General features: G+C 39.6%; 1 protein-coding gene and 1 long non-coding RNA gene across 6 annotated transcripts; one reads left to right on the forward strand and one right to left on the reverse strand.

Annotated features, from left to right (window-relative positions):
* Positions 1–2,717: 2,717 nt before the first annotated feature.
* CLXN (calaxin) lies at positions 2,718–12,952 on the reverse strand. Of its 5 annotated transcripts, none has more exons than XM_087447729.1 (7): positions 12,772–12,952; positions 8,989–9,147; positions 8,250–8,354; positions 7,432–7,583; positions 7,047–7,151; positions 4,213–4,297; positions 2,720–3,505 (listed from the first exon to the last, which is right to left on the reverse strand). In XM_087447729.1, the coding sequence occupies exons 1-6, from the start codon at positions 12,827–12,829 to the stop codon at positions 4,238–4,240; spliced, it is 639 nt and encodes a 212-aa protein (XP_087303855.1). In that variant the 5' UTR covers positions 12,830–12,952; the 3' UTR covers positions 2,720–3,505; positions 4,213–4,237. The 5 variants fall into 5 exon arrangements, with proteins under 5 accessions (XP_004431202.1, XP_087303857.1, XP_087303858.1 ...); XM_087447730.1 differs by having other exon boundaries at positions 2,721–3,453; positions 12,772–12,951; XM_004431145.3 differs by having other exon boundaries at positions 2,718–4,297; positions 12,772–12,951.
* Positions 12,953–13,152: 200 nt separating this feature from the next.
* On the forward strand, positions 13,153–39,912 carry LOC147914035 (uncharacterized). Its single transcript, XR_015555936.1, has 3 exons — positions 13,153–13,328; positions 14,058–14,142; positions 39,672–39,912. It is a non-coding gene; the product is annotated as an uncharacterized LOC147914035 (long non-coding RNA).
* The last annotated feature ends 32,177 nt before the right edge of the window (positions 39,913–72,089 follow it).

The following is a 72,089-nucleotide window of genomic DNA, read 5'->3' on the forward strand; positions in this document are numbered from 1 at the left end:
CCCTGCTTCCTTGCATGCCATTTTCCATCTTCAGGCTCACTGTTGCCTGACTGAGCTGCAGTGTCCCTTGGTCCACATGAAGACTTTGGAGATGGGGACAGGAGATGGGAAGGGGCACGTCAGGTTAAGGGGAGGACGGCCTGCATTTTACCCAGTTTATGCAAATGCCCTTTAAGCTGATGAGCCTCTCACCCAGGGAACTCTCTGTGAGTCCGGCTAGGACCACATAATGGGGGCAGTGTGGAGCTGAACAGGCAGGAGGGAGGTAAAAATAAACAAGAGGATGTGCGTCTTAGGGGGAGGAATATTTTCTTGACGGATTAGGTAGGAGGCATGAGGTACACATAAAGCTACAAATTACCAGTGACGGAGCTGTGAGCGGTTACCTGCTGTGCAAAGTAATGGCACTCTAAGACATTTCCAGTGGAGAAGGATGCTTTGTTTCACTCAGGATATTTCACTGTTAGACTTCCTTCCTTTTCTGCTCTCCCTGTGAAACAAGCAAGTTTCCTTGAGATACATACATCTCATGAGAAGGGGGCTTTGATTTACTTGCTATGTATTTGGGTTGGCTCATCCTTCAATGGTAACTGAGACTAGAAAACACTTCAAGAGATCATCTGCTTCACTCTAACAGAGAGGGTAGTCACTAAACCAGAAAAGACAAATATATTACTTCTCACTCTTTTGAAATATTACCAACCAATCCTCACAATTTGCTAAATTGTGATTAACGTATGTATGGACTAAATTTCTATTTTATTTTTTATAGTCTCTCCATGTTAAATGCAATTCCTACTCTTTCTTGGCCACATTTGGTGAGAATTAACCAAACCACAGTTAGAGAAAATGCTGTCAGGAAAAATGGACAACCTAAGGAGCAGCTCAGAGGAAACTTTTCCAGACATAGCTGTCTTTATAGTTTCAAAGTGTATTTGACTTTAATTCCCTTCAAGAATCTCCATTAATTAAAAATGATATAAGGTTTTTTGTAGGGGGAGGAGAAGGGCAGGAGAGGGACTGTCATAGTAAGTTCAAGCAGTGACCCGTGGTTAAAGAGTGGTCGCAGGGCAGAGTCCTCATTCTACATTACAAACGAGGTGAGGGCAGGGCAACTGACTTAGAATATATTAACCCCCATGGCTTAGCACAAAGTGGGAACTTAGTGAATGTTTTGGATGATTTTATGATGCAAGCAATTTCAGGCTTGGCTTCTTACAAGTGCAATCTTGTACCCAAAGATATTTGCAGGTTAAGAATGCAGGACTACCAGTTTTCAGTGGTAGTTTTTAAATCCTGTAGTTAAAAAAAGGGCTTGATTGTTTCCCACACAGAATCTCTCCGTGCTGCTTGAAGGGCGATGCTCACTTCTGCCAGAGGGGCCTGGCAGCTTTCTGCTGGTCCTAGTAGAGTGTGGGGAGAAGGGGAAGCCAATCCTTTGAGGAGCCAGTGAGAGGGAGGCTGTACTCAATCTTCCAAATTATAACTGCTCATCCGGGGTCCTAACCCAGCTGCCCCAAAGGTAGGCAAAGACAGGGCTGAGCACAGTTGGCTGTACTTGGAGCAAGAGTCAGGGCAAACCTGGCAATGGGAAGGTGAGGCCCAGAGCGGCTGCTGAGCTCAGAGTAAGAGGGAAGAAAGCTCTTCCTCAAAGGTACTTGGATGACCCTGCTATGAAGTTGAGTGAATTTTTAGCGTTAAAATCATGTATGAGTTGATACAGTAGTGAAATTAAGAGAATCCGGAATCCTAGATATAGTAGCAGAAGGAAACGAGTTGGGCAGATTATGAGGAGTAAAGCATAGGGGGTGTGTTCTATAATATAGGAGAAGCTCTTGAACAGAGCTCATGAGTCCTTATAGTCAAGTACGGACATCATCTTTAAGTTTCACTAAAATTATTTAGAATTTTTTTTAAAAAGATCTTTTAGTTTTAAATAACATCAAGTAATAAACAGTTATTCACATGGAAGTCAATTTTTACTCAACCTACAATAAAATGTTTAGATACAACTGTATAAGATTAGTTCTTTAAATGAAAAATTAAAACCATGGTCAATTATGGTCCATGACATTGGCAAAGAAGTCAAAGGAATGGGCACCACAGGGAAGCAGGTCAGCGTTCACATGCCTCAGGCATAGCAGGCCTTCCCGGAGGGGAACCTGGCCACATATGCTGGAAATCTCACAATTACGCAGGCCTCTAACCCAACATTCCTACTTTTACAAACTCACCCAAAGTAAGCAAGCAATGATGCATGTGAAAAGATTTATCTACAAGGAGGGTTCATTTTGGGAATCACGTATAATAGCAAAAATGTGGGAACAACAAAAATATCAATGGTGGGAAGTGGTTTAATGAAGTCTGTCAAGACTGGACACCAGGCAGAAAGTACAAGTCAAGCTGATATTCAATGACCTGAGAAAATGTTCGTGAGATAGTGGTACATAAAAAAGCAGCTTACAATGGAGCATTTTCAATGTAATCAACTAAAAACTATAGGTATACTCTGTGCCTAAATATAGGTATATTTACAAATGCCTGAAGAAAGTCTGAGAGAATCTATATCAGAAAATTAATTTTATTTTTTAATTTCCTAAACTTCTGAAATATTCTTCAGTGAACCTCTATTACTTTGTTATATGAAAAATACAATTTAAAAAATTAAAAGCATTGTGTGTTGCATTATTTATACTTACTCAAGATAGAAAAATTGTGTCCAAGTCCATCTATATAAGAATCTAAAACTTTAAGAAAATACTTGGATGTAAAATATCCTTTATTTCATGGAATTGCTTATTCCATTTATTTGTAACAGTCCATTTTTTTACATAATTTTTCTTGAATTTACTAATGCATATGTAGTAACAAAAGGGATCCCAAGTAGCTTCTCAACGTTTCTGTATGGACAGAAGAGATGTCTGCATACAGCCTGTCAGCTGCTTGCACGCGGTCACTAATGAGGTCGATGGGAGCTCACAGGAACGTAACTAGGCCCTGTCTTTCTCACACTTCCATCCAATGACCAGAGGCACCTGCTGGGCAGCCAGAAGCACAGGGGAAGACAGGTCTATCTTCATGAGTTAATGGTCGGTGGGGCATAGTGTGAGAGATTCCTGAAAGAGGGGCACAAGGGCAATCCCAGGTCGGGGGGAGGGTGCCACTGAGGTGCACCCAGGTGGGGGCATGGGGAGAGAGAGTGGGGTTGAGGTGGAGAGAGAGAAGGAGCCAGAACACAGAGGGGGTTCCCCAACTGACTGCAACAGATGAAGGCATCCGAGATGACTCCAGAGATCAACGGAAAGCTGTGCCCATGCATCACCCACTAAAACCCATAAAGAGCACTCTCCTCTTCCTCTGCTCGCTGAGAGTTCAGACTGTTCTTGTGGTACTTGGTGCTTTTTAATCCACAGTATTTACTGAGGGTCCACTCTGTGCAGAGGACTGTACTAACTGCCACGACAGATAGAAAGAGGGGCGCGTCGGGTGGTGAACATGATGTAATCTATGCAGAAATAGACGTATAATGATATACACCTGAAATTTATACAATGCTATAAACCAATGTTACCGCAATAAAAAATAAATAAATAAAATTAAAAAAAAAAAGAGAAAGATGGGTACGATGAGACCCTTGCCCTAGACTGTAACTGTCTAGTTACATGGTGATGGCAAAGCCTCAAACAATAATATAGATCATATTACAATAGGGTCCATGTTTCTTTCATCTCTCTGAATCCCCCTCAATGCCTAGCAGAAAGGTGTTTAAATGCCAAATGCCCGCATCACTATTCTTTGGAGGCCATCTTAATTATTTACTGCTCCAAAGGAAATTCAGTAGTTTCAATGATTTTTAAATGTAGTACCCAAGATCTTTCTGACATGAAGAATATTTGCCCTAATAACCCATGATTATATAATCTCTCTATTCATTTCATTAATACAAACGTTTTTATGACAGTTATGCACTTCAACAGATAGTCTATATAATAAAATATCCCTAGCAATGCTAACTTGTCTTGCCAAACCTAACAACATCTAATAAGGAACTTCTTGTCTTCCGTCTATTTTACTTGTATCTTACACTAAAGCTGAATGATACATATAAGTGAACCCCATCCCCCACCCCTAAACATACTCGAACATTCAACTTCATCTTTCTGAGCTGAGTAGACAAATACACCATCTGTATATGCCTCCCTGTTTACTCACTGAGACAACATAGACATTTAGGCATTCACATATCATTGAATTCATTTGGATCTTTGAATACTTGGGCTTCAAATTCCATCTGGCTCTGTAAAATAAAAGTGTTCAAATTAGCACACACTTTCAAAAAAGGCACAACATGTTCTGTATGTCCCCTTAATATTTGAAGAGACACAAGATAATGGAAGAAGGGTAGGAATCAAGAACTTGTGATGCTTAAGCATTTTTCACTCACAGATGGTGACAGTGCTGACTATATTCCAAACATTGTGTTGGTCTGGGGCGACAGAGACAAGCAAGACCATATGACCCAACTCTTCAGGAGCCTCCAGCCTAGTGGTGGACACCAGCCAGAAACTGGTGAGCTTAATGCACTACAATGAGGGCTGCAATGGGGTCAACACACAGTGGACCTGAAGAGTCCAGGAGGACTAATTATGTCACAGCCAGGCTGTGGCAGGCAGCAGAGATGCTTCTTGGAGCAGGAGAAGCTAGACTGAGAGCTGGAGGTGGGGAAGAGAAGTGGTCCAGTAAGACAAGAACCCAAGAGCCGAACACTTGGGTTTATTAACAAGGATTTGGGGGGGGGGTGACCTTCATAAAAGCAGTTTCTGGAAGGACTGGAAGAAGTAATGGTAGTGTAGGTCATAAATATGAACAATTCTTTCAAGACACTTGGCTGTCTTGAAAAAGAAAGCCATTAGACAAGGAATAGAAGTAGGTGTGGAATTAAGGTAAGTTCTCTCCTTTTTGTTCTTTCCTTCCTTCCTTCCTTTTTCTTTCCTTTCTTTCTCTCTTCCATCCCTCTCTCCCTCCCTTATCTCTCTCTCTCTCCCTTTTTCTCTCTTTCTTCTGTTCTGTTTTTCAGATGAACAGGTTTATATCTATTTAAATTCTGATAGAAAAGTTTTAGTAGTGAGAGAAGAGGTTGAAGATGTAGGGTAAAGATAAAGGTAAATGATGAAGTAGTTCCTAGGAGATGGAAGGAGATGGATGCAGAACTCTCCATGAGGCACTTCTGAGATCTATCCACCTGTCTATCCATCCACCCACCCATCCATCCATCCACTCAACATTTACTAGGCACCTACAATGTGCTATGTACGGTATATAAGGAAATATGGTGGAAAAAAAGACCAACTTCCTGCCTTCAGGGAGTTTACATCTATGTGTTGAGACAGACAATAAGTACATGAGTAAATATATTCTATGTAATGATAAGAACAATGAAGAAAAAAGAAGCAGGGTTAGGGGGTTGAGGGGGAGGTGTAATTAATATGGTCAATGGCATTTGAGCAGAGACTGAATGAAGTGAGCAGCTGAGCCATGTGAAGGTCTGGGGAAAGGACGTTCCAGACAGAAGCTACAGTAAGTGCAAAGGTATCTAGGGAGGAACAGCTGAGGTAGCTCCAGGGGGAAGAGAATGGGAGATGGTAGGAGATATGGTTGAAGAGAGACAAAGGGGCCACTGTCCAGACTTCAGAACCCACTGGAGGGTTTAGAGCCAGGGAGGGGCATGATATGTTTTCAAATATACTAGATATTGTGGAGAAATAGGCAGTAGGGCAACAAGAGTGGAAGCAAGAAAGCTAATTATCTAGGCTAGGTGACAGATGATGATGGCTTGATTTAGGTTGGTGGCCAGTGGACATGTGGAGAATAGGCTATATTCAAGGATATATTCTGAAGGAGTAGCTAATAGTGCTATAAGAGAGAAACCAGGAATGACTCCTAGGTTTTTGACTGAACAACTGAGTGTACAGGGGTGTCATCTATTGAGACAGGAAAGACTTGGGGAGGGGCAAGTTTGGGAGGAAAACTAAGAGTTTATTATCTATTGGACATGCTGAATAGGCAGCTGGAGATACATACTGGAGATTGGGGTTGGGGTATATGGTAATATTTATATATCACATCACTACACCTGCTTAAAATCTTCCAATGAATCCTCACGACCTTCAAAATCCAAGCTCCAAGCTCCATAGGACTTGGCCCTTCTGTGCATCTCCAGCCTCATCATCAGTCTCATACACACCAAACGCTCTTCCAATACAAATTCATTTTTATCTCTTGCTCTCTCTCTCTCTTTCTATCACGCATATGTCATTCTCTTTGCTTAAAACTGTTCTTCTCCATTTTGACCTGGCTGACTATCGTATCCTTAAAAATCCAGGTAAGCCTTCCTTGTCCTACCAGGCATTCCATACAGCTGGTTTAGATGCCCTCTTCTTGACTACGACAGCACTATACATATCTCTATGGAACTAGCACCAGGGTACCCAGAGTACTCCTTAATTTGTGAGTGACTTGGACAAGTTGCCTAAACTCTCTGAGTTTCAGTTTCCTCATCTGTAAAATGAGGATAATAACACTACCTACTTCATAGGGTTGTTAAGGGGATTAAATAGGCAATATGGGCATAGTGCTTATGACAATGCCTGGCATAGATGAAGCACTGCACAAGGCATTAACTATTATTATAATAATATTTATCACTCTGTTGTATAATTATTTTCATGTTGGCTTTTCCCAGGAAAATATTAGCCCTTGAGTGCAGCCATTGAGCCTTTCATCTGTGTTTCTGGCACACATTAAGCTTCAATAATTGTTTCTTACATGAATTAATAAGTTAATGAATGAAAAGAAATAGCATTGGGCTACAATAGTACTATGAAATGAACCAGCAGGTTCTTCTTCAGTGGGGTTTCTCTATTTAGAAGCTATTCTCTGTGGGTGAACATGATTCATCTGATCCATCACTCACCAAACCAAGAAGTCCTGGGTTGTTGACTCCACATTATATTTTGGTTACTGTTCAGTGAAAGTAATATCATTACCTTTGGATCAGGTAGACATGGTCCAAAAGCTTCCAGTAGAAGAGTCTCCTCTCTCACAGCTTGTTCATAGTCTGCAAAAGACAGCTTCCCATCATGGTCATGGTCCTAAGAGGTGACCAGCCATATGTTAGTCAACATGGCAAATACTTATCACAAATACGTACTGTCTTTTTCATGGTCAAGTGTTAATAGAAGAAAAGTACTAGCAAATAAGAGACTAAATAGTGAAATTGAAAAGAACTTTTAATATTGTAATAAAAGAGCACAATCTAAGTGTTTTACTTCACCAAGCAGGAAACTGATAGTTACAATAATTTGAATCTTATTTCTATCCCATATCTGGCCTGTAAATTTCAATATAAAACTCTAAAGTACCCATATTTACCATCTTCTTAAGTGTTATTTCAACCAAATCTTTAATTCCTTCATCAGGGTCTTCTTCAGATGGCTGTTTGAGAAGGCTGTTCTTTAACATGTGGAACATTTCCTCCTTTGAAATGAATCCATCACCATTCAAATCAAACACTTCAAAGCAATCTTTTAAAAAAATAACCAATTATGAATTTGATACTATCACTAAGGTAACATTCGCTCTGATAAAGTTTTCAAGGCCAAGGTCTATATTATTGATGCTCTTAACCCCGCAGGCCTTAGTGCAATCTAAATTCCATAGTAAATACTTAATGTACACCTGTTGAATATATTCACCAATCTTTAGAAAAAGTTTTCTTATGCTCAGCTATGAAAAAGCATACCAAGGAACAATACTTGAACATTTTCATCTTGAAACTCTTGGAAAACTGATTGAAATATGATTCTTAAACACAATTCATCAGAATTAATTAAAAATCAGAACATTTGAATCAATGTTCTCTACTTTTATGGTTATGACGCAAGTAATGAAATATGTAAAATACTTAATACCTGTAAATGCATATGTGTATAATTAGCATTTGTAGTGTATGCCTATGCAGTCTTGCTTGGCATGAACTACTCCTCAGAATCTCTTAATTTTCCTTTTTATTAATTTTTTTCAACCCTTATCATTGACTTGAATTCACTCTATAAAAAGGCTAATGGGGATTCAAACCGACCAACCAACAGACAAACCTACTTCACTGGCTGCATTAGAGGACACTAATTTAAATTCTTTAGATATGTTAATCATAATATACAAACCAATAGGATAACTTGAAATCTTACATTTCATTTTTTCTTCCAAAGTTCCTCGAAGAAACAGTGATAATCCATAAATCCACTCAGATACATTTACACAACCGTCGTTGTCTTTATCAAAACCTCGGAATACTAAAAAGAGAAAAGTAAAATATAACACTTGTGCTGCATTTTTATTCTCAGTAATGTATCCACATTGGTACTACTCACTTTTAAAATTTAGACAAAACTTCAGGATCACATAGTCCAACATTCTCATTTGACAAAGGAGGAAACTAAGACATTGTAACAGTGAAAAACTTTTATTTAAACTTACACATTTTCCCTTCATATTTTGTGGGAACAAAGTAAATTCTGAATATCTAAATATATTAATCAATAATTATTAACAAATATATTGGTATATTAAATATGTTGATATTAATATAAAATTTTACATTTTTGTTATTCAAGAAAAGAAATGCTATTACATGATAGATGGGATTATATCTAAATTTTTACTGAAATAAATAAAAATATTTTGGGTTTTCTGATATAAAGTAAAGGAGACCTAGTTATTCAAGCTGACTTTGTCCTCTTCTTAAATACAAAATATAAATATATATTTATATAAAGTATAAGTTTATATAAATATAAAAATTAAATTTTTATATTCAAGTCAAACTGGAAATTCAGAACATTAAGCTTCCTACCAAGATTATGCCCAAACTTTTTTTTTTCAGTTATGGCTGGATTTGGCCCATTTGAATATTGTATGTCTTCCTACCTCTGTCCATAATCATGTCATCTGTCATTCCAAATGTCACGTGCAGGATGTTTCGAAATGCGTTACGATCTAGTCCAAGGACCACACCTTGCCGCTCTGTTCCCTCTCCCACCAAGTTATAAAAAAGGTTTATAAGACATTTCACTTCAAATTTATTAACTGGGAAAGAATAAAATTAAGATATAACAAAAATGCATTTTAATCTTTAATTTCTAACTTAAATTTTGCAGTAATGAATTTATAGACAAACAGCAAAGCCATCAAATATGTAGTTTTCAACAGAAGACTACCCTGTTTTGAGATACATGATCCTTAAGTTAATAGCGGGTGGTCACTACAGAGGATTCTCCACTTAAATGAGAGAAACAGCCTTCTCCCTAAACAGGAGTTGAATATTAAACACACGTAAGTTCAGTCACATTTAAGAAAAAAAAAAAGATAATATTAGCTAAGTTACCTGAATAATGATTGTGAGGTCAGGTCTTAAACTTTACCAGGTAGTAGAGGTATGATTCAAAGTAAGCATGGTAATGGTTAAGAATGGTAACTTTTTTCCCAGCATTTTGATTATAGGCATTCATGAGATTTACAACTTAACTTTTCCCTAGAAATAGATACAGGCTTCTGAAAACCAGGCAACAATTTTCATTTCACATTAGCCTTAGTTAATTCATAACCCAGATTATGGAAACCAGAATCACCTACTTTCCAATAAAGTAGCATTTAAGCATATTCCAGCACCCATTATGGTTCTTAACTATTCAGTAGTACTTTGGAGGAAGGAAATTTTTACTTATAGGATATACGCACACATACATACTTGCCCATACACAAAATTGCATAAAGGGTGGTGTTGATAAATACTGATCTAATTATTTGTGTTCCAATCCCCATCCAAGGTTTGTGGGTGGAAGAATTATTGCCTACCATTAAGAACATAAAAGTGAGTTTAAATGTGAAGTATAAGTGGAAGATTGGGAAGATATGATTTCAAAACAAGACAAAATTACAGCTGTGTATTTTTAAAAACAAGGACAAAACCTGTGTGCATATAAAAGAAGACAGCATACGAACAGAGAACTCATACTTCATCCTACAGATCAGGATGGACTGGAGTGTGATTTCTGGTTTTGGGTACCACAATTTAAGAGGAACGTTGAAAACTCCAGAAAATAAATGATTTACTAAATAAACTGATTAAACAGTAGAAAAGGATATAATGGTTATAATTTTAAAAAGAGCTGTTAGTTGTTATAGAAAATGGTATGTCAGTTCCTCAAAAAAATTAAACACAGAAACAATATGTGATCCAGTGATTCCACTTCCGGGTATATACCCAAAGAATTGAAGCAGGGACTTACATACTTGTACACCACTGTTCATAGTAGTATTATTCACAGTAGCCAAAAGGTTAAAGCAACCCCAGTGTCCATCAATGGATGAATGGATAAACAAAATGTGGTATATACATACAGTGGAATTAAATTAAATTAAATTAAATTAAATTAAATTAAAAAGGAAGAAAGTTCTGATACATGCTACAACATGGATGAACCTTGAAGACACTATGCTGAGTGAAATAAGCAAGACAAAAAAGGCCAAATATTGTATGATTTCACTTATATGACGTACCTATAGTGGTGAAATTCATAGAGACAGAAAGTAGAATGGTGGTTGCCAGGGGCTGGGGGAAGAGGGAAAAGGGGAGTTATAGTTTACTGGCTACAGAGTTTCAGTTGAGAAAGATGAAAAAGTTCTAGAGATGGAGGGTGGTAACAGTTGCACAACAAAGTGTTTTACTTAATGCCACAGAGCTGTACACTTAAAACGGTTGAAATAGTAAATTTTATGTTATGTATATTTAAACACACACACAAAAAAAACTAAAAATAAAAAGAGCTGTTAGTAATTGGGGAAAAAAGTCTGCATGAAGAATGGTACACTCCATTCATGTATATGAAATGCTAGCAGGGAAGGTGTTGATGAGCCATTTTTCCATCTCAGCTGAAATAAAAATTAAAGAATATTAGATTAATTTATCACCTGAAAGATCAAAGATTAGCCATAAAAAAACATTTCCTGCTGAAATGTTTCCTAAATTCTAGAATACAATACTAAATGAAATTAAGGGAACTTCAAGAATGGATTTTCATCTCCTTGGATTGTGTATGTGTTCCGTGGACCATATCTGTAGAACGGTGGGTTAACTAGACAATTATTTAAGATATTTTCTTCTTCTCCGATTCTACAAAATTTATCCATTTCATCCTGGTGGGATTATCATCTGAGAGCTAAAAGGAAATCTGACATTAGGGGAAAGGTCCTCTGTTTCAAGAAATTTAAATTTATTATAATGTCCATGACTTGTAACTATTTCTATAGAATTCAACTTGTAATCATCAAGGTTTTTAAGGCTCACTTTAAAAATTTTATGTAAGGACAAAAATCAAAAGAGTTGACTGTTTTTCCTGCCATGTTTTCACTTATCTTTTAATGCACTCACCTTTTGACTGTTCACAGAATGTCTGTTTGCAATACATTGCAAACTTACTGAACAGGGACTAAATCAAATTCAGCATTGTATATAGCAGTTATTGTATTGTTTATTCAAAACGTTAACTAGATGTTTTAAGAAGATTTAGTCTTTTCCCAGAAGTGGAAGTATTTTAAGAAAAATAACAAAACAAAACCCTCATCAGATTATAATAACCATAATAATACCTTAAATTATAGGATGCCTTTTTTCTAAGAAGTTTAAGATGCTTATACACATCATAACTTTTATTTACAGCATTTCACTACATTACATACTAAAGATGATTAGAAGGCACCAGATCCTATAATCTCTACAACTACCTTAAAACATGTTTGTTCCTCCTTCTTTGCACAATGGGGGTATTCTTTAAATTATGGCTTCTCCTATTTCCTCAAGTGGCTAGTGGTTTTGCAATCAGCACACAACTTAAAAGCTTGCTCATCAGACAATATGTTCGTCATCTAAACTATACCTTCCTTGCCCAAGTACAATTCTAAAGTTAACTATGAAATTCTAGGACCACCTTTTAGGATGTGTGATCAGAGCAGATACCTTTAATAAGTGCTGATCTTGTCACCTGCAGTGTCCTTTACCTTGCAACCCTACCAGCAACTAGAAAGTGGGAGACTAGAGTTGGGAAGATTCTTTACCATGTGTTTAGCTTTGCTGAGCTCTTTGGTTTCCAAACAAATTTCCTTGCTCTGAGATACAGGTTCCTGTGTCATTTCAACTCATCTTTCCTAAGGGTATTCAGCCATTGATAACCATTTTCCCTTATGGATCTCTTGCTAAGTTTCCAGAACTTGGATTCCGCCAGTTTACTTGCTCTAAAAAGAGCTAGAAAGCAGGCGTATTTGGTTGTGAATCTTTTCTTGAGTCTGGTGGGTTTTAGTCCTTATTTTACACTTGTGTCTGAAGCTAAAACTACTTGTGTCTCGTGAGTGTATAAATCACTTTTCTCTAAGGTAAAAGTAAGTTACAAGAGGGTTTGAGAAGCAAGCGCCTGTGTGGCAGTGCAGTACCTGGATCCTGGTCCTTAGGATCATGGGCAGGCATGGTGTCCGCCCCAAGGCGCTAACCCCCGGGAATTCCTTCCAGATTTCTCTTGTGGCATGGGTGTGGAGGGGGCTCCAGCAGCACTCAGGCTCTGGAGGCGGGAAGCAGGCTGAGAGCGGACATTAGCACCCAGCAGGACAGGAGACCTGGCCCAGGAGTCTCCGCTCGTCCAGCACTTCATTCTTACTTACAATGCTTGCAATTTTTAGTTAAGGTGTCCGTCAACTTCTGCAGCTTTTTGCGATTCATGCCGGGCGCTCAGGGAATCAGGCAGCGGCCGGTAACTAGCGTCGCACGGCGCCCCGGACCCTCGCGAGCCTGGGGCTGGGGCAGCCGGGCCGGGTCTCGGGCGCCGGCGCGCGGCCAGAACACAGAGGGGCCATGGCAACGCCTCGGCCGGCCGCCGATTGGCTCCCGGGCGCGCGCGGGGTGCGTACGCGGCCCTAACACTCGGCGTGGCCATGGCAACGGCTGGACTGGCCGCCTATTGGTTCCTGGGCTGGGGTGCGCGGTCCCACTTGGAGGTCGAGGCCAGGCTCCTTGCAGACTGTGTTCTGATGGCTGACGTCGGAGTTTTGATTTTCAGTGGTTTCTGTCTTTTGGGTTCACGGCACCTTGGATGGACTGCACTGTGAATCATCAAGGTCTAAAAGTATGTTGTGCACGCTGTGTGAGAGATGTTACACGAGGGGCGGCTTAAGCTTCAGTGAGATCTGGGGGAACTTGGAAGAGCTTCAAGAATTAGCAGGTGTGTTATCCAAACGATTGTCTTACGGGTGCATGAAGGTGAAGAGCTTGCTCTTAGGGCTGAGCCACTCTTGGTTATCAGTACTTTTGCTGTGATGCCAGGAGGGAGTCTGGAACAAGATATCTTCAAGTTTTGGGTGATGTTAGTGAGAGGAAGAGGAACTTGGATTAGTTATTTTCTTCCTCCCCCCGCATACATTCTTGGGGGTGAGGGTGGAGGCTGTCAGTGGAATCTTGGAAAAGCCACTGGCAATTTCTAAGTTAGTTAAAGAGGCAGCCTTCCAAATAGAGACAGGCTGACAACTACCACTTGGCTATGTGGTACAGCCCAATCTTGCTTTTTTGGAAAATAATCCAGTAAAATTGATTTTTTACTTATTTGAAAGATGAGTTCTGTGACTGCAAAGGGTAGTCCTTACATCTTTAATGTGAGAGGACTTTCTGCTCTTTTTAACCACAGATGGGGTACTGTATTTGAATTAAGACAGCAATAAAATAGGTTAACTCAGCCAGGAGCACAAAACCTAGAGTATTCTCCAACGTGTCTACGTGTTTAACTTCAGAGGGGGAAATACCTTTGAATACAGATTACTTTACAGTATACATGGTGCCATCGTTAGACTGAAAACAGGAAAATTCTGCCAACCATGAGTAACAATCCAAAATGAAATAGTTCCAGTGTTGAGGTCTCTGATTTTCTTTCCTTGTTTCATTTGTTTGTCGAGTGCAGGATTGGACGCTGTTTGAAACCAGAGTCAAGGGTGGTTGGTGAAGGCAGGGACTGTATCATCTTAAAGCAAATTCTCTGAGAACAGGTAACCAATATGAAATGATGGTGATTATGAGTTTGCAACAGTTCTCTGGTTAAATAGTATTCCTATATGCCCTCTTGACTAGCAGCTGTGACATTTCTCATGAGATTATGGAGAACAAATGGGAAAGATTGGATCTATTCTAATTACACTCACCTGTGAATTACACTCACTAGTGGCTTTTGTTATATTCCAGGGTTGTAGCAAATATTTAATTCATAGAGATTGTTGCAGTGCTCATTCCAGAAGACAAGAAGCTGAAAGAGTGGTCGTCAGTAGTTAATAAGAGAGGCCGTGGGCCGCAGGTGTCTCACATGGGTAGGTCTGTCGAGAACCACCTCCTCTGTGTTCTGAACAGACGCCCTGCTGGCATGCCTTGGGGAACGGCGTCCACGGTGGGAAGCACGCTAATGGGCGTGTCCAGGCGTCTGCGCAGACGTCATACAGAGGAGCTTGTTGCCGGCACCTATAGGTGAGCTAATCCGTTCTTACCTCACAAGCTTCAGGCCTGGGATCCATCAGCTATGTTCCCTTAAAGTGGAAAAAGTGATGTAAGGACAATACCACAGAAGGCTGATGTTAAAAGATCAAATCTGTTCTACCAGGCAAAAATTCCTTAACCTGGTTAGAAAACTTTGTGAGGTACCCTCCTCCCGATCTGTCTCCTCCCTAAGTTCTTTTTTCCGTGTAATCTTTTAGCAAAACATTTCCAAATGCATTGTTCTGTGAAATGCACTTCTCTAAGACAGTGGGCTGCTGAGTTGACGTTACAAAAGTTTTTGCAAGGATTTCTCAGGGAAAGCAAGGTATTTATTAGGGACATGTTTTGTCAACATACTGCTAAACTTTAAGGCGTTCATTACATTATTGTGAGTTTTTTAACGTACTATTTTTAGACTTTAGAAACAAACTGCAGGCCTGATAGAATCAGCCAATCACATTTCAAGGCAAATTGAGATTTCTATTTGTAGTTTCTAGTTGCTTGTGTGGAGCAGACACAGGATTACTTTCCCTGGAGCTCTTTCAGAGTAAGGCAATTAAGCCTGAACAGTTACCTCATATCAAATCAATCAATAATAGAATAATAAACTGCATTTAATTTGTACTATATACAATTTTTACTATGCATGAAATGATTATAGGACTTTCCAAAATTCAAGCAATTTTGTGATGGATACTTTTGTAAATACAAAAGTACATTAAAGGGACTGTTAATGCTATAAATGCTTCCTTTAACTTTGTGTGCAAAACAACCTTTCCTTTGAATCACAATTAATTGGAATTTTGCCATGATAAATAGTTTGGACCTTGAGTTGATGAAAATGTTTTACTTAATGTGGACCTTTTATGATGCAGGCATTTGGAAGCTGTTTAAGAAATGACATCATATAATTGATTTCCAAGTATATTATAAATCTATTATGAAATTATTTTAATAAAAGGCAAATATAAAGGTTAGTTATTTACATAATTTAAATTCATTTTTACCAATTTTGTTTTGTAGAGATAGAGATGAGAAATGCAGAGGTGATTTTAGCCAACCATGTGGGTGGTTGAATCTCCATGGCTTTCTCTTGCCACTTCCCCTGTGCTGCTACACGGTGGTGACAAGCTGCTTTCAGTACCTCCAGCCACCCAGTTGTCTGCCCCAGGACTTCTGCATATTCTTCACCCCACCCCAAAGGCAGCTCTTCCGAGAGTTTTTGACTTCCCCATATAGAGTAAATCCCTCCCTGTGCATCCTCATTCTCTGTCCCAGGACCATTGCCTTTATAGCACTTGTCACAATGAGTGATTACTTTCTTTCTGTAATTTTTCCTCCCTACTAGACTGTCAATTATGTGATGTCTCTCTCTTTCTTCCTATATATATGTCTATTTTTTTGTGTGTGTGAGGAAGATCGGCCCTGAGCTAACATCTGCCAATCCTCCTCTTTTTGCTGAGGAAGACTTGTCGTGGGCTGACATCCATGCCCATCTTCCTCTGCTTTATATGGGATACCGCCACAGCATGGCTTGCCAAGCGGTGCGTCGGTGTGCGCCCGGGATCTGAACTGGCGAACCCCGGGTTGCCGCAGTGGTGCGCGCGTCGTACTTAACCGCTTGTGCCACCTGGCCAGCCCCTATATATGTCTATTTTTATCTCTGTATCTATCATCTATCTGTCTGTACCTCTGAAGGTTGACAGCACAGTTCATGTTCTGTTGTCTGTGTTAAGGGAGAGGAGTGGGAGAATTCACCTGAGCAGGGGTAAGCCCTGAATTCCCCCACAGCACCCCATCTGGGAGGGCCCTTGTGAACACACAGCAGGGCCTAGAAAGGAGGCTGAGTTGGAAAGAATACCTTTTCCCAAAATACACACTCAATATTTGCTGGTGTTAATATATTTCTAGATAATTCTTTTAAACCATAATCAAGTGACTGGTGGCTAAGGCAAATGCCTAAGGTTTACTAAGGATAGGATTCTTATATCTTACATGTAATTTCTTACATGTAATTTACAAAGTTAAAAATTAAGATGTGGCACGTGATAAGTAATTATTGCAACTTCAATAATGTCAGCAGGTTGAATAAAGAAGCTGCTTCTCCAGGCCTTCCATAGCCAACCAAGAAATCCCACAGAACCCGCCAGGCTCCTCCTACTGAATGCTGGGTTATGGGCACCCAGAGCTAGGTCGTGGCAAACTGTGCTGTCTGCATAACGACCACAGGGACAGTAGTGCCTGCCACTTTCCAAGGGAGCCTGGAGCGCCAGGGAGCACTCTGGCTCTGATCCTGTCCCTCTGCAGCTGTCACATGCCTCCTACGCAGAACAGAACCAGGCTTGTCCTCTCAGACCAGGCCTGGTACTGCCTGGGCCTCTGAGCCAATGCTGACCAGAAAATGACCTATACCAGTCCAAATATTTGAGACCAGACTCTCCTAACCACATCCCCCACTTCCATCATTCTTGCTTACTCAGAGAAAAAGAAAGCTCCCAGAATTGCCTATCTCCAAATACTTACCCCCTTATTAGGCTTTATTTCTTAGCCTAGATCTCTCTAACACCTTTCAGCTGTACTCAACAAACCCCTCCTCAATTGTGAACATTTACCTTACACGATCCATTTTTGTACAGAGCCTTCTCTCCACCTTTCTTGTCTGAAACCTGCCTCTCCCCTGAAGACACTGCTTCTTGTGTAGATATTCCCCCGAAAAGGCTACGTATTTTCTTATATCTGCTTATTCACAGCCAGGAGGAAGTCAAAATCCTGTTGACCTTGCATTATCTTTTCATTATTGTCTAAAGTGTGCCCTTTCTTATTTACCTTCTCAGGTGTAGGCTGTGCTTACTGCCTCCACTGCTGTGCCTCCCGTTTGAGCTGTCCTCTTTGCTCCCGCCCAGCCCCTGCGTTAGCCCACTGTCTTCTGTCTCGTGCTTCTCCAAGCCACCCACAGGGCTGCCAGAGTGATGTAGCTAAAACACACATCCACCTATGTCTTCCTTCTGCTTAATATTGAAATGCCTTCTCAGTGCCTATAAGATAATATCCAAGCCCTGTAGCACAGTTTCTGCAGTTCTCCAGCATCCGACCTCTGTCTGCATGGTTTGTAAGCCTCTTCTTTGACCAGCCCCTGTGTATTTAATGGCTGGAGTTCCAGCAGCCATCTTAGACCATGAGGTTCACTGGGGACATGGGGAACCTCTCAGAGTGGAGGGGGAAATTAAGAAGGGGCTGTGTCTCTTACATTGTGGGTACTCCTGGACAGGAATGTGAAATAAGCTTCTATCTTATTTATCCCATTGATATTTGGGGATTTTCAGTTACTTTCAGTTATACCTAATCCTGCAAACACAAGCTTTAAAATGAGAAAGTTGGATTTCATTTTCTTTGAGGGTCCTTCCAGTTTTGTGATTCTTAAAAGCAAAACTAAAGTTGATATCCATCTACTCACAGCCTCTTCACTGGGTTGAACCTTATGAAAATGTCAGCAATTGTCCATTTTTGACCTACAAAAAAATGCCATGTTGTATCAACCTAGTGTATCATATCTTTTCACATTTGCTCAGTATTTCAAATTATCTAAGCAAAGCCAAGATTTCATCTGCAAATTCAAAGTTCTACCTTCAAATTCCCTGTGATTCTCATTCTAGATTTGTGACATGCTATAGGAAGGAATTTGGGATATTTTTTTCATAACTTGTGCCCTATATTGGTGGGGAATATACCAAATGGCTGTCCCAGAATAGGCTGTACCTGGAGCAGGTGCTGCCCTGTTCTCACTGCCTGGGGATGACTGACAGAGAAAACCCTGGTGATGTATTTTCCGGCATTTCATTAAAATTAAGCTTGCCAGTCAAGCCACTCAGAGCATGCTTTGTTTAGCACTTGAGAAATACAACTGTGGTTAAAGAAAATCCTTCCTGCTCTGATCTAATGTTTAACGTAGGGTTACATTTAGGAGCATCAAAGGGACATTGTCTTTGTAGTACTAGAAACATAGGCAAATCAGGAAAGGCAATTCCACATTCAAAATTGTAGAAAGCGTTTGGCCAACATTGTTATCCTTATATTTGTGGATGTGCCTTCATTCTATTTCAGGGAGCAAGACTTTGTTTTTTTTTAATGATAAAAATCCCAGGAGAGTCATGGAATCCGCTTCCATGTGTTGCACTTGTTACATTCATTCATTTAACCAGTATTTTGGGTGCCTGCTGTATGCCCAGTGCATCATGTTATGTATTCATGAATTATCACAGTTCCTGCCTGCTGGGCACTGACCATCTCTGTTGTAAAGTCACATGGTAAAGTGGCGTGTATGCTAGTCCAGGAAGACCAGACTCTGAGCTGTGTGGTGCCATAAAGAAATTCAGTCCTGCTTTGGGACTGCCTGGGACATGCTAGTCCAGGCAATTCTTCCTAAAATCTAGAGGAGGGTGGGCTCAATTTGTTCACTCATTCAAATATGGTGATGAGATAAGATATGACTTGTATTATTATAAAAGAACGAGCTCTCTTCACAAGTGAGAAGAACAGAGAGGCAACAGGTCCTAGCAATCCTTTCCACAAATGCACTGGTAGAATGTTGCAATTAATCTGTCAGGGAGCATAGATGCATCCCTATCTGAGGGACATAGGTGCGTGCCTTTAGTTTGAGTCATACTTTCATTGTTCTCTCTCATCTTCTTAAAGGCAGGGGGTAATGGGCAGCATTTGGAGAGGATAACAGAAGAGGGATGTATACTTATATGCTATTCACTTGCTCATTCATTCACTCAATCAGTCAACAACCATGGATTGAGCCGTTTACCATAAATCAAGCATCAACTGGGACATGGAGATACAATACTGAGCAGACAGACATAGTCCCCCTCAGGGCAATTGTGAATTAGTGAAAAGTCAGATTTTTGTTGTTGTTAGTGTTGTCAAGTCAATTCCAACTCCTAGCGATCCTGTGTACAGCAGAGTGGAACCCTGCCTAGTCTTTGTGCCATCCTCTCACCTTCTGCGCTCTATGAGACAGTGCTCCACTGCTATTTATAGGGTTTTCATGGCCAATTTTTTCAGAAGTGCATAGCCACGTCCTTCTTCCTAGGTGTTCTAGTCTGGAGGCTCCACTGTAACCCGTCCACAATGGGTGACCCTTCTAATATTGCAAATCCTGTGGGCAGGGCTTTCAGCCTCACAGCAACACGCAGCTGCCCCAGTGTGACAACCCACAGATGGGTGGTGTGGTTCCCTGACTGGGAAATGAACCCGGGCCACAGGTGAAAGCCCTGAATCTTAACCACTAGACCGCTAGGGCTGACTGAAAAGACAGGTGCTGATTAAATCATTTAAAAAAATAGGTAACTGCAAACTGTGCAATGTATTGTGAAGGAAAAATGCAAACAATTCTGAATGAGGGACTGGTGAGAGGCCATGGTCACTTTTTATTAAAATAAAATTGAGCTGACAAGAATGACATAGTGATCAAAATACAGCCGCCATCAGTTTACTGCTTTGCAACCAGATAGATCTGAATCTAATGTCTGCCCTGTCATTAACCAGCCAAAAGATCCTGGCAACTTGCAAACCTTTCCTTGCTCATTTTCCACACTGGACAATGACCAAAGAAATAGTGCCCAACTTGTCAGGCAGCTAGGAAGATAAACTGCAGTGATGACTTTGAGGCATTTAGCCCACTGTCTGGCACCAGTAGGCTGCCCTCAATGCCTGTTAGCTATGATCATTATCAGTGGTAGTGGGCTGTCTGTGGGGACAGCATTATGGTCCCCAAGATTCACACTCCAATCCCCAGGACTGTTAATATGTTACCTTAGATGGCGAAAGAGGTATTGCAGATGTCATTAAGGTTACTGATCAACTGACCCTAAAAGAGGGAGAATATACTGCATTATCCAGGTGGGTCCAATGTAATCACATGAGCCCTTAAAAGCAGAGAGGAAGATAGAGGGGAAAGCAGAGAGATTCAAAGCACAAGAAGGACTGCATGTGCCGTTGCTCACTTGAAGGTGGAGGGGGCTCCATGTCAGGGAAATGAGAACCTCAGCCGTACAACCATGAGGAAATTAATTCTGCCAACAACCTGAATGAGCCTGGACGTAGGTTCTCCCCAAGAACATCCAGATGGCTGACACTTTCATTTTGACCTGTGAGCTCGAGAACAGAGAACCCAGTCAAGCCTGCCAGAACTTTGTATTTTTATTTTAAGCTGCTAAATTTGTGGTAATTTATAACGTAACAATAGAAAATAAGTACACCACCATATTCAAATTTTTTTAACCTCAACAGGCATTGTGATAATAATAAACATCCAAATCCCAAAGACCTATTTAAAAGTTTTATTGAGATATAACTTACATAAAATAAAGATCACTAGTCTTAAGGATGTAATTTGATGAGTTTTGAAGTGGATCCATTCCTGTGACTGTCCGCAATGACCATGCTATAGAATGCTCTGTCACCCTACAGAGTCCTCTCCTGCCCCTTGGCTGCCAACCCCTCCCCTTCCACCATGGCAACCACTGAGCCACATGTTGTCCCTTTGTTTTTTCTATAAACATATAATAGCATAGAAATAGCCTTGTATGGTTTTGTATCTGGCTTCTTTCACTGAGCGTAAATGCTTTTGAGATTCGTTCCTGCTGTGGCATGTATTGTCGATTCTATTGCTGGGCAGTGTTTCATTGCGTGGATGTACTACATCCATTCACCAGTGCTCACCATTGGTGGACATGAGCACTGTTTCTAGTTTTTGGCTATTACTAGTAAAGCTGCTCTGGACATTCAAGTGCAAGTCTGTGAGATTATATGTATTTATTTCTCTCGGGTAAATACCTAGGAGAGGGATTGCTGGGTCATGTGATCAGTGTAGGTTTACCTGTATGAGGAACTACTCAACTGGTTTTCATGGTGGCCATACCATTTTGCATTCAAACCAGAAATGTGTAAGAGTTCCATTTGCTCCCAGTCCTCACCAACACTTACTATTGCCAGTCTTCTTAATTTTGGTCATTCTAGTGGGTATGTAGTGTTATCTCATTGTGGTTTAAATTTGCATTTCTCTATTAACTAGTGGATTGTATGTCTTTTTAATATTGAGTTGTAGGTATTGTTTATATATTATGGATGGAATACCTTTATCAGACACCAGTCTGTGACTTTGCTTTTATTGTCTTACTAGTGGCTTTTGAGAAGCAAATTTTTAAATTTTGATAAAGTCCAATTTATCAAATTTTAATTTTGTGTTTCATACTTTTGTGTCCTATCTAAAAAATGTTTGCCTAACCCAAAGCCACAAAGATATTTTTCTGTATTTTTTATATAGTTTATGGTTTTATCTTTTACATTTAGATCTCTGGTTCCTTTGGTTAATTTTTGTATATGTGTGAGGTAAGGGTTAATGTTCGTTATTTTTCATAGGCATATTCAATTTATATAAAAGCCTACCCATTTTCCATTGAATTACCTTGGCATTTTTGTCAAATTGTTATATAAGTGTGGGTTTAGTTTTGAACTCTCTGTTCTGTTCCATTGATCACTATGTCTATCCTTATGCCAATATCACACTGTGCTGATTTCTGTAATTTTATAGTGAGTCTTCAAATTAGGTAATAAGTTTTTTAATGTTGTTCTTTTACAAAATTGTTTTGATTAACAACGTTTTCATTTCATATGAATTTTAGAATCAGCTTGTCAATTTCCAAAACAAAAATAAAAATTCCTGCTGAGATTTTGATTGGGATTTCGTCATACCTATATAGCTATTTGGGTAGAATTGACATCTTAACTATTGGTTTTTCTGATCCATAGACATGGTATATCTCTCCATTTATTTAGGTCTTCATTAGTTTCTCTCAGCATTGTTTTGAGGTTTTAAGGGTACCTGTCTGAGCATATTTTGTTACATGTATTCATAGGTATTTTTGATGCTAATATGAATGCAATGTTTAATATTGTGATTGTCCTTTGATAGTACATAAAATGTGTTTGATATTTGTGTATTGATCTTGGATCCTGGAATCATGCTGAACTCATATATTACTTCTATTCGATTTTTTTGTAGATTACTTAAGATTTTCTACATCGATGATCATGTTGTCTACAAATAAAGGCAGTTTTACTTCTTTTCCAATCTGTATCCCTTTTTTTCTTTATGTTCTTTTAATGATGAAATATTGGGCACATTCCCTCCAACACAGGGAACAAAGCAAGGATTTCTACTTTTACCAATTTCAGTGTAATGTTGAAGAGAAGTGGTAAAAGTAGAAATCCTTGCTTTGTTTCCTGTGTTCGAGGGAACATGCCATTCACCATTTATTTCACCATTAAATATGATGTAAGCTGTAGATTTTCCATAGATGTCCTATATAAGATTAGGAAGTTGTCTTCTATTCCAAATTTCCTGAGGGTTTTCATCATCAATGGGTTGTTGAATTTTTTATTTCTCATCCACCATTGCTGGAGGTGGCACAAGTATCTATGAGATGAAGGCCACATGTCACAGAAAATGTCAACAAATCTTGAGTGCTTGTCTTGTAGTAAAATGATTCACAGCTCATTCTGACATTTGACAGCTTTTGTATCCTCTGCCATGTTCTGATCAGTAAACAGTGTGGCATAAAAGTGTTCATAGTCACTCCCCTTCTCATTATGAATTATTTTCAAGGTTTCATAACATTTTAAAGCCCTGTTTTTTATAAAATTGACTACATTACTGACTTTGATCACTTTGAATTTAACTTCCTTTCTGAAGTACTTTGGCTATGAATTAAGCAATAGATTGATTTTATGTCTGGTGCTACCTTTATAGCCTTACTCAGTGGTTTTGTTTTGTTTTGTTTTTTCATTCTTGTCAAAGCTTCACAGTTTTTTGACAAATGTTTTTATTTATTACTTTCTTTTATGTTAGAATATCCTTTCGTTGGAATATATGTTCTTTAAAGGCTCACAAAATTTTGCTCTTGAAACAAAATTGATCAAATACCATAAGCTTACACATGTTAGAAATATATCGTGACAGTTTAAAACACACTTTTAATTTTCCACCTAGTCGGGTGGAGAGACTGCACTTCTCAGCCCCTTTGCATTAAGATGCGACAATATAACTGGGTCCTGGTCAATGGAACATGGGCAGCAGTGAAAGGAGCTGCATCCAGGCCTGGCGACACAACATCTCTCTTGATCTTCTGCTTGGTTCCCCCTCTGTGCAGCTGGAAGCAAAGGGTGCTGCATGGTGGGGGCACACGATGTTAGGAGCCTGGGTCTCCACATTTAATGCTTAGAGGACAGACACTCCATAAAGTGTCCTGGTCCAGAGGACCTTCAGTGGACATTGAATAAGTGAGAAATAGATCTTCATTGCTTTACAACATTGGGATTCTGAGGTTGAATGTTACAGATAGCCTCTCCTGACAAATACATGTCTTTATAGCAATGTGGTATAGCAAATCTCCCAGCCGGGGAACAGGGTTCACTCCGTCTTTTAATGCTTTAAATAAACATAACTATTTTATATGCATCTTATAGTAGTGTTTGCTGAAGAATAAATGATTTATATATCGTTTCCATATTTGTTTCCGCATATTACTTCAACATTTTTTTACAGTAGAAAGAAGAACAAGTGTTCCCCAAAGCTATTTGGCATTTTTTTCTTTTACCATTAAGCAAGAGACCCCAAGCAAGACTTACAAATATTTCTCGTTATGTTAATTAAAAATTTGTAAAGTACTATGTTGAGTATTCACAGCTTTAAATATCTTTTAAAAATAGTAAACATTTTCTCCATATTCTACATACTTATTTATTTATTTTGAGGAAGATCAGCCCTGAGCTAACATCCGATGCCAGTCTTCCTCTTTTTTGCTGAGGAAGACTGGCCCTGGTCTAACATCCGTGCCCATCTTCCTCTACTTTATATGGGACGCCGCCAGAGCATGGTTTAACAAGCGGTGCATCTGTGCGTCCCCGGGATCTGAACCGGCGAACTCCGGGCCACCACAGCGGAGCACGCACACTCAACCATTTGCGCCACCGGGCCGGCGCCTACATATTTTTAATTATCTTACTGATCATGCTATCATTAGTTTATATTTTAAATCACAGTGCACACTAAGTTCAAGTTTCCTCATCAGTAATTCATTTGTAATCTCATACTTCAAATAATCTTTCTAACTAATAAATTTGTATTTCTTTTTGGCCAGCTTCTTGCAAATCTGACTAGATCATCGCTGACTGTAGTTCCTCATATTGTGGATGGGAAAGCTCGATGGAGAGGAAGAAGGAGCAGCACTGCCTTTGTCTTGTTGGCTTGTGCCTTCCATGTTATTATTACCCTGAACTTGGGGTTCCTGTGAACAAATGATTTTAACCTACTTGTCCTTTTTTTTAGGTCTAGTTTAGTAAAACCAGATAATTTAATTCATAAATCCACTTAACCAGGCACATGTTAACAGCAATACCCATGACATTCTGAAAGCAAGTAAATAAATGAAGGGGCCTCAGTCACCTCCCCTGCTTTCTCATAATTGTGGTTTTAGGATACTCACATGACAATTCTACAATCAGAAGAATACGTTATTTTGAGAGCCTGCCTTAGAATATGCTTTGTAACAACAATAACAAAAAACTTCATTCTAATTTAATAACTCTTGGTGAGGACATTCTTGGTAATTTGTGATATTGATTGCTGTGTGTGTGTTCATCACCATACTCTGTAGGGGTCACACTGCTGAGCACGTAGCCTTGTCTCCTACTTTGAACAGAAAATAGGGGTCATCCTACCCTGAGCAATTCCATCTACCCTTCCTCTCTGTCTTAGGGAAAGAAGTGTTTTGTCTCTGACAAGGAAAAATAATCTTAACAATGTTTACAAAAAGCGCGTCAAATGCCCTTCAGTTTTTTAGCTTACACTCAAGTGTACTTTTCAATAATGTCCTTGAAACTTTGGAAATCAGTTTGCTATTTTTTTCTATTTCTATTGTTTTTGAGCATCTGCCTGCCTTGAACTGTATTGTATTCCGTTAGGTGATATCATGTCCTGTGCTAAAGAGATTTTATGTTAAACAATAAAAAGTCCCAACTAGAGCTTTAGTTATAATGACATCATTTGACATGTCAAAGTTTGGTTTGAATTTGTAGATAATTAGCTTCCTACAATTTTCTAGCTGTTCGTCATCTAGTCTTTAGGCCTTGGTGGCAATTCAGCCTCAAGATCAGCTAGACCTTGGCTTTTTCTTTTGCATGCCACACTGAGCTCCACAACAGATAGAAATAGCGTGACTGGTCTTCTGTTTTCTTTTAGCCAAACACACAGTTTAGCTATACTTAAGGAGTTAGAGCCAAGAGACTCTTTACTTTAATAAAATATCTGTTTTACACCGTTGACCTTACTTTGTTTAGGGAGAGCTTAGGGAGAATCAAATACATTTTTCTTCTTCTTCATTCATTCCTGGTGAAATCAGGTCAAGTTTTTCCCTTGGCAAATCTAAGAATCTCTTATTAAAGCTCTGATTGCATACACATGACTCTTCAAGAGTCACAGTAGGCAAGAGGTCAAGATACAAAGGCTGATGTTGTTTCTGCTTCTTTTCCCCAAAGTATCCAGCATGTGGGAAATTGTATCAACTGACTCTGTGTCAGTGAAACTTCACAAGTGATGTCTCTCTTTGGATTCCCCTGAAGCAGAGCCATTTAATTCAGACGTGGGGATCTATGAAACAAAGTGTGACTAATACTGATGTCCGAGGACATGGTTAATAAGACAGCTACCATCAATGATTTAGGGGAGAAACGCTAAATCACTGGCTAGTTGTTTTATTTTATAATAATAGCATTGTTTTATAACACTGTGGCGTTAACTGATTGGTTTTCTGCAGATGGCAATGATGCATTTGAGAAGATGGCTGTTTCTGGGAATGTGGGTGTTGCCAGGCTTAGGAATGTTGTGGGACTAGCAAGTACTTGGGAAATTAGAGGAGACCAGTAAATCTGGGTAGAAAGAGAGGGAGTCAATTTAAGGTCCACTTGGGAGTAATCTGTGGCTAATCAGTGAAGAGGTTCTCAGTGATCAGCTCGTGCTGCAGTAAATTCACTGGGAAATCTGTAATTTCAAATTCAATCTAAGAATTTAAACATAGTCTCTTTTTAGTGGTCAGAGGACTTTGTATGTAAACAAAAACTGAGCCAGTGTTGCAGAGCCTTTTATGTTGATTAAATTCTAACGTGTTTCTTCTTGTTCTGGATTTCAAGTTTTTAAATGTCTTTGTTTCAAAGTCTTTTGTTTTGAATTGTTAATGTCTATTGTACACATATTAGAACTTACTTTATCAATATGTGGGTATATATCAATATAACCAGGTAATAGATAATCAAGTCACTCCTTATTTAGGTTAAAAAAATGACTCATTTCGTTGTTTCCTTTTTGCTAGCAAAGCTCTGGATAATGCAGCACAAAGGGTGACTGACTTATAAAAGCCCTTTATGATGCCAGGGCAGCAGTATACAGCTAAGGTTCTCCCATTCCCTACTTTGGGCTTCACGTAAGATCTTCTGTAAGGATTTGTTTTAAAAATAATGCCAGTTCTAGTGGTAGAATTGTGAGTTTCATATAAACAAGTATATTTTGAAGCATTTTCAAGGTTATTCTCTTAACAGTTGCTGAAAAATTTTTTATTAATGAGAACGTCAAAGGGCAGTCTAAACTTCCATGAAGGGAGTATCTACTCCAGCTGGCTCTGGTAAGGCCTCACCATTTCCCTTTCACAACAGGGCTGTGGAGTTGAGTTCAATGTAGACAGTGGGTTGAGCATGGCTGGTCCTACCCCTTCCTGGCCACCTCTGAGTTGTTGGGCCATCTTTTGGACAGAACTGCTTGGATGTATTCCCTATTCCTTTTTCCACTGAGGCTCACAGACTTCTAATCGTGCCTAGCCTGTGTGAATGCATCAAATACATGGAGTGCCTGTGTTTGCATTTACAGCAGCATTTGAAAGAAAGAAAACTGTAGAATAATCCAAATGTTTCCCCTAAGATGGTCATGTAATGCTCTACATTTATTTTTCTCTTTACCACCAAGTAGTAAGAGGTATGACTGCCATATCAGAAGAGAATTTGCTAATTCAGAGAAGTGCAGATTTCCTAAAGACCAAAATTGCCCTAAGCTGGTTGCTTGGTGCCTCCCTTAGTCTGGTTCAGATCACATCTAATGTTTCTACAGGCTTCTGGCCTCCAGTCTGCTTTCATATTCATTATTTAACTGCATCCTCAACAATGCCACCTGATTTCCTTATTTTCTAGGGGAAGAAGCCGATGATCAGAACGGTTAGTTGGTTAGTGCACAAACCAGTCAACCACAGGCAGAGTTGGACTTGAATCAGGAATAGTGGCTCCACATGCATTGCATGCTTTTCTAGCATCATAGCTCTCTCTGTCATCCTGATTTCCTGCCTAATACAAGATTAAATGCTTGTTTTTTTCTCTGCTGACTTTCAGCTAGCCCTCCGTGTGTGGCTGTGGATCCCACCAGCTAATCCATCATGTCTCTCAGCTAAGCCTGAGGAGCCTCAGAAAAAGTGGCGCATGCATATAATTTATCTCTCGTTTTTTATTGTTAGTTCCAATGCTAGTTATTTTGGTACAAGTTCCTTAAGAACAATTCCTGGGAAAGCTGTCCATTACTGATGGAATGGTGGCCAAGTCTGCCACCTACGAGGTGCCTAGAGAAACTCAAATGTGGGTTTGGAAGCAATTAACTGTTTTTCCAAGTTGTTTCTTTTCCTTTTGTATGTTAAGGAGATGTAACCACCAGCCATCCTGAAACTGACCAAGCCTCAAGACAAGAGCTATCCCCATTACCTTTGCCTTATTTTTAATGCAAAAATCTCTCCAGGAGGAGCTTAGGCCTCATTATGTGGAAGCATGTTCTCCAACTGAGCCTGTGCAAGCGAATACCCGCCTCTCCCTTTTGAATATTCATTCCCCAACCAAATAAAAGTTCCTGCTTTCCTTTGTTCAGGGACTCGATGACTTTGGAAATGATTCCTCATGGCCTCCTATTTGCTGCAAATACACTTTACTTTGTGAGACAACTTCCACTGGTGTAGAGTCTTATTTAACTCTCCAGGAGGCGACCCCACTTGGTTCAGTATCAAGTCTATTGCTGGTACTCAAAGTCTCTTCTTTCCCTCCTGTGGTAATAGGCTTGTAGCTGGGCACAAGGCTACCCAGACAGACCCTGGCCTCAGCCTCCCACGTGGGTAGGAATGGCCTCACGAGCAGAAGAGATTTGTGCCACGTTGGGGTCTGTGACTTAAGATGCCCCAGTGGGTTCACTTGTAGCTTCCTGTGAGTTGGGCTGGAGAGGTTTCCTGCCACCCAGACTTAAGTATGCAGGGGATGTTGTGGAGAATTCAGATGGAGGAACTCAAGTCTCTGAAAGGTCTCATGGAACAGAGCCACTTGCCAGCCTGGAAAGCTCACCTCACCGCTGAGAGAAATAACTACTTATCTGTTTTAAGCTGCTAGATTGTTAGGGGATCTCTTTGTTACAGCAGCCAAGCTTACCCAAGCTAATATAGCTTACTGTGCTAGGTAGTGTTCTAGGACCAAGCCAATGAAAACTGCCCTCATGGGGCTCTCCTTCCACTGCAAGAGACAGAAGCAAACACTCCCAAATAGTTAAATATGTACTATGTTAGACGGAGATAAGTGCCACAGGGGTCAAGGGGGTAAGGAAGGAAGATAAAAGTGTCATGGGAAAAGGTTGCAAATTTAGATAGGGGGTCAGGGAAGCTTCAATGGAAAAGAGACTTTTGAGTAGATACTTAAAGAATACGAGAGAGCTAGCCACGCAGAAGGCATTTCTGGGGGGAAAGTACTGCAGGGAGAGGGAGCCTCGTGCAAAGGCCCTGAGTTAGAGCTTAGCCTGGTGTGCTTAAAAAACTGTGAGGACACTGTTGTGCCCGAAGAGAGTCGTATTAGCTATCTGTTTCTATGGAACAAATCACTCCAAATCTTAGGGGCTTAAAACCACAATCGTTAGCTCTCGATTCTGTGGGTCGGCAGTCTGGGCTCAGCTCAGCTGGACAGTCCTTCTGCTGGTCTTATGGGAACCGATGGCTCAATAAGAGCGAGATGGTCTGAGATGGCTTCGCTCTGGGGCTGGTGCTAGCTGTTGGCCAGATCTCTCTCGCCAGGTGGCCTCTCACCTTCAAGGAAGCTAGCTCAGACTTCTTTATGCAGACGTCACCAGAAGCAGAAAGAGCCTGAGTGGGTGCTGCCGGCCCCCTGAGGCCATGCCTCCCAAGTCCCCCAGATTCTCTTTTGCCACTTTCTACTTGTCACAGCAAGTCCCAAGGCCAACACAGACTCAAGCTTGTTCCTCTTATTGGGAGGAGTGGCCGAGTCACACCGCAAGGGGCATCTTGGTGGGGCTGGAGGAGTCACTGTGGCCATCTTGACAGACTCCGCTTCAAGAGGAAATGAGGACGGCAAGGTTAGAAGTAACCAGGGCCCCATCATGTTGGTCTTGTGTGTTCTAGTGACTTTATCAAGATATACCTCAGGATTTAGCCAACTATATTAGGAAATCGCCAAAAATAATAGGAATTAGATTGCCTGAGTGATTATTATTTAATAGGAAACTATCTGACTAGTAGCCAGGCAGAATACTATTACTACTACTACTACTAAATATATAACCCATAGTTAGGGATTACTGGCACTGGGCTAAGGCCTTTTATCTAGTATGTCACTTAATTAAGAACTTCATCGTCTGAGGACACCAATGCTCAGAGATGTTAAGTGACATTCCCAAGAAGGCAGAGCTAGGATTTCTACCCTTGGCCATCAGATGACGGAGTTGACTTGAGCCTTCCACCGGGACCCTCTGTGGCCACTGAGATCCCGGCATGGCCCAGAGCTACCAGAAGAGGTGAAGTCAGAGGTATTGCGCTGGGAATACCACTTCCCGTCTTTTCACGGTTTGGCCAGGGAGAAAGCAACTACTAAAAATAACCAGGAAAGAGATTCTAGAGGAAGAGCCAGAGAGGCAGTTCTCTGGTGCTTTTACTAATATGGACTTTCTTGGTCTTGAGGAAGTACTTTGTTTCAAACATAGCTGGTGCTTTTCCAAAAGGAGACTTGGAGCTCTTAGCCCTTCACCTCCGGCCTCAGATGCGTTGCTCCTGCAGGCTGGGAGGAGGCAGGCCACCATCCCAAAGCCTGCAGGAGGCAGATGCCCGCTGGCCTCGGGAACTGCCAGGGCAGGGCTTCCTCATTCCTGCTGGTGCCCAGATATTTAAGCCTGGCGGGGAGAGGGCGCAGAGACCAGCAGGAAGGGAGGGTTTTCCCCTCTTCCTTTCCTTAAGTTGGACTTGTTAGCATTCAATAAGCATCTGAAAACACAGCAGAGGTGACTGGGCAAGTTGGTTAAGGTTAAAGATTTGTCCTAAGAACAAATCTTGAGCTTGACTAATTGAAATTTACCAGCATTTATATTCAGAGATGCTTGTTTTAACAGGTAAATAGTCAGAGGTGGAGGGTGGAAACCAAAAAGGTGGTAATGAAAAATCTATATCTTGTTTTGAAGAATAAGCTACAGTTCTTAAGTACTACTAAATGCTGGACACTGTTCTTCGCATTTTCTATGTGTTAAAGCATCTAACCTCATGTCAACCCTGTGAGATAGGCAATATTATTTTCTCTGTTCCACATCTGAGGAAACTGAGGCTCAGAGAGATTAAATCCGTTGCTCACTGTTGGAAGCAAAAGGGTGGAGTTCCACTTGAGGGGGCTCCAGTTTCCTTCCTGAGTGGACTGCTGGTTGTTGCTGTGCCACATGTGCGTGCATGTGTGCACTTATGCTTGCGGGGATGCATATGCATGTGTGCATGTGTGTGTGATGTTTTTGGCAGATATGCATTTGCCTGCATAGCTCCCGTCCAAATTTAACTGGCTTTCCCACCCTCAGGGGCCATCTGTCCTTTGACACTAGTGCTTCATTTATCACTTGCCATCTCTTATCGGCCTGCAGTCCCTGGAAAGCTATTTCCCTTGGAAGATGGATGTGGACAGCGCCTTTTGGGTAAAGAGAATGTTGTTTCCACATGCCTCACTGCTGAGTGTTTTCAGCAGACATGGATATGCTGTGATTTGAGCACCAGGTCCTGTTCGGAGTCTGCTTTACAGACTGCTTTGACTTCTTGGCTCAGGAGCAGATAGTTTATATTATTATATGCATTTATACAGCAGACTTCTTTCTGCAAAGGTGAAGAGTACAATCTAGATATCAGAAATAAACATATATTTGTGCACATGAGGGCATATAAGCAATACTTACTTATAATACTTTATCACATTTTATATTATGTTTAGACTTGACCTCACTTGGTAGCAAGAAATCATCTTTGGTTAAACGGATCAAAAAATCATCTGTGTTTATAGCAAAACCTAATCAAGTCAGACTGTACTGTGTCATAGATCTTAGGTTGACTACAATTTAAATTTGTAATATATGTGAAGACTTATTTGCTTAAAATTAATAACACAAGCAGGGCTTGGGGCTTACATAGAGTATATTGAAGATGAAGTTCTGTGTTTTTCAGTATATACTTTATATGCAAATCAATGTGTTAATTACAATACAGACTTGGTTGTTCATTAATATCTTCCAACCTTTTAAAAATCTGAAGTACTAGATGTGTAATTACTCGAAAGGATTGACACTAAAGTTGTTTAAAATTTATTATAATCCAAAATGTTTGCTATTTCAGATCTTACCCCAACCTGCTCTGTGCCCCCATTAGTATCATTCATATACTCACTTTGGAATGCTTAACAGATTCTATATTAATTATTTTGCTCTTTATCTCTCTCTCTCAATAAACACTGAGATATATGTCAGTTTTTCAAAAGGCCTAATATGGTGCTTCCTGAAGCTGTGAGACTCAGAGGGAGCCTGTGTCGTCTTGGCCCCTGGCATTTGATCAGACTTGGCTGTTCCTTCTGCCTGGGGGATAACTTGGTGCTTCTATTTTCTAGGATAGATTTTATGCAATTAGAGTTAATTCTTCTATAAAGGTTTGGTAGCATACTTCATAAAAACCACCTGTACCTGGAAATTACCTTTTGGGGATGGTTTTAGTTACAAATTGAATTTTCTTAATAGGTAAAACGTTATTCAAATTATACACGTCATAATAGGTAAGTTGTGGTAGTTCATGCTTTTCAAGGAATTGGTCCATTTCAACTAAGTTGTCAGTTGTATGTGTGTAGACTTGTCCATTTTACTCCTTTATTATCATTTTGAGTAATATCCCATTTCATTCCTGCTTTGGTAATTTGTGTCCTCTCCAATTTTTTTTTCTTTGTAGGTCTTGATGGAGGTTTGTCTGTTTGTTGATCTTTTCAAAGAAAAATTTTCTGTTTCATTGATTTTCTCTTATTGTTATGCTTTTAATTTCATTGATTTCTGTTCTTTTCTATTATTTTCCTTCCTTCTGCTTACTTTGTGTTCCTTTTCTACATTCTCGAGGTGGAAACTTGGATCATTGATTTGAAAATTTTCTTTTTTTTTTTTTTTTTAATTTTTTGTGTATTGCAGTAACATTGGTTTATAACGTTGTATAAATTTCAGGTGTACATCATTATACTTCTATTTATGCATAGATTACATCATGTTCACCACCCAAATACTAATTACAACCAATCACCACACACATATGCCGAATTATCCCTTTCACCCTCCTCCCTCCCCCCTTCCCCTCTGGTAACCACCAATCCAATCTCTGTCTCTATGTGTTTGTTTATTGTTGTTATTATCTACTACTTAATGAAGGAAATCATTGTTTTCACACATAATCAGGGTGGTACTTACAGATTGTTTTGAGCCAATTAGGTAATTTTGAAAGATTTTACTAACCAGCAGCGTGAATTCCTTAGCTATTTTGAATATGCTAAATACTTTGGTGGTGATTTTTTACTTTTCTCCTCTTTTCTAATATAAGCATTTTTAGTGCTATCAATGTCCCTCCCAGCACTACTTTAGCCATGTCCCACAAATTTTTCTATGTGGTATTTCATTTTCATTCAGTTCAATGTATTTTTTATTTCTCCTGAGACTTCCTCTTTGACCCATGGAATATTTACAAGTGCATTGGTTAGTTTCCAAGTGTTTGCAGATATCTTTCCATTTTCAATTTCTAGTTTGATTCCATTGTGGGCAGCAAACACATTCTGTATGATTTTAATTCTTTTAAGCTTGTTGCTTTTGTTTTCTGACTCAGGATACAGCCTCTCTTGATATGTTGACTAGATCCTGTTGGTTGATGGTGTTGCTGAGTTCTTCCATATTCTTGGTGGTTTTCTGTCGTGTTGTTCTATCAAGTGCAGAGAGAGGGGTTGAAGTCTCCAAGTAAGCTTGTGGGTTTGCTATTTCTCCTTTCAGTTTGATCAGGTTTTGCTTCACATATTATGCAGTCCTGTTGTTTGGTGCATACACATTTGGGAATGCTATGTCTTCTTGGTGGCCCTACCGTTTTATTGTTATGCGTGATTCCTCTCTGTCTCTGGTAATTTTCTTTGCTCTAAAGTCTACTTTATCAGATATTAATATAGCTTTTCCTCCTCTCTTTTGATTAATGTTTGCATGATACATCTTTTTCTTTTTACTTACCTATATCATCACATTTGAATAATAATAATAAGGCAATATAGAGTTGTGTCATGATTTTGAATCTGCTGGGCCAATCTTTTGTTTTTAAGTGATGTATTCAGACTTTAATTTAAAGTAATTATGGAACTATTAAGGCTTAAGCCTGCTGTTTTATTTTCATTTTCTCTTTATTCTTTGTTTTTCATTTCTTTGTGTATTTTTTCTTGGCTTTCTCTGGGTTAGTTGAACATTTTTTTTTCAGTTCCTTTTTGATTTATCTCTGTGTTTTTGAATGTATCTCTTTCTATAGCTTTTTTTTTTTTTTTAATTCACAGTCTACTGATGTCAATATTTTCCGGTTCAAATAAAGTTTAGAAACTTTACCTTCCTTTATGTCCCATTTCTAACCTTACTTAAAGTATAATTGTCTTAAATACTTTTCTCTACATACTTTTAGAGCCACATCAGGAAGTCTTATAAGTTTTGTTTCAACCATCAAGTGTAATTTGGAAAACTCAATAAGAGAAGGAACATGTATTGTCTAGATACATATTTTTACTCTTTCCATTGTTCTTTCTTATTTCTTGATGTTCCAAGTTTCTTTCTTTTAGCATTTCCTTTCTGGTTAGAGAAGTTTATTTAGCCATTCTTTTAGGTTAGCTCTGCTGCCAGCAAGTTCTTTCTTTTTTCTTCATCTGAGAATGTCTTGAATTCCCTTCATTCTTGAAGGGTATTTTATGAGTATAGGATTCTGGGCTGATAGTTCTTTTCTTTCATCACTTAAAAATATTTTATATTCTCTAATTTCTGGAGAGAACTTCACTCTCATTCAAATTGTTTTTCCCCTAGAGAAAAGGTATTCTTTTTCTCTTGCTATTTTCAATTATTTTTTTCTTGGTCCTCACATTTTAGTAGTATGACTATAAGGTTTCTTGATATGGATTTCTTCGGGTTTATCCTGTTAGGAGTTTGCTCAGCTTCTTGAGTCTGTAGGATTATGTCTTTTGTCAAATTTGGAGATTTTTCAGCCATTATTTCACTGAATAGTTTTTCAGACTCACTTTCTTTGTCCTTTCTTTCAGAGACTCATGCCATGAATGTTAGGTTTTTTTTTTTTTTTTTTTTTTTGTAGACCTATAGCTCCCTGAGACTTTGTTCATCTTTCTTTCTTTTTTTTTCTATATATTTTTTGGACTGTTCAGATTGAGTTATTTCTGTTGTTCTATCATCCAGTTCACTGATTTTTCCTCTATCCTCTTCATATTGTTGTTGGGTCCATATACTGAGTATTTTTTAAAGTTTCAGTTATTATATTTTTCTGTTCTAAATTTTCCCTTTTGTTTTACTTTATATCTTCTATTTGCTGAGACTTTTTGTTTCATTTATTTTAAGTATGTTTATAATTGCTCATTGGAGCACCATGTTTATGATGGCTGCTTTAAAATCTTTGTGAGATAATTTTAACATCTTAGGCATCTTGGAGTTGGTGTCTATTGACTGATTTTTCATTCAGGTTGAGATTTTCCTGATTGTATAATGAGTGATTTTCAACTGAAATTTGGACATTTTGGGTATTATGTTATGAGAATCTGGATTTTATTTAAACCGTCTATTTTAGCTGACTTCCTCTGACATTGCTCCAGCAAAGGAAAGGGGCATCTGCCTTGTTCCTGCCAGGTGAGGGTAGAAGTCCAGGCTCTCCACTTGGCCTTTATTGACACATGAGGGAGGATCGGCTCCTTGCTACTGCTGGTTGGGTGTGGGAGTTCCGGCTGTGCACTAGGCCTCCACTGACACCATCCTGGCTGGGATGGTGAGTGGTACCTTGTTACTGCTCCCCATGTGGCCTACAGTGACACTGCATCAGGGGGTGATGAAAGTCCTGACTCTCTACTAGGCCTTCTGTAGTGGGCAGTGGGAGGGATTCCTTGTTACCACTGTGTAGGGGTGGATGTCCATACTCTGACACTGTGGGGGGGGCTCCCAATACTCTCTCTGAAGATGCAATTCTCAGCCTACTACTTGGCCCTTTGTGATGCACCCTGCAGGGCACTGGGCATCTTATTTCAGTTTGGAGAGATTGTGGAGTAAAAGCCCCTCACTTGGCCCTTGCTAGTGGGGTTGGACTGGGGCCACAGTTTTTTCCTGGTGTTTGGCAAGGGTAGAGCAGTTGTTTTCCAGAAGTTTTCTGTATTGTTAGGCTGCCCTTTCCCAGTCCTTTAGCTAGAGACAGTAGGCTTTTCTTGGGGCTTTTTTGGTTTGTGCTTATTAACACTTCTGGGTTGCCAGGTTCTTCAGCTCCATGTCTGGGATATATAAGGCAAAAAGAAATCCCAAGGAATTCATCACCATTTTTCCTTGAGTGTTGACTTCTGTAGCTGTCTGCCTTCTCTCTACCTTCAAGAGTCTTCTTATGTTTGTGTTACATATACTGTTTATTGTTTTTGTTTGTACTTAGCAGGAGGAACAGAAAAAAACGTTTATTACATCTTTCTATTTTTTTTTTATTTTTTATTTCTTTTTATTTTTTTTATGAGAAAGATTAGCCCTGAATTAACATCCATTGCCAATCGTCCTCTTTTTGCTGAGGAAGATTGGCCCTGGGCTAACATCCGTGCCCATCTTCCTCTACTTTATATGGGGCGCTGCGACAGCATGGCTTGACAAGCGGTGCGTCCGTCCGTGCCCTGGGATCCGAAACTGCGAACCCTGGGCCGCTGAAGCAGAACAAACGAACACCGGACAGGCCCCTATTACATCTTTCTAGAAGCACAAGTCCAGGGGGAGGCTGCTAAATTTTTATAGTTTTTATTTTAAATTTTTTTACAGGTTTGTTACTTATAGCAAGTTTTTACAACTCACTAAATTTTTATAGTTTTCATAAAACAGCAACTCTTTTTCACACTCATATTTATTCTGTGTATATAATATTTAGTATTATATAATACATATAGTAAATATAATGTATTATGTACATTATAATATAATATTAATATATACATTATAATATGTATTATATATTAATTATAATATATAATATATTAATACATTAATTTATATAATTCTATATATACTATATATTATATATGGTATATGAGTAAATATGTAGTACATATGTATAATTATATGTTATTACATATATTTACATTATTATATATTATGTATAGGAAACTGATATACTGACAAACAAGTTTTGAGCTCCTTTGGTTAAGGCTCAGAGCTATGTGACATGGAGCATAAAAAGCTGTATTAGTTTGCCAGGGCTGCCATAACAAAGTACCACAGACTGAGGGGCTCAAACAGTAAACATTTATTTCACACAATTCGGGAGGCAGGAAGTCTAGGGTAGACGTGTTGGCAGGGCTGGCTTGTCCTGAGGCCTCTCTTCCGGGCTTGTCGTGGCCACCCTCTCCTTGGGTGTTCACAGGGTCTTCCATCTCTGTGTGTCTGTGTCCCAATCTCCTCTTCTCACAAGGACAACATTCATATTGTATCAAGGCCTACCCCAATGGCCTCATTTTACCTTAATCACCTCTTTAAAGACTCTGTCTCCAAATACAGTTACCTTCTGAAGTACTGGAGATTAGGACTTCACCATACAAATTTTTAGGGAACACAGTTCAGCCCCTAACAGCAGCCTGAGGTGTGATCACTGCCCTGGGTGAGAGTGCAGTTCTGAGCGAGGCAGACTGTGTCCACAGAGAGAAGAGTGCAGCTCTGGCCCGTCTCATGCTCCCAGGTCCTGAGCAGGTGGCCAGCCCTGGGGCTGCGGACAGAGGCTTTCTGACAGAGGCGGGCATTACGCTGGGCCTTCAGGGACAGTTAGGACAAACTTCAGGAAGGGATGGTTTCTGAGCTAGAAAGGAAGTCTTACTCTTATTTTATTCCACCTCTTACTCTAAACAAATAGGGAATTTTTATTCACAAAAAAGTGAACTGAGACCCACGGCTGTGTCTCCCCGTGTCCTCTGATAGCTACAAGTTCTTGAAAGGTCATAGTTGTCCAATAGTGCTCACAAAGATATTTCATAATTTTTTAAATGATTGATGGAATTTTTTCACAGATTTTTAAGGAAATTGATTCTTTTATATATATATATTTGTGTGTGTGCGTGTGTGAGAAAGACCAGCCCTGAGCTAACATCCAATGCCAATCATCCTCTTTTTCCTGAGGAAGATTGGCCCGGGGCTAACGTCCGTGCCCATCTTCCTCCACTTTATATGGAACGCTGCCACACGCTGCCACAGCATGGCCTAACAAGTGGTGCGTCGGTGCGTACCCAGGATCCGAACCTGCGGAACCCCAGGCCACTGCAGTGGAGTGCACACACTTAACTGCTACGCCACTGGGCCGGCCCCTGATTCTTATATGATGATAAAATCGAAAATAAATGAAACACTTCAATCGACCATTTTGTTAAAAATTCACACGTCCTAGGGATATATTTTTTTTTTATTGTTGTTTTTTACACTTAATGTAACATATGCACTTAGATCTCCCAAGTGAATTTTCTTTGACCTCAAAAACCCACGTAAACCAAGGCTCCGTGCATGAACTGCTGGGGTTTTTTTTGCCTCCCACCTCAAACAAATACACATTTTCTCTTGGATTTAAACAGCCTAGTGAAGTCTCTGAACAGCAGTTGGTGGTAAAAAAAATAACAGCATAAAAAGCCTCCTGCCAGACATGTTTAGCAAATGCTTTCTTATTTTAATCTTTCATTATGATTTATAGAAGTATTCAACGTTTGTCCCAGCGACCAGACCCAGCAACCCCAGCCTATGGAGATAAATATCCCTCCGACTCTCAGCTGCATTTGGCAATCTATTCCTGGCTAATTTTTACTGCACCCCTAAGGAAATAAGAGCACTGTGTATTCTAGGGAACAAAAACACTCCTTTCAAATACTCCTTTTTCCGTGGCTGCGTGTGTGTGTTGTGTGAGCGTTACTTGGTGGCAGGGAACAGAGTGGCTTTCTGTGGAGCCGCCGCTCCTGTCTCGGGCAGCAGACTCGGTGTCTGTGTGGGGAATTCCTGCTCCTGGCCCAAGCCCACAGGCCCACACTCGAGAACGGCCAGACAGCCGTGGCACACACCCCCTTTTTCTTGCTTGGATAAAGACCTGTGCTCTGGAGACTCTTCCATGGAGCCCAGAAAGAAAAGAAGAAAGAAGCTTTCACTCCTATCCCCGACTGGGAAAGTCAACTTTGTCTTTTTAAAGCAAACTTTCCCCTGGATCTTTCCCCTGGGCAGTAGACACAGATAACAAACTGACCTGACAGCCCCTGCATTTCTTGAGAATGAGTTAGCTATGGAAACCATAATTCAAAAGTCTTGTCGACAGCTCTGGGAGGGCTGTTCTCGCGGCACGTTTGACACCTTTTCTTCTCTCCTCAGGGTCTGATCTGAGTGGCCGGACTGAGTGACCCTGCTCTCTGCAGCTGACCAAGGCTTTACCTGAAGAGAACTTCTTCACTTCAGATTTAAGTCAATCCTTCCAGGAAACTTATTATGGTTTTCAGAGCTACATCTCGTGTCACAAAATGTATGTTGCTTTACGAAGTTGTGGGCTTACATAGCCCACAAGCTTACATCTTTAACCACCTTGTGGCTTGTAAATAAAACACCTCCATCCCCCTCTTCAGATGAGAAATCTCTGGATGTGATCATTAACCCCTGAGAGGCTATGTGTTGTGAGTAACAGGGGTAGGGCTGCAGGGAAAGACCCCTGGCCTGGGAGTCCAGAGTCTGTTTCTGTTTGTAGGTTTTGTTGGTAGCTCTTTGCAAGAGAGAGGATCAAGAGACCTGTGGCTCCAAACCTTCCCTTGGCTCGTCACAATCATCTGGGGAACTTCTGAAAAATCAAGTCCCCCAAGCCCTGACCTAGAAGAGTCTGATTCATAAACATGTTTGGGAAGCCTCCCTGGGAAGTGCATTTCTTAAAGCTCCACATGTGATTCTGACACCAGTGAGATTTGGGAACCATTTATTTTGAGGAATTCTGATGTCCTGTGTAGCCCTGAGAAACAGGTGACTGGGAAGGAAAAATCCAGAAGAGGAATCCTGAGTCCAGCCTGAGCCCCATACCTCTTCCTACTTGTGATGAATCACTGGTAGCATCATAGAATGTAAAACCTAAGTAGCCAAGAGGCTGTCATTTCCAAGGGGACCTATTCTGTCTGCTAACCTGAGGAGCCAAGAGGAAGAGCTGAAAGGAGGGCTCTTCTCTCTGAGAGGCACCTGCACTTCGTTCAGCACAAGAGGGCTGGGGACATTTATATGCATTCAATAAATTGCTAACCCCTTTGGAGACTTTGTCCTGGTAACCCGAGGGATGCATTGATTCTTACCTAAAATTTAAAAATTCTCCTCTAAGGAGCCTAACACCTTGAGTATCAAAAGCATCTTTGTTAAATTGAATTCTTCTCCTAATCTTGTTCACATATACTTGGAAGATGGGGTCACTGACCTTCTGGGGAAACACTTGTGTCAAATATGCTGGAATGCTCCTCTTACCTGCCCATCAGGGGACAAGCCTGTGTCTCAGGAAGGGAACTTCTTATTATTAAATGAATTTTTCCCCTGTGAAGAATAATATAAGCTGTTTACTGGTCATATTTTAGTGAATAATAAAATACTTTTATACAAGCCCTTGAATGCCCAGACAGAAATAAAAGGGGCCGCAAAGGCACCTCAGTGCTCAGTGCACTCACTGTAATGTTCACTTATATGGACTGACCGAGTGCGTGCCTGACTTGGCGTCTCGGCAGCTTGGTTGAAGTATTTCACATATTTGTTTATTTATGTAACTTATGTAGGGGAGCTGGACTGAATTATTAATTAAACCTATTTATTTAGGATAGCGTGGTTGAATTATTAACTTATTTATATAATGCCTCTCTGCTTCACTCAGAAAATTTGGAATTCTCTCTAAAATTGGGAAAATCTTAAGTCCTTATCTCTCAGAAATGCCATGATCCTTGTTTAAAAAACAACAAACCAAACCAAACAATCAAAAAGCAAAACCAAACACCAGCTCCCACCCTGAAAGGAAGGGAACACTGGACAGCGACAGGAGAGGTGGCCAGCAGTGGTGAGCTGTGCAGGGGTGGCTTCAGGGTCCTTCTTTGACTTGACATGTAGCGAAAGAAAATGTCTCCTTTGCTCAGACCTTGTGTGGCTGCAGGGAGGCTGAGATATTAAAATGCCACTTCTACTTTGAGGACGATGAATTAACTGTATTTTTTCCTATTCCTCCCACTAAGTACAACTAAAATCAATGGGCATTATATATCAAATAAATAAGAAGACTCTGAAAGGTGGAGAGATTAAGGCAGACTGGCTAGGGACTCAGAGCTTGAGAAACAACATCGTGGTGAATTCCGTGTGTTTTCTTTTTGCTTCGGCTATTCCAGACTTGAAGCAGAATAATCTGGAAACCTGGAAGCACAAATGAGGACCAGAGACAGGATAGCCTAGCAAGACACAACCACTCTATTCCATTCAAACACCACAGAAAAAACTACAGCCCCATCCCTACCCATGCCAGCAAAAGCTGAATGGGGAGCCCAGACTTCCACTCTTCCCAGGCTGTAGAGGGACCTATGAGATTACAAAAAAAGAGCTAACATTTGTGTCATCGGAGTCTCAGGAGGAGAGGACAATGAGGGCAGGATGAAGGAAGAAAGAGTAAAGTGTGGAAAATACAATATGTTTTCGTTCTCTTATTGGGTTCTCCAAATTATATTTGACAGTTTAAGCGAAAATTGTAAAAATTCCTGATATGGCTTTAAATGTGAGAAGAAGAAATATTAAAGACAATTATATTTTTATTGAGAGAGGAAAAAGGAATATAAAGGGAGGCACACTTTCTACTTCACTCAAACTGGTGAGACATCTCTACCAGTCGACTGTGATGAGTTACACACATATCACTAAGACAAAAAGATACACGCAAACCAGAATTGTAAAAATATGTTTAGCTTAGAAGAAGGCGGAAAAGGGAAAACAGAAATAAATACAGAATAAACAGAAAAAAAAAAATGACAGGATTAAGCCTTAACAATTCAATAATTACATTACATTTAAATGATCTAAATGCATGACTTAAAAGAGATTGGCAGAGTGATTTTAAAACTGACCTAATTATATACTGCCTACAATAAACTTATTTTAAATGTGATGATATAGGTAAGTAAAAAGAAAAAGATGTATCATGCAAACATTAATCAAAAGAGAGGAGGAAAAGCTATATTAATATCTGATAAAGTAGACTTTAGAGCAAAGAAAATTACCAGAGACAGAGAGGAATCACGCATAACAATAAAACGGTAGGGCCACCAAGAAGACATAGCATTCCCAAATGTGTATGCACCAAACAACAGGACTGCATAATATGTGAAGCAAAACCTGATCAAACTGAAAGGAGAAATAGCAAACCCACAAGCTTACTTGGAGACTTCAACCCCTCTCTCTGCACTTGATAGAACAACACGACAGAAAACCACCAAGAATATGGAAGAACTCAGCAACACCATCAACCAACAGGATCTAGTCAACATATCAAGAGAGGCTGTATCCTGAGTCAGAAAACAAAAGCAACAAGCTTAAAAGAATTAAAATCATACAGAATGTGTTTGCTGCCCACAATGGAATCAAACTAGAAATTGAAAATGGAAAGATATCTGCAAACACTTGGAAACTAACCAATGCACTTGTAAATATTCCATGGGTCAAAGAGGAAGTCTCAGGAGAAATAAAAAATACATTGAACTGAATGAAAATGAAATACCACATAGAAAAATTTGTGGGACATGGCTAAAGTAGTGCTGGGAGGGACATTGATAGCACTAAAAATGCTTATATTAGAGAAGAGGAAAATTTTCAAATCAATGATCCAAGTTTCCACCTCGAGAATGTAGAAAAGGAACACAAAGTAAGCAGAAGGAAGGAAGATATTAGAAAAGAACAGAAATCAATGAAATTAAAAGCATAACAATAAGAGAAAATCAATGAAACAAAGTTTTTCTCTGAAAAGATCACCAAACTGACAAAGCTCCATCAAGACCTACAAAGAAAAAAAAAATGGAGAGGGCACAAATTACCAAAGCAGGAATGAAATGGGATATTACTCAAAATGATAATAAAGGAGTAAAATGGACAAGTCTACACACATACAACTGACAACTTAGTTGAAATGGACCAATTCCTTGAAAAGCATGAACTACCACAACTTACCTATTATGACGTGTATAATTTGAATAGCGTTTTACCTATTAAGGAAATCCAATTTGTGACCAAAACCATCCCCAAAAGGTAATTTCCAGGTACGGATACGGATGGTTTTTATGGAATGCTACCAAACCTTTACAGAAGAATTAACACCAATTGTATACTCTCTCTTCCAGACAATAGAAGAGGAAAAAAATTCGTCCTAATTCGTTATGCTAAAATTAAAACCAGACAAAACAGTACAACAAAGAAAACTAGACCAATATCCTTCATGAATACAGACTCAAAAATCCTTAATGAAATTGTAGTAAATAAGATCAAAATTATAGAATGAATTATACACCATAACCTAGTATGGAGGCAAGACTGGTTCAAATTCAAAAATCAATCAAGGTTGTACACCATGTTAACAGGATAAAGAAGTAAAATCACGTGATCATATTACTTGATGCAGAAAAAGCATCTGATAAAATTTAACACCCATTCATGATAAAAACTCAGAAAAATAAGAATATACGGGAACTTTAATTTTGAAAAGAGTATCTACAAGAATTCTATAGTTAACACTATACTAATGATGAAAGATATATTGCTTTCCCCTAAGACAGGGAACAAGGCAAGAATGTCCACTCTAACCACTCGGATTCAGTACAGCTCTGGAAGGGTTTGGTGGTAAAATGAGGCAAGAAAGCAAAATAAAAACTAGACAGATTGGAAAGGAACAAAATAAAATTGTCCCTATTTACAGATTATATGACTGTCTACTTATAAAGTCTCAAGGAATCTACAAAAAAACTCTGAGAAATAAGTGAATTCAATAAGTTCACAGGATACAGGATCAGGATACAAAAATCATATGTGTACTAACAATGACCACACGGACAACAAAATTATGAATACAAAACTACTTACAAACAAAGCATGTACTGTGTACTGAAACCTGTAAAACTCTTATGAGAGAAATCAAAGATCTAAATAAGTGGAGAGACATATCTGGTTCATGAATCAGAAGACTCAACATACTAAAGGTGCCAGTATTCCCCAAATTGATGTAAAAGTTTACCACACTTCCTATCAAAATCTCAGCAAGATTTTTTTGTAGATACAAGCAAGATTATTTTACAATGTATTTAGAAAGGCAAAGTAAATATACTAGCTAAAACAATTTTATTACTCAAAAATGAACAGTGAAAAAAACAAAATGATTTTATTAGAAAATGGATAAAAGACATGAACAGAAATTTCACTGAAGAGGGTAGGTAGATGGTAAAGAAGCACATGAAAAGAGGTCTCAACATTACCAACCATCAGGGGAATGCAAATTAAAACCATAAGGAGATATATCACTATATATCTATTAGAATGGTTAAAATAAAAAATAATGACAATACCAAATGCTGGCAAAGATGCAGAGAAACAGAGTCACTTATATATTGCAGGTAGGAATGTAAAATGGCGCATCTACTCTTGCAAACAATTGGTCAGTTTCTTAAGAAATTAAACGTGCAACTGCTATACAATTGAGCAATTGCTATCCTGGGCATTTATCCCAGAAAAATGAAACCTTATGTTCACACAAAAATTTGTACACAAATATTCATAGCAGCTTTCATAGCCAAAAACTAGAAACAGCCCAGATGTCTTTCAAAATGTGAATAGTTAACAAACTGTGGTATATCCATACCACGGAATTGTACTCAGCAATAAAAAGGAATGAATTATTGATACAAGCAACAAACTGCATGAATATCCAGAGAAATATGCTGAGTGAAGAAAAAGCCAATCACAGAGGTTACACACTATATGATTCCATTCATATAACATTCTTGAAATGACAAAATTGCAGTGATGGAGAAGAAATTAGTGCTTGCTATGAGTTAAGGATTAGGAACAGGAGGAAGGGACGTGGTCCAGTTAGAGAAATGCAACAGGAGGGCAGTTTGTGGTGATGGAAATGTTCTGTATCTTGACTGTATCAATGTCGGTATCCCAGTTGTTATATTGTACTATGGTTTTGCAAGATATTACCATTGGAGGAACTAGCTAAAAGTACCTAGATCTTTCAGTATTATTTCTCATAACTGCATGTGAATCTACACTTATTTCAAGACAAATATTTTCGTTTAATTGAAAAAATGGTAGTCTGACCAGGTGCAAATCCTTCAAACTCTGCTTTATGGAGAATGCCTGGAACTCAGCTGCCCTGTGCTGCAGGAACCTTTGCTAAGAATGGCTGCCTCTTGGAGTGGGGGACACTCTCAGGCTCCATACTATTGTGACAGCTTAATACTGTTAAGTGTCTTTAGCAATTAAAGTTCTCAGAGTTAGGAGTTCTTTGTTTCGATACTTTTGGAACCTGAGGATGGGAGAGAATGGGAAGCAGTTCTACACAAACTTGACTGTGCTTCAGATATTCTCCGAGGTGATTGCGTTCTGGTGAATGAAGTCTTCATAGACTTTAAAACAGTGTGACTGTCTTCCCTCTACATCCCCTCCCCACACTAACATTTATGTGTTCTCTGAGTCATTTAGAGTGCTTTTGCCTGCAAGTTAGTAGAATCCTTGATTCAATCCTCATACAGTAAGAATTTCAGAGGTAAGGTACACAGACACTGCAGATGTATATCAGGATCCAGGTTCTTTCCTTCTCTCTGCTCTTTCTTAGTGTTCATGTGACAACATTCGTCCTCAGTTGTCAAATCCAGGCACAGCTCCCAGAAGGAGACAAAGGATGATGCGCCTTTCCCTTGGTCTTTCTCTCAAGAGATAAACTCCTGTTTCCAGAAGCTATCCCCCATGTGCACCTAGCAAATGTTCCCTCATCATCTTTTTGGCCGAAATCGGGTCACATGCCCATTCCTGACTAGGCCAACTCCTCCAAGGCCGGTGGGTGGTTTGTGAAGGAAGGTGGCTGTCTGCAGTGTCACCTGTGAGTGAGTGCAGTGAGGTGTTTGAGCTGACAAGGCACTGTTCCCTACTATGCACAGCATGTATCACGTGCTTCACATTTGGTCCTGCAGCGGCTTGACAGAGTAAGTAGATTGAATGCCCGGATTAGAGAGGAGAGGGAGCTTCCCTGCGGTTAACTCATCCAGCCTCACTGAGCTGGTAAGTGACAGGGCTGGGATCCGAAGACAGTTTAAAGACAGAACTGTCTTCGTTCTTAATAAAAGCCTCATTTTGACAGTGGTTATTTTGTGGATTTGCACTATCTAAATAACTTTTTTTATTATATTAATTTAATTATTTTTTGATAAAAGGTAAGGCTTTCAGCCAGTGGCACTTCTTGCTCTGGATGTTGGCAAATAGCATTCAAATGCCTGGCGGGGTTCTGGGACTGCTCAGCCACTTTCAAATCTGAGGTTCATCCTTTTGATTGTGAATAGTTGAGGCAGAACTGACACAGATGCAGAGGGAGTCTGGAAATGAACATTGTACACTGGCCAAAACTACCCATTTCAACAAACGCTGTGCTGACTTTCCGTTTCCCTTATGGGTGCCAGACTAGTATTGCATTCAGTTCTGTCTGTTGATCATTCGTTGTCTTGGAGGTTTAGGGATGAGGCACTAACCATCCATGGATTCCTACACAAAAGTTCCTTCGTGGGTTCATAGCTAATTATTTATAACTGTGGTCAGAGATTTCTCAAGTATTCTAAGCTATAGGACCCCTTTCTGTAAGAGAGAAAGAAAACTTGAAAGCATAGGAAACGTGGAAAAAATCATTTCCTTATACTGGAAATTTGACTTAAGCAGAATATTGTACTTTATTCCAACCAGTAGCCCAAGCATTCCCTGTTTTAGAGATCCCCAAGGATCTGCTTGTTGGTTTGTTTGTACGTAGTGTATAGTAGGCACTCAATAAGTGTTTGTTGGCCAGCCTTTAGTGGGTCTGGAATTTCTCTTGTAGTACCTGGCTATCATAAGGATTCAAAAGTGCAGATATTGCAGATTAATGATTGTTTAAAAGCAGCAAAACCCAAAGTGAACCCAGTTTTTTCTTACTGTGCCCTGCAAAGCAGTTTTGGTTTGGCTTCAGCATCTGTTATAGGAAAGGGTTTGGATCAAGCCATATTTTATCTGTAACTCTTCCTCATATGAGGTTTGCAGGCAGTGCCTCCAATCCCTGTGGGCATCTCTGCCAGCCTAAATAGTGCTGATTGTATATTTAAAACATGCATCAGAGTTTAAAAAACAAGAGAAGCAGGAGAGATACTTTTAAATTCTCATGAATATTTAAATACATTTAAGGTTTTTAAAAATAAACATAATGTGTGTTGAGGATCCACCTTAGCTAAGTTACGTAAGTGTGCATGCATGCATGTGTGTGCACACTTGTGTGCCTATATGTGAGGAAGTGGTGGAGGGGATAGCTCTGGAGCCTCTCTATAATCAGATTCAATCACCATTCTATATAACTGTTCATTAAAATATTATAGCACTACCCATAGGGTGAATACTTACATAAATTTCACAGTAGCTCTTTTCTGAAAGTTTTCATATAAGGAAAAGTTGTTTAAGACTAAGCCAGGTTGCTCAGAAATATTATGTATTTATTTAATTTTATTTATTTATTTTTTATTTCATAGCTCATGGGACCTTAGGCACTGGACTAATTCATAAGAAGGTTCACTGTGTTTCTTTGAAGTTTATTTTACACTGGGAGAATATTTTCAACAAATTATGGACTCTGAAATGTATATGTTGCTTATGGACATTGAATAGTATTTTCACTATCTTTCTATGGTCCTTACATCAAAACTTGTTTCTCATTTCAAAACTACAGGTCAGGCAATATTCTTGATACTATCATCTTTTTTACTCTTCTCCCTCTCCACCTTAAGGAGCAAATAGTTGCTTTTATTCTTTGCTCTGTTAGTTCTTATCAACACCCTAATTATTTAAATGAAAATTCCCAGTGTTATCAGGAAGGGACTTGTTAAAGGATAATTCTTAAGGCATACCAGAGAAAAGACAAAAAAAAAAACACTTCAGAATTATGGCCTAAAACTAATTTTATATGAAGAAACTTTTCAAATAACAGGTAAAAATATGTATACATATTTTTTCAAAGACACTTAGATTGGAAAAATAATTTTTAATTAATCTAGAAAATGACAGTAATTCCATTTTACAAATAGAGAATATGATTGATGTGATATTATGTAACTTGTATAAGGTCAAACATGCAACTTGTGTTTTAGCCCTGAAGGGACTACCATCTATAAATATACCTACCCTTATTGGACTTCTTCCAAGTTTCCATCTCTTAGGATCATGACTTCCTTACTTTTGCTACCTGCTGTGTAAAATAGTAATTCCTTTTTTTGTTCTAAGAATTGTCGATTCTACTCTAGAAGCATTTAATGAAAAGGTCCGTATTGAACTCATAACGCAGACTTAAATGCCTGAGTAACCTGTGCTTCAGATCCTGCCAAAACCCAGGTGACAGGCCTCTGACAAGGGCGCCCCAGAGGAGGTGACCCACCCACTCTCTGCAGCATGCAAGTGGCTTTCACTCTTGTATTTGTTTTGCCTGTTTTTCCGCTGTGATGCAAAGGAATGTCCGATTTGCATCTGAATAGCCTGGGAAGACTAACTCCTGTTATCCAGCCAGCTGTAACTCGACCCCTTTCTTTAGACTGCTCAAGAAAACACTGTAACACACAGGAGTGATTTTACTATGGGAAGAATTGGATTCTTTCCAATTTACAAACCTTGGTAATTTACTGCTAGTTAACAATAACATTTGGCACTCCTCACAGACTAGGTGACAGGCGGTGACCTGTCTGGCTGGCTTCACAGAGTCAGAGCCCCTGCAGGAGGCAGAATGCACGTGGGATGGGTGAAGGTCAGAGGTGCTCTTGGAGACAGAGGGGCCTCTGCAAGCCCTCCACGCTCACTCCTGGCTGAGCCACCTTGGGAACGTTGCTGGAGCCTTCTGAGCCTCAGTTTCCTCATCTGTAAAGTGGGAAAGCTAATCATCCCTATTGTGATTATTCAATGAAATAACAAAGCATTTAACACAGTACCTGGAGCAGAATAAATAATTGATACACAGTAGCTCCATTATTACCTAGATGTTATTTGCTTACCTTCCCAAAGAAATGTCTTCAGTAAGTGATATTTTATTGCAGAGAGATCATACGCTTTCAAGTTCTAAATGTTTTCAAACTTCTCAGCAAGATCCCCTTTATTGCCAAACAAAATCATTACAAAATGAAAAGTATGAAATTTAAAGACCATGCCATACAACAACGCATGCCATTATTCAATAGTGTTTTAAAAGATGCTTTCATTTTAACAGTGTTTTTAAATATCTTTCTATATACAGAGAAGTCAGTTTTCTCTAGAAGTTTTTATAGGATCCATAACTACTGTGTTTCTTCCTGCTATAGCTTTCATACCATGAGTATATAAGATTTTTATGAACTTATTGATAATGTTTTTAAAATTATCATAAATTCTTAAATTTTTTTTTCTGTTGTACACGTCAAAAATTTGATAAAATACTATGTATTCATGTTTGTGTGTGAATTTGTATAAAAATTCCAGAAAGGAGACATCTGTATATCTGTGTTCTTTTGAACTGTAAAGAAGTCACATAAACTTCAAACTAACTCAACAGGTATTTTAATTTTTTGGATTATTCAATACTCTAACTGTATTTATATAGCAGTCTGATCCATTATTATACTCATTACAATATCCATAGTAGAAGGTTTAATAAGCTCTTTATAAACTGACACATTTCTTTCTTAAGGACTAGGCAGCAAATTATTTTAAACAATTCTGCAAACTTATTTTAACAAGGTTTGAATTTTGCATACATTTTCAATAATATTAAGCCATTAATTCTTTGCACATAAAAAAAAAAATGCTTTCCCAATATGTTTTACTTCAAAATACCCCAGGCAGGGACTCTAGAATTATTTTGCAAAGTTTCATTGTACAAATTGCTTTGAGGACTTTGGTATTTTCCCTCCCATCTTTGGATATATTGTGCCATCGTTTCTTGCCAGTAACTTGGCTAGAAGGTCACCATCCATTGCGTCATTTCACATAGTGTCACTGTTGTCCACAGTAGTTAATGAATCAGTTCATGCAATACAGTTAATTTCATATTCAGCCAATCAATAGCATCAGATCCACTTTTATAATTCCTCTTAAATATCTTATTTTTAACCAGTAATTTATTACTAGTTTTAAAAGGAATAATTTTGAACCCCAAATTTACAATAAATTTCATGAACATAATATAGGCAAAATGCAAAGCTTACGTTAAGCATTAAAATTGCCTTTAATTCAATCTTAATTTACTTTTGAATGTTGTGTGCTGACTGGTTATTACACAGACCACTAGTAGGTGAGAACACCCCCAGGAGGGCTTTCATACCCAAAAGCAGTTGTGTAGGGACACAGGCTCTTAATGCCCGGATGTTCTTCATGGTGGGCAAGTGGTGTGGAGGAGCTGACATGGGCAGGAGATGCAGGGCAGATCAGGCTCTCTAAGGCAATCCGCTAGAGAAAAAATGCAGTTTGAAAATTGTAACTAGACTTGAGTAGATCAATTTGTTACAACATGTCAACTGAGAAAGGCAACTAGTTCCATTGGAATAAGCAAGGGCAGGGGAATCAGATCCAGGTTCAAATTCTGGGTCTATCACTTCTGAATACAATGTAATGTTTATATTATTATAACGCAGTCTTAGTTAGTGGATTGCACTTACCAGCCCACCCAAAATTTACAGGGTTTGCAGTATCAAATAAAGGCTGGCTATTCACAAAAATACATGAATTTGGAGTGGTTTATTATTAGTAAACAGAATTTTCTATTTTATTAATAACATAAAGTCTTTAAACATAACTGCTTCTTGTAGGTACTTTGTCTTAAAACAAGTATTTAAGTTGTTTGCATTTTGTGGGTTATTTTCTTTCCATTTTAAGACTTGAGTTTATCATAGAAACATAGAGTAGAAAAGTGGTTGCCAGGGGCTGGGGGTGGAGGAAATAGGGAGAGGTTGGTAAAAGGGTACAAACTTTCAGCTGTAAGATGAATAATGTTTGAGGATCTAATGATAACATGGTGACTATAGTTGATAACACTGTATTGTATGATTGAAATTTGCAACAAGAGTAGAACTTAAATGTTCTCACCAAAAAAAAAAAAAAGATAAAAATATGAAGTGATGGATGTGCTAATTAACTAGGTGGGGAGAATCCTTTCACAATATATACATATATCAAATTACCACGATGTACACTTTAAATACCTTACAATTTTATTTGTCAATCATGGCTCAATAAAACTGGAAGGTAAAAAGACTCAAGTTTAAACATGAAAAGAGAGGTGAACAATATTGAGAATCCTTCAAAGAATTGATATTATAAATGAAATCAGCACTTTTCAGAATGGCTTAAAAACATCAGCTAAAATATGAAGCATCTCTTTTAATTATTCTAAAAATTGTATTCCTCATTGTATTTTCTGTTTCTTTCAAAGTGTTGTCCTCAGCAAAGTAACAAGCCTTAGGGAACAGACCAGTGTTGGGGGCACTGCCAGAGAAGGCCTTTCCTAGACCATTCCTTCATCCTCACCTTGACAGGGAACTTCTGTTCGTTTGCCACTTCCTCTACTCCCTCTCTTTTTTCAAGCTCTATGTTAAATACCTTTAATCGTATGTCCTTTCTTCTCCAATTCAACAAGTTCCTATGATTTATTACCTTCTTCACTTCTTTCTCTATTGACCTTTCTCTCCTGGACTCAGAAGCAAGAAATAGAAAATAGCGAAAGAGTAGATTAGTTATTTTGCCGTCTTTTATTAAAAAAAAAACCACAAAACTCAAAACGTAATCTACTGTGTTGTACCTTAAAAGTTTATTTACAATGTCATCAGTTAATATAAGTCAATTTATGTAGTTTTAATCAATTAATAGATTGTATTTTCAAAACTTAGTCCCTCTCTATGGCATATGTGGTTATGGGAGATTGCTCAAGGAAATAGTCACAGTGTATCTTCAAAATACTATGTTCTTTTGGTAACAGCTAAATAATTGCCACTGGGCATGGAATCCTTTCACAATGTTTAAATGCCCGTGCACTCAGTTATATGTTTTCTGCTCTGCAGCAGAAGAAATATTGGAAAATTCTTATTCAGTTTTGGGGGGACTATGAAATGGAAATTATGTATAACTGTTCCTCTTATTCAACCACAAAGGGTCTGGATTACTATTTCATAACGATCTATTTGTTGGGTCCAGAATCCAGTTTCCAGTGAGAGAAACATAAAATAAAAGCCATCATGCATAACCATGGAGTTGCCGCGTTTATTTTTGTGTAATACAATCAGTTTAACCAGAATTTTGAACCATTTTCTAAAATGTGGCCACCGTTTACTTCTCCTCAAGTCTTAACTTTTGGGACTACGTTTCTTATCCAGCTGGTGGTTTCATAGACTGAAAGGTTTGGTGAGTTGTCACAGATTTCTTTGGAATGCTCTCCTATGTCACTCAGACCTTTACTAACTGGTTCATGTATTCAGGCATCCTTTGTGCACCTAATTAGTATGTATCTGTCACCAGAAGGCAGGAAGGGGCCCCCACCTCTGTCAGTGCAGTGGTGGGGACGCCATGTTCTCTACAGTCACCATCACCATCCCCAGAACAGTTTCTCCTGCACCAAGGAAGGAGTCTGCCTTGTGTTTCCTCAATCCCATAATGCGCCCCAGGGGCTTTGTGAACGTGTTGTCCTCACAGTTGCTTGCTCACTCCAAATCAGTAAGACTTTCTCCACAGCCACACCTTGAACCCGGTGCTGGCACATCTGTGTCTTTCACAAATTGTCCTTCTGATGCCGGCATGCCCTGCCCTGCCCACCTCTCTCTGCAGGGCCCCTGCGCTGAAGGCTTTGAGCTGACACAGCCTCTCCCAGGCCATCTCTGCTTGGCAGCAGGTTGGTGGTCTTATTGCCTTGTGGACATACCTCCTACAGCCAAAGTCTTCATTAAAAAGTGTGGTCTTCCACATAACGCTGCTCACATAAAGGACGCAGGGAGCATCACCCTGACCATCCGAGCAGGCAGAGTTACTGGTTGTTTAGTGTATTGATCTCTTTTCTTAAAATGAAAATATCCATTTGGAATAATCAGATATCATGCTTTCTTGCTGGGATTAGATCCAGGAAGGTGATGGGTGGCTCTCAGTATAGAGTTTTGATTTTCAAGGATGGGTTGATGAGGAGAGATAAGAGCTGCAGAGTCTGGGCGTTTGGGAGGGGACAGCCCCAGGTGCTGGCAACCCTAAAGGCTGGGCTCTAATTGCCTGAGTGTGGAAGGAAGCTGCCTCCTTTCTGAGGCATGAGAAAAGAGGGAGGCGAGTCCAGTGAGATGGCTCCAAAGATCAATGTGATAACTTTGTTATGTTTCTCTAGATCTTGTGGTGACAGTTCTTAGGGTCTTGTGCTTTATCTCCAAGTCTATTCACCTCCCCAGAGCACCCCTCTAGCTGCCAGGTAAGTTCATGAGGTATAGCAGGAACTCAATAAATGTTTGCATTTGTGGACTGCATTGAACTTAAGCCTTTCCTAAGCTATGATGTTTGTCCTTCAAAAGCCCAACAGCAAGAGAACCTATGGCACGAATAGAGTGCAGCACTGCTCCACAGAGACTATGGAATCTAAAAGATTTGCCCATAGGAGGGGGACAGCATTTTAGCTAAATAGGAAATGTACAGTTAAAGATTTGCCTATTGAGTTCCGTTACAGTGGGCAAGCAAATTTATTTCATACTCATGATTTCTCATTTCACTGTCCATAGATTATTTTTCACAATGATAGGATGTAATCGTAGTAATATTTTCCTAGCACATTGGTGCCTGGAGTGAAATTGCACACAGTAGTACATGTTGACTTAGGCATTGAACTCCAGATTTTCATTTGACAAACTTCTGCTTCTAAAAAGACTATTCTTTGGCCAAAAGGGCCAGATAATCTCTGAAATGCTGTGTTTTCTGCCTTAATCAGAGTCAATTGGTCTTCAGGAAGAAGCAAGAGAAATTAATGAAGTCTTTACTTATTTACATATAGACGACATATTTAGGACTTAGCAGTCTTCAACGACTCAATGTCTTGGCAGCTGTTTGTATCTTAAGCCTGCTTAGACCCTGCATTACTTTTCATGCCATGACTCTTCCAAGTCACTGTTGCTGTTGACCATCATCCTGCTTCATAATTGCTCTGCTAGTTTTAAAGCAACATCCTCTTTGGAAATATGCAGCTGAAAATGTAAAAGTCAAAGGAAATTGTGCAGAGGAGAAAGCAGTAGATTTGGATCGTCGTAAGTAAAACAGCATACTCCTTTGATGAGAGTGTCCAATGTTATAACCATAACATAGACAGAGACTGTGAGCCCTGGATTAAAGATATGAACTGCATATTCTGAGTCTAATAGTTAACAGTCAATCTGAATTTAGATTCTTGGCCAACGGGCCAACAACTCCATGTGCAAGTTTAGTATTGCCAGTACGTTATCCTGTATTTCAAGAGACAGGTGTGTATGCATTCTTTCACTTGCGAATACTATGAAATGAGTTTTCTTCTTGTTGGAGATTAGAAAAGAGGCAAAGATTCTCTCCTTGTCACAGAAAGATGCTGCCAACTTGTGACTTTTGGGATTAAGACCCAGTAGAATTAACAGATGCAAAATGAATGGAGCTGAAAGATTCCATTCTGGGCTTTTTAACACCTGAGCAATTAAGATAAATATTTTTTTCTTAAAATTATTAACAATAATCCACTAACTTCATGGAAGTTCAACCACTCATAGGTTTTATGGTGTTATAAGAAAACATAAGTGTCATATTCCTTCCTCAGTGTTATCTCATTTCCAGGGTCTCTATTTTTTTCCTTCCAAAGGTGACTTCAGAGTGACCCATGCAAAGATGTTTGCCCTTTTCTACATCGTGTGCAGTGTGTCCTCCAGCTCTGTAGCCCCGCGGTGCATTGTAACTCACTTTCAAATGCAATACATTGTAATTTTCCCCCTAATTCAAATTTTCTGAACCTTTTGCCGTCTTACTTTATTGCTTCTCTGATATCTCTAGCATTTCTCAAATAAATACTCTGATAAAAAAAAAAAAAACCTGTTCATACTTTTGCATGAATACTCTGAGGAAAAAAGTATGCATGTAAACTTATCTCATTTACTATCACTGTGTTATGTTCTTACTCCAAATGGAGCCCTTATCCACTGGAGTATCTTCCCTTTCTCCTCTGGAGAGAAAACCTGAAAAATCTGTGTGTCTGAATAAAATAGTCTGGGAAACTTAGGGCTAAACATTTAAGTAAGAGTCATCAGTAAAAATAATTCAATGGAGAGTCTCTCAAAGGTCTTTATATGTTACTGAGAGAATCATTTCTTTAAGTCACTAAGGCAGACTTTGTTCAAAGCTCCTCATAAGTTTTCTAGACAAGAAAATCGCTTTAATAGCTATGGAGAGGAGCTCATGCAAAGGACTTTGATTTGGAGAGTGTCAATGAAGGATTTACTCGACATAGGCCTAGGGCCCTGGCGATATGGTGGAATCCAGCAGAGACCTGATTCATCCGGTGTGATGGTAGACTTTACCTACCTGTCATCTATCAAGGTTCTTGCACTATTTTATTTGTTTGATGATATTATTTTTCATTACTTCACATGGTTCCAGCAAGTACTGAGGAGGATTTAACAACCTTTATGTAGAGGAGGTACAGGGATCCTAACAAGCTGGCTGCTTATGCCCAGTTGCATTGACTATTGCTTCTTGGACCTTGCTGGACTGGACTCTTGGCTAAAGCCACAAAAAGAACACAAACATGAAGCCGTACGATGACTGAGGGACCAAGACCACCCCATGAAATCTTTCAGCACCCACAGTAGAAATGGAACTCCGAGCTGACTTTTAGGTCTGCCACCATTGGACATCCACGGAACCACTGGACATGGGCTGAGAGAAAAGTGTGATCAAACATTTATTCTGCTTTTTTCCCCAGTGGTTTTTCTTCTCTTTTAGCATTGTGGATTTAATTCTTGGGAGGTATATGTAAAAGTTTCATGAGGTAATTTATTATACAATAAGCCAAATAGATAATATATTCTTTTTCTTGTTATAGCTCTTGCATCTCTTATCTAGACTTTCATTGAAAATCCTGTGTGGTGTAATAATTAATTACTTTTTAAGAATCTACAACTAATGCATCTATAACTATATAGTTATATATGTATATACTCATATATAGTTAATATATGCATACATATAATTTCAAAGAAAAAACACTAATCACTTTTGTAAATTGAAGGCAGTAAAAGAACGTCATTTAGCTAAGTTATCAAAGACTGGCTCACAAGATAGAGGCCACTTAAGAAGAATTTATTGAATGAATAAATATGATCATCTGTGGGGATAAGACTAACCATAAGCATTTCTGTTCTCAACTGAAATTATTCTGTGGTCTTTATTTGATAACATAGGAAAGCTTTTATACTAGAATAAACATTTAAGGGGTATATTTGCAGAAAGAAAAAACATTCTACTTATTAAAGTGATTTTCAAGGGTCTGGAATTTCATAGTATCTCGCAGGATAAAAAATAAAGAGACTATCTATTACTCAAGAAATATGCCCAACACTCTCTAAGTTATACATTTGCTGAACGGCTTCTTTTTGATATTAAAACAAAGCAAAAGACTCTTCTAACATAAGAAAGCTGAAAAGCAAGCAAACAGAGAACAAAAAAACTAATCTATTACTTAAGAAACTATTTCTGTGCGTTCATTTTAGAGTCCTTTCACTAAGATTTGACTGCACATGACAAAAAATTAGAGGCAATTCAACTGCCTTTCTGATGTAATTTTTATAAATATGCTACTTTTATTGGAATCTAAAGATTTTGCATAAAAAGGAATCTAAAATGTGAATTAAAAGGTTTGACATTGGAGGCATGTCTGGCAAAGTGCTTAGTGCCTTCGAGCATGAATTAAATATTTCTCAAGTGAATGAACGAAGGCATGGCCACATTGCTCTTCTTCATTCCATTCATAAACTCCGTGATGGGCTTTGCCAGGCCATTGCGTCTCAGTGTGCGGCACACTATCCATTCACATTCCACTTCTGAAACCTAGCAGTCATCTCCGACACCTGCATCCTTGCACCCGCTACCCAATATACCACCTTTTAAAGTCCCCCCCACCCCCAATCACCTAGCCATGGGCAGGAGCTGCTATGATGCTTTCATGGGACACTTTGCTTTTCCTTCATAGCACAGATCATATTTTGTGAAGCTATACTGATTTTTATGTTATTTGACTGATGCCATTTTACTGGAGAAAGTTCCATGAAGGCAGGGGTGTTTTGCTGATTGTTGTACCTCTAGCACTTGGCACAGGCAAAGGCGCAGAGATTGTGTAAACTCATTTTTAAAAATGAATGAATGAATAAGATCATCGTAACATTAATGGTCCAATTACAGTAGCCCTTGGCTCTTATCTCTTCACGCCCCTTACAGAGCTGCCTCAGCTGGAAGGACTGCCTCAGGTGTTTCCTAAAGCCTCCAGTCGGCACAGACGGCCCTGTGCCCACCCATGTCTGCTGTGTCCTGGCTGACTGACACGTCTTCTCACCGTGGCTGCAGGAGGGCACCTCAGCCTTCTGCTGTTTACAGGACCCACGGTGAGGAGGCAAGCCTGGTGCCAATACAGTGCTACCTGATGCTCCTGAAGCTGCAGCTCCTCACAAAGGGCTCCCTCTCCCTACTGTCTGCAGAGCCTGTGTCTGCTTGTGCCCAGGAACGAAGTCTCCTTGCAAACAACTTCTTCACTTGTTAGATGTCAACCCAATCCCACAGTTGTCCTCATCCCCTTTTATTTATCCATTATTAGGACAAAATAATAATAGTAGAAATATCCTCCCTCTACTGTGACAAAAAAATCCCACATATGTCAATGCCTGTAAGCAGCCTTCCCAAGATCTTGCCCCTCATTCACACCAGTTCTGTAAACAATCCCATAAATGACAATCTCACACTGAATCTCTGTGTGGGCTCAGATGCAGCATGCTGTAACACCATCAAGATAGGAAAAATCGCAGCACAATTATCAATGTTAACTCTACTCCTTCAACATTCTCCAACAAGCATTGAATGATGTAGCTGAAACCAAGCCTCAGCTGAAGAAGCTCTGCATAGTTCCCTTTTTACTATGGGATAAATGCCATTAATGTAGCTCCACTATGAATTGCGATGTATTTCTGGCTTGGTCCTGAGAGCTCCTTGTAAAAGCAATACAGTAAAAGGGAAGACATTAAAATTAGAATTGCATCTGCTGGAATTCTGACTCCATCACCTCCTAGTATTGACTCCTTAGAAACATCACTTAGAACATGTTGCCCTTCATTTCCTACCGAGTTAAACACCATCATAGTTAGCTACTGTGAGGATTCAATCCTGCAGCACAGGTAAAGCATATGGCACATAGTAAGACTTTGCTGTTCCATGATGAGATCAGTGATCAGCCTTCTTTTCCTTAATTAATATTTTGGGAAAATTTATGCATCTTCTTTCCCAAATCTTGCTTGAGCTTTGTGCCTTCCTTTCTATTTTATTCATATGACCACGTTAAATATCATTCTTCGTTTCCTAAGTCAAATTAGGAAACATAATTTATTGTATGAAAGAAAAGTTAATTTCTTGGAGTCCTAAATTGTATGCCTCCCTATGCTATGTTATTCAACATACATGGAATAAATATAGACAATATCAGATAAACACTATATAAAATGTTCAAAATACAGTCTGCTTTTAAAACTCAGGATCTCCTCTCAAAGCCAGTGAGGCTGGCAGTTAGCTGTACCATTGTCTCATCCCATAAACCAGCTCTTATCAAGGCAGATCGAAGGAGAAAACCCAGAGACTCTGGAGAAAGTGGTATTTCTGAAGAATTTTCTCCATTTTGGCCAGTCTGCAACATTCCCTAGCATAAGGGCTGTTGAGATGAGAAGACAGCACAACATTGTTTTGGGTAGGAGAGGACATACAGACTTGTTTACAAGGTTTATTCTAGAGGACAAATAGATATTTCCAAGTGGCTTATGAAGTGACCTGAACTTACTTTACTTTAAAAGATTGTGTGAATTAAAGCAAAAAAAGGAGGGAAAAGAAACTGAACGTCTATGAAAAGAGACTAGATAAACCACTTGTGTAATCATACAATGGACTATTACTTAAAAATAAAAAGAATCAATGAACAAATGAAACATCATAGATGAATCTCAAAAACATCATGCTGAGGGAGACAGACCTAAAGATTATATATTTTATGATTCCATTATATGAAGTTCAAAATCAGGAAAAATTAATATGTGGTGATAGAAATCAGAAAAGTGGTTACCTCTGCATATAGGTGGTGTCTAGGAAGGGGCTTGAGAGAGATTTCGGGGGTGACAACATTCTGTGTCTTGATTAGAGAGGTGGTTTCTCAGGTGTATGCATTTATCAAAGCTTTAATTTGTATTGTTATAATCCATGCATTCCACTGTAAGTACATTTTACCTCAATAAAATAAAAATATAGTATTAGAAAAATAAATTTGCTAAATTGATCTTTAGTGTTTATTAGGAATCAGAGAGAGTGAAGAGTTTCAGGCAAGCCTGAGAAAACCAGCACTGAGGAGCCAGAGGGGCAGCACCGAGGCAGGTGCTCTCCTGGAGGATGGGTTCTGTATCTCTTTCTGTCACCCAGTCTGCTCCCGCTGGCCTCTGATGACTCATGCTAATTGTCTGGCCTGTTCATGAAGTTTAAGCTGAAGGTAAAGCACTATTAAAGGAGGCAAATCGAATGTCAGACTGATTTCCTTTATTTTCTCCTTTCTGTTTTGGTGACTAGGGAAAGGTCTGAAAATGGTAATAATCATTTTAACAGGGTCAAAAGCAGAGGCCAGGACATGTTACTAATTTTTTTTTCCTCTAAAATTCATGAGATTTAGAAACTTTTTGATTTTATAGTTTTCCCGTCTGGACTGTGTATGTACATTCCATGTGCTTTCATGACCCTAAGCTGTTCCTTTTGCTCAAATTCCTTATTTATCCTGCTTTCTCTGAAAAAAAAACTGATATGTCTCTAAAATCTATTTTTTTCCTAAATACAACTCAAAGTGTCATGTTTGTCAAACCCACTTAACCTGAAAGCAAAGATTCATGTCTGTTTTATTCAATACTTTATCCCTAGTACCTAGAACAGAGCCTAACACATAAAAGAAAATCAACTCCTTCCTTCATTCACTCATTCATTCACTAATAAATCTTCATTGCATATTCACTATGTGTAGGTTGAGCAATATCAATACACACCACCCATACCCTCATGGACCTAACTTCCCAGGCTGAGTTCATTGTTCCTCCTTTATATTCGCATAGCACAGGCATTCCTAGGTTACCTGTATATGTGTATTCTCCCTTTGTAGACTCTCAGCTTTCCGAGGGTAGTATGAGACTTGATTAATTTTTGTTGAAAAAGCACAATGCGTGGCATAGTGTAAACATTCAACAAATTTTCATTGAAGGAAAGAAGAAAGGAAGGAAGGAAGGAGAACTGGACTTACCAGAAGCCAATAACAGTGACTTTTAGAAAAGTTCTGGTGTCTTGTCCTGTGTATAAGAAGAGGTGTGTGTGTGTGTGTTGGGGGGTGTGGTAGTCCCTCTTCTGAGTCCTTTAGAGATCGCACTTGGCTCTTTTGAGAGGGTGGGATTCAGCAGCACGCATCACCTTCACCTGGGAGAATGGCGTGGTATCCCTCTCCCGCTGGAGCTGGTTCACTCTGCCCCATTCAGAGAACATGGGAGTCGACTGAGCTGGGACTTAGCAGGAGGGTGGGCTCTTTCACCTGAAGCATGCCAGTAGGTCTGACGTGGCTTTGGCCATTCCCAAGAGGTGTAGAGGCAGTTCCAGGGCTCCTCTGGGGACAGTGACAGACTCTATGGTAAGCCCATAAGCCTGGTATGGTGTGAACTTTGCCCAGAAGTCAATGCCAACTGTGTGTGTAGCCTTGGAATCGGCTTGGCATCTCATGGGTGAGGAGAAAGGCAGTGTGGACCACCAGTCACCTTCTAGGCAGCATAGGGAACAGTGGGTGAGGACTGACTAGGTAAGAAAGAGGTTAGCAGGGCCTTGGTAGAAAGCTAAGCTAACATCTCATGAGATGCCAACGAAACTTTTGAAAAACAAATAGCAGTTTTTGAAGACGCTTTGACTACTCTTTTATGTACTCTGTTAGACTGAGCCATATAAAAGGAGGATATTTGCCCATTTTTGACTTACCAAAATAGTAATTTCATATACTTCACTCTAATCTTTATTTTTCAGGGTTAAAACAACTCAGGGAGTACCGGATCTGTTTCAAGTTTTAAGGTATAAAAGTCTCTTTACAAGAAAGAAAGAGAGAGAGAGAGAAAGAGTCAATTGTGAAAACAAAAGTGAGCTTTTTTCTTTTTTTTTGCGTGTGATTTGGAGAGAGTTGTAAGCATGAAGCAGGAAACATTTATGACGGGTAAGTTAACACAGGCTCAAAGAATTCTGATTGCCTGTGGGTCTCCTCCCCTCTTTCTTGCTTTCCTTCCTGGCACTGCAGCAGTCAGTCTTTTTACGTAAAGCGTTTCTATTCGGCACCTAAATTGTTTCTTTGAGTCTCATGATCACCATGGCACAGAGACTGGGAGTGGTCAGAGAGAGGCTCAGCCAGGAGCATTCTCTTAGTCACTGAGCGGGGGAAGCCTGGAGTGTGCTGCGTGTTCACTCCAGTGATTTCCAAGGCGAAGGTAGGCAGCTGCGTGACAGACAGGCCTGGTCACAGCAGGTTATGATGAACTGTGTCATCCCAGCACACCAGGCCGTTTCCTTTTTGAGTCACTTTTCAGCTCAGAATGAATCATGCTCCACCCTCCTTTTGTGCTTGTAGGCTCTGCAGCCTGAGTGGGAGGCAGGCAGTCTTCTCTCTGGCAACAGCATTTCAGCAAGGAGCCTCCTAAGAACGCAGTCTGCCTCAGCAGGCAGGGGTCTGCAGGAGACCTGCCCTGTCCCTGTGTAAGGTGACTCCATCCAGGCACAGGGTGGTCAGCTGAGACCCTCCCCAGCCTCAGGCCTGGAGACGCAGGGCGTAGAAAACCAGAGGCCCAGCAAGGCCATTTGCTACAGAAGGACTCACTTGCCTTTTCCATTTGGGTTTTTCTCTTGATTTAAAAAAATGAGAAGCTTGTCCCCTGAGCTTTTGTGAGAGGAGAGATTTTAGTGTCATTGTGCCCCCTGGGTCCTTGGCTTTGTGATCTGTCATCAGAAAAATAAGAAATACCTAAATCCCTGGTTGCTGGATTTGACGACAGGAATTTCTGAAGCCTTTTCCACTCTCTCACAGTTTTAGAAAGTATTTTCTTCCAGGAATCGGGCTTTGAGTTGTTTGCAGCTTCCTTTCTTTTCTTCTCTCTCTTGCTTCCATTTTGTAACCTACAGACACTGGTCAAAAAATTAAATTACTATTTATACAGTGCAATTAAAGACAAGAATGTGAGCAACGGACCCTAGAACAGTGAGTTCTTTGTGTGATTCTTGTTCTCTGGGAAGGAAGGAGACTGAGGGTGGGTGTGAGGAGGGAAAGGCAGACAGTCCTTACTCATCCCGCGCTGTGGGCAGAGGCCTGTGGAGCTACAGCTCAGAGATGGAATGGGGCCTCAGTGGCTCGGTTCCTGCAGCAGGCCTTCCAGAACTGAGCCTTGTTGGGAGCAAAAAAGCTGAAACCTCAAGCCTGAGAAAAGGATATGACTAATCATTGGATTTAAAAGCTGGTGCCTGTACCTTGTTTTCAGGCCAGTTCAAGTGCTCTGGAGTTTCCCTGGGGAGGAGTCAGTGCTGAAAAGGAAGCATTTTCCTGTTCTCATTCCCCTTTGCTTTCTCTTCCAAGTCACTTTTAATCGTGTCGGGCCTGGAGAGAGGCAGAGCTCCTATGCAGTGTCCCTCTGGCCACTTTCTAGAGGGAGTGCAGGGTCGACAGAGAACATGGTCTTCCAAGCCAGCACCCATCTTTCCTCCCACTGTGGTGACATTCTTTTGGGTCTTGAAGATTTTTCAGTTTTTAAGACTCTTCAATTTAAAGAAAGTATCTTTAAAAAGGATTAATACCCTACTTCAGAAAGGGTTGTGTGCATTAGAGAGGGGAGGGCTGAAGCGAATGGAGGAGTAAGGGAGCATGTGAGCTGAAGCTGAGGTAGAAAAGCCCAGTGGATTTCAGTGACTCCTGCCAACCCACCTTCTCTGCCACATCTAGCTTCCACTTGGTGTCCAGAATTAGCTTGAGCAATCCCTCTTTTGCTCAGACTTCTTCAAAAGACTTGCCATTGCCAAAGAACCAAGTCCTGGCTCATTAAATTGGTGGCCAAGGTGTCCGCAATCTGCCTCCACTCTGCTTTGACAAACTACAGCTCACTGCACCCCTTGTCCCACTGCATACCTACGCTCCAACCTACTCTTTGCTGTGTCCAGGACACAGCCTGCAATTCCTTGCCTCTTTTCCTTTGCTGACTTTGTTCTTTTAGCCTATGACTTTCTTTCTAGCTATTTCCCTTCCTCCTTTTCCAATTGTTGAAATCGTAACCATTTTTCAAAGACCATCTACTTCACAAAACTGTCCCCAATTGCTTAAGTCAATATAAATCTCATATTTATTTTATTTTTACATGGCACCTGTTTTTGCCATGATTACAATGTCTTACAAGGTCACAGTTATCAGAGGGTGGGCCCTGGTGTACTCACCTTCTCCACTGCACCGAGCACCATGCCTGGAACATTAAAATAACTCTCAGTAAATGAGCATCAACATGTTGCTTCAGATTGCAGTATTCTCAAGGACTGACCCCAAGAAAAGACCAGATTTTAGTTGTTGAACAAGCAGCTCAGAGGCCAATGGACCTTAGGGCGCCGAGAGAGATGCAGAAGTGGCGTGTGTGAGGGCCATTTGTGGTTGCCAAACGCCTTCTTTCCGGCCGGAGGTGGAGGGCTTGACACCAGGGAAATCAAAGGACTCAGAGCTGAGTCCATACACGACTGTCCTGGACAGCTTTGTGGAAATGAAGAAGCTGCAGCCATCATCCAGGTGGTATTCCGGCCACTAGGGTTGGAGAAAGCCTGTTTAGGGACCTCATGCACGGGCCCAGGGATGCCACTTCACTAATTCAGTGTTTACCCAGTTTTAGAATAACATAGTCTTAGAGTTGGGAGGTACTATGGACATTATCTTGTTCACACTTCTAAGCGATGCAAAGATCTCTTCATCCTATTAATTTCTCAGAGGTTCACTCTGTGATCTTTGCAGTCCTGACTCTTTCAGGGAGGGTCCCATATATATGAAGACCACGGACTGTGCCCCTCTCTCCTCACCAGCCTTGGAACACCGGGGCCTCACAGAGAATGTGAGGGGAACTTTCATAGGTGAAGTATGAAAGGCATGAAAAGAGTCGAGCAGCGTGGCAGACACATTCAAACACCATCCCTGTGCCAGTCAGCACACTTGTTCTTAAGGAATGACCAAAATTCTAGGAATTGCCCATTAAGACTCAATAATGACTGAAAAATGAAAGCAATCTCAATGTTAAATTTCTGTCATCATTCTTAAGAAAAATTTGGATCTTGCAATTTGCTTATAAAAAGGCTTGGATTCATAATTTTCAATCAAACTGGAGTTTAGTATATACTGTTAAGCATCAGGAGTGGTTTATGCAAATGCAAGGACATTTAGAATGTAAAGAAGTAATTCATGAGGGTTTTGTGGCTGACTGAGGTGTTTCTCACACAGAAGAGGATTGATAGAGAAAGATCTTCACACTGGGAAGGTGAGGCCAACTCATCCTAACGCTATTTGTCTATTGGCCTTAAAAAACTGATCCATCACTCAGATATATCCAACTTATCAGGAAATAATAATGATATTGGTGTCTTTTTAAAAAAAATGTAATAAATCCTTTGGAGGTAAATATATACATTGAGATGTGCTCTGAATGGAGTTTTCAGAAAATTTGAATGAGACATTTTACACATCTTCTTGTTCTCAGAGGTCTGAGCACTGTTTATAATTCCTTACAGAGGGAGAAGGAAGGTTGTGTGGTTAACTTTTGTGCTGTGGAATCCTTGTTGTATCTCTCCTACTTCCTAGGACCAGACAATAGAGCAGCCACTTTTTGTATTTGTAGCTTTTTACAGAGTCTTTCGTAGGAGCCCTTGAGCCAGGCTATTAATTGCCGCCTAAACCGGGTCGCCAAGAACTCCCAGGATAAAGCTCAAGATAAAAAAGAAAAAATCCAAGCTAAGCACACACTCGCACACTCCAAATCACAGGGTAAGAACACACATGCACACACACACTCATGGGTATGCGCACGACGACGAAGCCTCCTTGATTGACATTGAAATGCACAGGCAAAGGTGCGTTTGTATGGGGAGGCACAAGTGTTGAGCTGAACAGCACCTGCTGTGATCTGTGATCTGCCATTTGTCTTGAAAGGGCCAATGAGATAGAGGCCTGAATCCCTGAACTTTTGGAGGACCCCAAACAGCACGGGCACCCTGGTGGAACAAAGGGCCTCCTGACATATGTGAAGGCTGCGTTTTGTCAACTAGGTATCACGTTCCGGCCACAGCATGACAGACAAATGCCAGGCCAGATGAGGCGATACGATCTGCTCAACCTGACGCGTCTGTACCTGGATCATGTGATGGGAGCAGATGCTGATTCAATACAGATGCAGGTGCAGAAAAAAGGGAAAAAAAGCCCAGACATTGAAGCAAAGTGCTATAAAAGTCCATAGCCTCCAGGGAAGGCTCACTTTTCTAAGTTGTTGATCCAAATTTTTATGTTATAAATTGTTGTCTATGCGGTACTGTGTTGAGGTTTTCTGGCAGAGGAAGCCTGAGAGGATCTTTGACATCTGGAAACTAAAGGCCCCTATAGGAGCGCTAGTCTTTCTATTCTCCTTGTGACATGGACCTGCAGTTTCTCCTTTCATTTATGGCTGCCATGTTCACCCTTGATATGGGACTATCTTTATGCTGCTAACTGTACCTGGAAGAATCAGGTAGGGAGACTACTGCCTCAGATAGGCAGGGCTGGTGAGCTTGTTACTCCTTGTCCATCTCACTATCACAGGAAACTTGATTTTGCTTAAAAAGGAAGCCCGTGCCTGTGTCCTGCAAGGGGTTTAATGCTCTACCCCTATCCTTGAGAATGCTCCATGTCAACTATACTGAATAATACTTGAGATCTGAGTTCAAAAATTTCCTGATCATTTCTCTAGTTGCTTTTATTAAAAAATTATTTGTTTAGCATCTTCTATCTGCTAGTCATTGTGCCGTGTGCTTAGACGAAATGGCTTGCATCTGCATAATAAAAAATGTTAATGCAATTATTAAAAATAATGAAGCTGTTTGCTCCCAAGGTAAATACTGGCCTCCATCCTGGGGACAGAAGCTGCTTGTAATGCTCCAAGGGGGATATTTCTAGCTTCTAAAAAATGTTGGCATCTGGCTTCCAAAGGGAGCACTACTATTTCTCCTTCTACATCTGCTTGTCCTTCTCTTTCTTCTTCTTTTTCCTTATGATTATTGTTGTTGTTGCCTTCTCTTAGAACTTGCATCATCCTTCAATTTTGAATATTCCTTGGTTCACATAAAGACTGAGTTCAGAGGCATGAAATTGCACAAAATTTTTCCTTCTTTAATGTTCCTGAAGACATGATTTTAGGTATTGTTTAATTTTTTTAATTGAAAATTTTTTTGAGATGATTGTAGATTCACATGCAGTTGTATCTTTTACCCATTCTCTCAATTGTAACATTTTGCAAACTATAGTTTTGCAAAATCACAACCAGGATAATGACATTGATACAATCCACCATTCTTATTCACAGTTCTCCAGCCTTACTTCTACTCACTTGTGTGCATGTGTGTGTATTTAGCTTTACACAGTTTTATCGCATGTATAGGTTTGTGTATCCACCACCAATGTCAAGATACTGAGCAATTCCATTACCACAAGATCCCTCCTGTTGCCCCTCCTTTTTATTAATAGACTTTATTTTGTAGAACAGTTTTAGATTTATAAAGAAATTAAGCAAAGAGTACAGAGGGTTCCCATACACTTCCCCCACTTCCCACATACAGTTTCCTCTATGATTAGCATCTTACATTAGTGTGGCTCCTTTGTCACAAATTAATGAACCAAATATTGATAGATTCTTATTAACTAAAGTCCATAGTATATTCAGATTTCCTGAGTTTTTACCTAATGTCCCTTTTCTGGTTCAGGATCCCATCTAAGATACCAATTACATTTAGTGGTCATATCTTGTTAGACTCCTCGTGGCTGTGGAAGTTTCTCAGACTTCCCTTGTTTTTGATGATTTTGAAAGTTCTGAGAAGTATTGGTCAAGTATTTTGTATGATGCTGCTTTATTGGCATTTGTCTGATGTTTTTATCATGATTATACTGATGTTATGGGTTTGGGGAGGAAGATCACAGAGATCAAGTGTCATTTTCATCACATCATACCAAGGGTACATACTGTAAACATGATTTATAATTTGTTTACGTTGACCTTGTTCACAGTCTTGGCTGAGATTGTGTTTATCGGACACCACTCATTCTCAACGTTGTACTGGAAGTACTAGCTAATGCATTAACAACAAAAGAAAATAAAGGTAAACAGATTGGGAGGAAAATATAAAACTGAGTTCAGAGATGGCATGATTGTTATGTGGAAAATCTGAAAGAATGTACCAAAAAAAAAAAAAAAAACCCTCCTGAAACTAATAAGCAATTATTGGAAGGTTGAAGAATACAAAGTTAATATACAAATATAATTCACTTTCCTATATACCAGCAATGAACTATTGGAATTTGAAATTAAAAACACAATATCATTTATATTAGGTCCTAAAAAAATTAAATACTTAGGCATAAATCTTACAAAATATGGATGAGATCTATATGAGGAAAACTAAAATACTCTGATAGAAGAAATCAAAGAAAAACTAAATAAATGGAGAGATATTCCATGCTCATGAATAAAAGGACACAATATTGTCAAAATGTCAGTTCTTCTCAACTCGGTACATAGGTTCAAAGCAATCCCAATCAAAATTCCAGCAAGTTATTTTGTGGATATTGACAAACTGATTCTGAAGTTTATATGGAGAAAGAAAAGACCCAGAATAGCCAGCTCAATATTGAAGGAGAAGAATGAAGTCTGAAGATGGACACTACCCCATTTCCAGACTTACTATAAAGCTACAGCAATCAGAACAGTTTGGTATAGGTGAAAGAATAGACAAATAAATCAACGGAACAGAATAGAAAGTCCCCAAATAGATCCACACAGTCAATTAATCTTTGACAAAGGAGCAAAGGCAACATAATGGAGGAAAGATAGTCTTTTTAACAAATGGTGTTGGAACAACTGGACATCTACATGCAAAAAAATGAATCTAGACATGGACTTTACACCTGTCACAAAAATTAACTTAAAATGGATCATAGACCTACATATAAAATTCAAAACTATAAAACTCTTAGTAGATAACAGAGGAGAAAATCTAGGTCACCTTGGATTTGGCGATGACTTTTTAGGTAACAACACCAAAGGTACAATCCATGAAAGAAAGAATTGCTAAATCGGACATCATTAAAATTAAAAACTTTTGCTCCTTGAAGGACACTGTCAAGAGAATGAAAAGACAAGCTAAAGACTGGGAGAAAATATTTGCAAAAGACATATTTGATAAAGGACTGTTATTCAAAATATACAAAGAACTCTTAAAACTCAATCATAAGAAAATGAACAACCTGATTAAAAAATATGCAAAAGATCTGAACAGATATCAAAGAATATATACAGGTGGAAAGTAACATGAAAAGATGTTCAACATCATATGTCGTTAGGGCATTGCAAATTAAAACAATGACTTACTACCACATACCTATTAGAATGGTGAAAATCCAAAACACTGACAACACCAAATGCTGGCAAGGATGTAAAGCAAGAGAAACTCTCCTTCGTTGCTGGTGGTAATGCAAAATGGTACAGCCACTTTGGCAGACAGTTTGGAGGTGTCCTACAAAATTAAACATACTCTTACTACACAATTCAGCAATCCTCCTTGATATTTACCCAAAGGAGTTGAAAACTAATGTTCACACAAAAACCTGCACACGGATCTTTATAGCACCTTTAATATAATTGCCAAAATTTGGAAGCAAACAAGATATCCTTCAGTAGATGAATGAATAAATAAACTGTGGTACATTCAAACAGTAGAATATTATTCAGCATTAAAAATAAAAGAGCTATCAAGCCATGAAAAGACATGAAGGAAACTTAAAGGCATAAGTGAAAGAAGCCAATCTGAAAAGGTTCCATACTGTAACATTCCAAGTACATGACATTCTGGAAAAGGCAAAAATATGTAGACAATAAAAAGATTAGTGGTTGCCAGGGGTTGGAGGGAGAGAAGGATACATAGGTGGAGCACATAGGATTTTTAGGGAAGCAAAACTATACTGTATGATACTACAACAGGGGATATGTCATTATATGTGGGTCCAAACCCATAGAATGTTCAACACCAAGAATGAACCCAAATGTAAACTAAAGACTTTCAGTGATAATGATGTAGGTTCATCAGTTATAACAAACGTACCACTATGGTGAAGGATGTTGATAATGGAGGAGACTGTGCATGTGTGGGGGCGGAGGATATATGAGAAATCCTCCTCTCAATTTTGCTGTGAACCTAAAATTGCTCTAAAAAATGTCTATTTAAAAAAATCAGTTCAGCATATTTGTGGGCATCCATGGAGTATCTCTTGGGGTGGTTAGTCTCAGGCTATGGTGGTCCTCCTGCGGATTACACCCGCCCACTCCATGTGTCTCCTGGGGAGAGGAGTCTCAGGCTTGCTGGGGTAAAGAGGCTTCCCTGGCCTGGCACTTGCTGTGATGGGATTCCCCTGCCTGTGGGGATGGAGGAGGTTGTGTCAGAGGACAGATGTGTCCACGATCGCAGCATCTCTGAGTGGAGGGAGTCTCAGGTCTGCTGGAGGGAGCTGCCTCCCCTGGCTGTTGTGGTGCTGCCTGATGTGTTGGAGGAATGGGTCTGCTTGCAGGTTGAGGGTTGAGAAGCTCTGGGCCTGTGCCACCTTCTTCTGCTGATGGGGCAGGAAATGTGGACATCTTGCTGGGGAGCTTTACATTAAGTCTCAAGTTCCCAAACCCATTCGTCTTTCTCTTACTGCCTTTCACTGTTTTCCTTTGGTAACTTCCAGGGTTGGTAGTTGTATTTAGTCAGAAAGTACAGAGGGAAATGGGTCTATGCCATCATATTGGGACTGGAAATTTATTTCTCTAAGTTTTGAGTACATAAGTACAAAGTAGACGGTAAAGAAATTTGTTTTGTTTAATTACTATACATTTTTTATGATGAGGTATTTGAAAATGTACATACTAATTTCCTTCATTATTCCAACATATGTTGGGCTCTATAGGACTTTATTCATCTATGAGATTAAGTGCAAAAGATGAGAGGAGTGGAAAAGAAATGTCATGAGTTTAATGAGGTGACTGGATTATTTCTCTTGTCCAAAATTGTGTCAGATAGAGTACTGCTTTATTTGACTGAAAGGCTGCTTTGTGTGTTGTGTGGGTGGACAGATGAGAGATGTTTGGGAGTGGAGTGGAGAAGGGACACAGGACAGTGAGGGGAGGTTCAAGAATTTTCCAGACTCAGCACTACAGAGTCTCCCAGGAATATGCCTTGTCTCTGACATTGGTCACACCTGTACGTGGAACCAGACAGAAATTATGAACTCGCAGACTGAGGTGGTAGCAAGGTAAGCCCCCAATTCTGGTAATAAAACCTACTGCAGGGCAGGGCGAGGATGCTTATTGTTTGTTTGACCCTTCATAATTCAAAGTAACAGTAAAGTTTAGTCAAACTTAATGAGAGTTCTCTAAGCTTGTAATAAAATTCTGCTCATTGTTCCCATCCTCACACATTTTATAATATATAAAATTAGCTTTAAGTAATCTTTTAAAAATTAAATTAGCTTTAAGTAACCTTTTAAAAAAAAGCTTATCGTGAAACACAAGACACATAAACAAACATAGATAAAACATGAACACACAGCATCGTGAATTAGTATGATGTAATCACATCGTGTTCACCACCTACGTCTACCAGCACCAAGAGCGTTGTGCCCTCGCATCCTGACTCCCTCTCCTGAAGGACCCTCCATTCTAAGTGGTGAGGATCTCCCATCCTGCTCTTCTGAGTCGTTTTCAAACAAAAGCACGCTTTTAAACACTTCACTTCATTTAATTTGCTTTTGAACTTTATATAAATGAAGTCCTGCAACATGTGTATTTTGTGTCTGACTTTTTTTACTAAACACTGTGCTATTTATCCATGTTGTTTAATTGATCTAAATTTAGCTCAGATATAAAAAGAGCACACTCAAATAGAAAGACATGA

This window comes from Ceratotherium simum, chromosome 23 (genome assembly GCF_057802395.1).
Source record: "Ceratotherium simum simum isolate JZ-2026a chromosome 23, ASM5780239v1, whole genome shotgun sequence".
Classification (NCBI taxonomy): Eukaryota; Metazoa; Chordata; class Mammalia; order Perissodactyla; family Rhinocerotidae; genus Ceratotherium; species Ceratotherium simum.

Bases quoted from the DNA above. Each gene is read 5' to 3' on its own strand.
- CLXN (XM_004431145.3), bottom strand. From the start codon at position 12,829: ATGAATCGCAAAAAGCTGCAGAAGTTGACGGACACCTTAACTAAAAAT. The intron at 9,148-12,771 runs GTAAGTAAGAAT...ATTCTTTCCCAG, and splicing joins AACTAAAAATTGCAAGCATT to TTAATAAATTTGAAGTGAAA. The intron at 7,584-8,249 runs GTAAGATTTCAA...TTTTTTTAAAAG, and splicing joins TTTGGAAGAAAAAATGAAAT to ATTGCTTTGAAGTGTTTGAT.